This window comes from Eschscholzia californica, unplaced genomic scaffold (assembly GCF_041429995.1).
Source record: "Eschscholzia californica isolate CP2 unplaced genomic scaffold, dmEscCali1.0.p SCAF_5, whole genome shotgun sequence".
NCBI lineage: Eukaryota > Viridiplantae > Streptophyta > Magnoliopsida > Ranunculales > Papaveraceae > Eschscholzia > Eschscholzia californica.
In genome coordinates, this window is record NW_028238472.1 from 35,795,402 (window position 1) to 35,856,349 (window position 60,948).

At 36.3% G+C, this 60,948-nt stretch overlaps 4 protein-coding genes across 5 annotated transcripts in view; all 4 read left to right on the forward strand.

Annotated features, from left to right (window-relative positions):
- Positions 1 to 6,138, forward strand: part of LYK3 (protein kinase family protein / peptidoglycan-binding LysM domain-containing protein) — a 7,541-nt gene extending 1,403 nt beyond the window's left edge. The window contains exons 2-11 of the mRNA XM_086644805.1: positions 1 to 11; positions 1,583 to 1,858; positions 2,443 to 2,588; positions 2,689 to 2,778; positions 2,885 to 2,990; positions 3,457 to 3,608; positions 3,686 to 3,783; positions 3,903 to 4,050; positions 4,389 to 4,496; positions 5,693 to 6,138. The exon at positions 1 to 11 is cut by the window's left edge and continues 76 nt beyond it. Of these exons, the coding sequence (XP_086500931.1) occupies positions 1 to 11; positions 1,583 to 1,858; positions 2,443 to 2,588; positions 2,689 to 2,778; positions 2,885 to 2,990; positions 3,457 to 3,608; positions 3,686 to 3,783; positions 3,903 to 4,050; positions 4,389 to 4,496; positions 5,693 to 5,857 (1,300 nt within the window). The 3' untranslated portion in view covers positions 5,858 to 6,138. The remainder of the gene's footprint in view (positions 12 to 1,582; positions 1,859 to 2,442; positions 2,589 to 2,688; positions 2,779 to 2,884; positions 2,991 to 3,456; positions 3,609 to 3,685; positions 3,784 to 3,902; positions 4,051 to 4,388; positions 4,497 to 5,692) is intronic.
- A 773-nt stretch (positions 6,139 to 6,911) lies between these two features.
- Positions 6,912 to 9,314, forward strand: LOC147538881 (senescence/dehydration-associated protein At4g35985, chloroplastic-like). Of its 2 annotated transcripts, XM_086643789.1 has the most exons (6): positions 6,912 to 7,165; positions 7,363 to 8,011; positions 8,159 to 8,289; positions 8,432 to 8,598; positions 8,810 to 8,894; positions 9,000 to 9,314. In XM_086643789.1, the coding sequence occupies exons 2-6, from the start codon at positions 7,415 to 7,417 to the stop codon at positions 9,154 to 9,156; spliced, it is 1,137 nt and encodes a 378-aa protein (XP_086499915.1). In that variant the 5' UTR covers positions 6,912 to 7,165; positions 7,363 to 7,414; the 3' UTR covers positions 9,157 to 9,314. The 2 variants fall into 2 exon arrangements, with proteins under 2 accessions (XP_086499915.1, XP_086499914.1); XM_086643788.1 differs by lacking the exon at positions 6,912 to 7,165 and having other exon boundaries at positions 7,217 to 8,011.
- Positions 9,315 to 40,707: 31,393 nt separating this feature from the next.
- LOC147538882 (uncharacterized) lies at positions 40,708 to 41,724 on the forward strand. The gene is given in 3 exon segments (XM_086643033.1): positions 40,708 to 41,448; positions 41,450 to 41,582; positions 41,669 to 41,724. Coding segments are annotated over 3 exon segments (930 nt in total).
- Positions 41,725 to 50,215: 8,491 nt separating this feature from the next.
- LOC147538883 (putative ABC transporter B family member 8) lies at positions 50,216 to 60,074 on the forward strand. Its single transcript, XM_086640287.1, has 8 exons — positions 50,216 to 51,353; positions 51,456 to 51,510; positions 51,620 to 51,798; positions 56,162 to 56,619; positions 56,705 to 57,425; positions 57,674 to 58,966; positions 59,061 to 59,476; positions 59,597 to 60,074. The coding sequence occupies exons 1-8, from the start codon at positions 51,111 to 51,113 to the stop codon at positions 59,946 to 59,948; spliced, it is 3,717 nt and encodes a 1,238-aa protein (XP_086496413.1). The 5' UTR covers positions 50,216 to 51,110; the 3' UTR covers positions 59,949 to 60,074.
- Positions 60,075 to 60,948: the final 874 nt, after the last annotated feature.

The following is a 60,948-nucleotide window of genomic DNA, read 5'->3' on the forward strand; positions in this document are numbered from 1 at the left end:
TGTTTCAATAGGTATTAATACTTTTAGAAGTCATGTTTTGATATGTTTTTTTACCGGTTGGAGTAAGATACTAGTATGTATTAAGGTGGGGAACAATGAAGAAAGGGAAGGGAAAAAAGATCCAATTGATCAGGTACAATGGTTTTAAAATAATATTAGTCCATATAACGACCGGGTCATCACACCTATAATCATAAAAGTAAAGCTAATTAAGGAGTAGACCAGCAAAAAAGAGATTAGCTTTTAATCCATAACAAGGTGTCCCACCATGTTTTCTTTTCTTCGGAAGTCTTGTTATTCCTTTACAAAGACAAAAAGGAAGATTGCTCGAAAGGATGTTCCCAGCTTGAGTTAACAACCTTTAAAGTTTCTCTATCAAAGCAATTAGAAGTCACTCTTTGAGAACGCCCACCCAAGTATAGAAAGAACTCCAAATTATCCGGGCAAACAAGCAATGTAGCAGGAGATGGTCGATGTTCCTGGCCCCCTCCATACACTGATCAACCCAATTACGTCCCCGCCCCGCGAGTTTTTTCTTTCAAATCATGATCCACCTATGATTGACTAACAAAAAGGGTATTACTTCATTTCTATGTTCCCAATCTTCCCCTTATTGATATTTCTCTCCAGGATTTTCGCTAACTGAGCATCTCCTCCCAATTCTACATCAGTTAATCTCCTTTGGAGATCTAGGTTCCACCCCAAGAGTATTTTCTCAACCTCTGCACAAGTCCTGTACAAAGCCCTCTGGATTGGGTTTTTGTAACAATTAAAGATAAGGAAAAGTCAAGGCGATGGGGACTCCAACTCCGCCTGTCAAGCTAAACTTTTTTTTTTTTTACCCATCGCTGGTACTGTGGTTTAAACATATGAGGCATGCAGTGTCTATAGTTGTTTCATGATTTTACCATAACGCCATCACAATCATGATCAAAAGAGAAAGAGATGTTTTAGTATGTTGAAGCTTTCCTCAAGCAAATCCATGTGAATATCAGGATCATCATATTGGGTTGAAAGTCTCATGGCGGCAAAGACTGAATCATGGCAGTCGAAACTAATAGTTCTTGACAAAGATTAACGTCTCATGCTGTTGAGATGCAAAACTTCTAATTGGTCCATACTTCAGAAGAATATGGTTTTTTATTAGTTTGATTAAATTAAAGACAAAAGAACTGTATTACAAGAGAAAAAGGACTTCCAATTGACGTACTGAATCTTTTATATCTGCATGTATTACAAGAGAACACCATAATTTATAGGTTATCTGAAAACACCGTAATTCATAGAACTAGTACAATCTCAAGAGGCAGACTAAGATAAAAATTTTACTCTGATCAAGAAGAATTGAAGTGAGGATGGGTCAATATGAAATTGATAGTGGAGAATATAAAAATAATTCTTTAACTGCAACAGGTTCTGATGACCTATATGTATCAAGTGTAGATAAGGACTGGTGGGATGATGCGGAGTTCTAATTTTAATATCAAATTGGATGACATATTGATACCAAAATTACAGTGTTACTATTTTTTATCTCGTTATCCTCATTACAATTAGGTCTCACTTGATAATTGTTTTGCAGCAAGAGAAGTGAATCACAAAGCTCAGTTTCCTTATGGATGGGTTATAGGGGGGTCATTGGCTGTTCTGCTTCTAATTTTCATCACCATCTGTATTTGTGTCTCCCGAGTCCATGGAAGGCATGCAAAAGATTCTGAAGGAAAGGTTCCTCACAAGTTTCACATTCTTGGCAGGACAAGTTTTTGTTGTGCGTCAGGGAGGTCTTTACGCTTTACTTCTCGGGATTGGAAACAATCTAATGAGGATTCCAGCGACCGACAAACAAGTATTCCCAAAGGTATCAAATTTTGCTTATAATCTTTCAAGTATAGCATATGTTCTGTTATCATCTGGTTGGTCATGCAAAAGAACTGAGTGATCGTTTGGCACTGGTTTTGGATCCTAACTTCTTGTCTTTACTGCTAATATGTATGAAAACTTGAAAAAGATGTTAGCTTGGTATCTGAGAAATAAAAAGAAGAAAAAAGCAACGACCTGAAAACTGTTTCGTTTTGTTGTTCTTGTCATCTTATCATTTACGGATTTATCTGGAAATTATGGTAAAGCTATCAGAAGATATCATGAGTTGGCCAGGTTTTAGTTTGGAGTCTGATTTATCTACTACTTTCATCCTATAATATATTAGCAAGCATGCTAAGCTATATAATGATATATTAGAACACTTCTTTCGGCATTGGTGGTAATCTTTTGTATCGGAATTAGGTTCATCTTGCCCTTTTCTTTTTGGGGTCTGTGGTGGTTTTTCCCACTACTGCGTTATTTTGGAATATCATCAATATTCACACTTGGCTTTGCACTTCTAGTTTTATATATATTTTTTATACAATCCAGTGAGCTAGATTTCTTGTCAATATCTCGCAGCTGTTGGAGCTGATGTATTTGATATGGAGAAGCCTGTAGTTTTCAGTTATGACGAAATTCTTTCCTCAACTGATAGTTTCTCTGATTCTTATCTGCTTGGGAATGGGACGTATGGCTCTGTATATTATGCTGTTCTTCGTGACCAGGTCTGCTACTTTAATGTACTCTTGTCACTAGTTAAATGTAGAAAATATATGAATGATCTTCATGTTTTAGTACAAGTAACAAATTTTTGTATGCTTTTAGGAGGTTGCAATCAAAAGGATGACTGCTTTGAAAACTAAGGAATTCATTTCGGAGATGAAAGTTTTATGCAAAGTTCATCATGCAAATCTGGTAGTGCTTCTTGTAATTTACAGCAGGCACTGGTCCTAATTTTTGAGATTCTAAGTTATTCATCTGATTTGGCATTTTAAAGTTTGATTGTTTTAATTATGTCAAGGTAGAACTAATTGGCTATGCGGCTAGCGGTGATGAACTTTTCCTTGTTTACGAGCATGCACAAAAGGGGTCACTTAGAAGTCATCTGCATGATCCTCACAATAAAGGTAAGGTTGTGTTTGCTTTTCTAAAAATCTGAATCTGATTTTTATTTATGTGTAATTACTTGTATAAATTGAGTGCTTTTATGCATTTACCTATCTGACAAAATCAAATCTTAACCCAAGTCTTCTTCTCATATTTCGACTTATTTTATAGCTAAAAGCACAAGCCTCGGATATAAAGACTATATTGTACATATACTCATATACTATACTCAGATTGTTAAAAATACATAACCTAAGCAAGAGATCCATTTCTTCTTTTGAGTTGGGAACCCTGTACATCCGACTCCTATTATACTGTTAATGTCTGAACGTAATCTTCTGTTATGCAATCTTCTGGTACAATTTTATCTATAGTTAGTAACTACACATATGAAAATTGCTTAGGCATTGATCAAAAACCACCTAGAATGATTTTGTTTATTTAATTCTAAGTTTCTAACATATTCAATAACCCTACCTCATTCAGGTAATACACCCCTTTCTTGGATTATGAGGGTTCAGATTGCACTTGATGCTGCACGGGGTCTTGAATACATCCATGAGCACACCAAAACTCATTATGTACACCGAGACATCAAAACAAGCAACATCTTACTTGACAATGCATTCAGAGCAAAGGTTCGAATCAATTTGGATCATCTAACATCGGAACCTAAATTATTATTTCATTGAATTAATCCACTAGTTGAATGTAGATTTCAGATTTTGGACTGGCGAAGCTTGTCGGAAAAACTGGTGAAGGAGAAGCTTCCGTAACAAAAGTTGTAGGAACATTTGGGTATTTGGCTCCAGAGTAAGTGGATGTACATCATTGCTTACTAAATGTTTATCTTTTATTACTCCCCTAACTATTTTTATTATGCAAATATATTTTTGTTTTATTACTTCCATAACTGTCTTTGTCATGCACAGATATTTAAGTGATGGCCTGGCTACAACAAAAAGTGATGTTTACGCTTTCGGTATCGTACTATTTGAGTTAATATCAGCAAAAGACGCAATTACACGAACGGAAGGCCCGAGTTCGAAAAAATCTGAAAGACGTTCATTGGTATCTATTGTAAGTCTTATTTTTCACATTCTAAGAAGCCAGTATGTCGTATATCAGGCATACATGTATACACTTTGATACTAGCAACATATACGAATAAACCATATATATATATATATATATATATATATATCTTTTGATTTGTAAAAGAAATACGATGCTCGGTGAAAATTTTACAACACCTCGTCCTAATATTACATTGATTTGTACCCTAATTATTTTACGAGTAAAAGCAGAAAAAAAACCTAGAAGAAGCTTTTATTTCCTCCTCCATTGAAAAATTTAATACCAAATTTAATGGATTTATATCCTCCATTAGCAAAACTTACATTGATTATGGTTTCCAGATGTCAGCAGCACTGAAGAATTCCTCCAGTTCAATGAGTATGTCAAGCTTGAGGGAATGTGTTGATTCAAATTTAATGGATTTATATCCTCATGATTGTGTTTACAAGGTAATCATCATTCTTTTCTCATTTTCTGATTGCTTTCATATTATTTTCAACTATAATGTTGACTGTGTACCGAGTACCTCCTAGTTCAACTATAAAGTTTGTGCTTATTCAAATACGGGTCACTTTCTATTTCTAAGTATTGGCAAATTTACTCCATTGAGGAAAGAATACGACATGGAATTATTTCTCTTAAATCGAGAAATTAGGTTTAGGTGTCTCAATATGACCTGTTTACGCACAGTATAGCGGCTAACAAGAGGCAATTAGATTGCACTTTTGTCTCTAATGAACCCTATAATAAAATATTGCAACTATAGAAAAATTTGAGCATGTAGTTGCTGTAAACAAAGCTTGGCTAGGCATGACCAACCTGAATGTGTGCAGCAAAGCCGCAATAGTTTGGTGAGAATTTGAGCCATGAATCCCATTGCCTATGAAAAAGAAAAGAAAATGGCGGGAAAAGCAACTACACCTACTAATATTATTAATTTCTTTTATCACATAACTTTTTTTTTTATATTCACATAACTTTCTTAAAAAATGTAACCCAGAACCAGAACCAGAACCAGAACCAGAACCAGAACCAGTACCAGTACCAGTACCTAAAAATCTAATGGAACTGAAACCAGTTATGGTTATTCTAGTTTCCCCTATTTGAGTACCTGAACCGTTTTATTAGTATTTTCCTTCTCCTAGGTAGTTTAAGAATCAAAATCGAAACTGACCTGTTGACAACCCTATCTGCATCCTGTATAACTCTTCAAAGTATTTTCCTTTAGTATATCTAATTGTATTTTCACTACCTTCATGAGAACTGATTGCGTACCGGTTTACGGCACGGAGGTAACATGAATAGAAGGAAATATATGATTTATGAGCAACTATGGGATCAATGATTTAGATGCATACTGTCATAGTTTATCATGAACTCTATACAACCTCATCATATTCTCACTCTCTCTCCTATTGCAAAGAAATGAATACTAGCTAGCCAAAGCTTGAATTCTACCAACCACCAAAGCCACAAAAATTGCAGTCTAATAGCCACAAAAGTAATTTCAATGTCAAACAAGTAAACACTCATTTTCACGTACCGAAAGGAAAAAACTGAAACAAAGTGTTTCAGAGTACTACGAAATTTGCTTTCTCTTGCCTCTCTGGTACTCACCTGTTTGTTGTTAAACTTGTTCTTGTAGGTTGCTATGCTGGCAAAGCAGTGCGTGGACGAAGATCCAATTTTACGACCAGACATGAAACAAGTGGTAATATCATTATCACAAATCCTCTTGTCATCTGTAGAATGGGAAGCAACCCTTGCTGGGAATAGCCAAGTATTCAGTGGCCTTGTGCAGGGAAGATAGATGAATAAAGGGACAGTTTCTTCTTCTTCTTTCATACCACCTCCCCTCCTTTTTATTAGCTTTGTCAATGTCTGTTTATACGGTAGCGACCCAAGTGCTACGATGATAGCATTACTATTTATCCATGACTATTTATCTTCTTTTATTATCTTTTATAGTGTAGTTTCTTTCTGTCAACTTATTCAATTTTTCTATGTTGCATTTTTTGTGTGAATTTTTTCTTGTAATATAATATACAGAGAATAATTCTACTTAGAGTAGTTTACATATCCTTTCTTCCATCTTATTTTCTACCAAGGTTGAACTTGTTATTTTGTTACTGTGAAGATTATGAACATTTATTATCCAACTGTTCTAAAAGCTCCAACTTGTAAGGTAAACTAAAGATGGTCATAATTGGATTAATCTTGTAATGAAAGAGTACAAGTTTTGCCTGAGATATGATGGGAAACAATTGTTAATTTGTTGTCGTTCAACTTGAAAGCAATTGACAATGAGTCGAGAAGATCCGGACATTATATGTTTGGTTGTTAAATAATCCTCCCATGTGAGACTATTCTCACAACAATTATTTGGTAGGGTCATTAATTATATCATTACAGTAGTAGTAAATCATAACAAAAGATTTATCGTTCTTTTTATGGAATTGATTCTTTTGTTGTCAAATTCATGTAATTAGCTTTTGCTTTTTTGAAGAGTGGATGACAACCTTTTCTTTTAGGTGTGGAACCGGCCGGGTGCATACGGAGAAACTCTATTCATCCCTCCATTTGGTCCTTTCCTCAGTCCTCCGCCTGATGTGGCCACATATCACTTGGTCTGATGTGGCCACATATCACTTGAACGTGAAACGAATCGAAAGAGAATATGCTCAACTGAGACGCCACCACATCATGCGAAGGGTTGGGGGAGGGGTCAAATGGAGGGATGAATAGAATTACTTGTGCATAAAATCTGCACCTCTCTTGCTACAAAGTTGGTACTACATAGTAATATCGTCTTTTCAAAAAAAAAAACAGTAATATAGTCTTTCTTTTATCTCCTCTCTAGGATTGTGTGTACCAGGTCCAAGTAAAGCCCCAACTGCCATCAATCATGGTCTAATTGGACAAATAACATGATGAATGTGCACCTTTACTTGAAAGAGTTTCTTCTTTAATTTTTCTTTTTCTCCTTATTTTTCTGAATTCAACTGCAGTTCTAAAGAACAACTTAATTGCTGTTGAACTCCTATACTTAAAGGATCTTCGCTACCACCGAAGTCGAAATCGACTTTTTGAAATTGGTGACAGCTGATATATTCCATAGGTAAAAAAAATATTAACAATAAATCAACCGAAAGTATGATTTCCTTAACTTGAATTAGTTCCATTGGAATGGAATCAAACTGCATGACATTTTTTCTTCAAACATCTTTCTCCTTTATTCTTTTCTCCACCTTTTCTATCTCCTCTTTTCTATCTCTTGATTTCCATTTGACATCTTCCTTTGTATTCTTCATACAGAGATAACAGAGACATTAAGAGATAGACTTCAGATAGAGAAATAGAGAAAGAGATGAATTGCTTCAGAAGTCATCGACGTAATAAGAATCACTCTATAAACAAAAACATCCATGAAACTTCAATTTCAGAGATGAGAAAACCCAAGGAAGAGTTGTTATTACAAGTTCCAGGATGTACAGTGAATTTGGTTCAAGGAGGAGAAACTGCTGAACTAGCAAAAGGAAACTTCAACGTCGTTAAGCTTCTGTCGGACGATAACGTTCCCCTTGCTATATTAGTTAAAGTTGGTGATGAACTTCAATGGCCTTTAACAAAAGATGAACCAGTTGTTAAATTAGATGAGCTTCATTACCTATTTTCTTTACCCATGAAAGATGGTGATCTTTTGAGTTATGGTGTTTCTTTTTATCAACAATTCAGTACTAGTTTGGGACCTCTTGATTCATTCCTAAATGAACATTCATGCTTCTCTAGTGTTTCTTCTCCTTCTACTGCTAAACCCAATACTACCCGTGCTTCGGATCTTAACTGGGAGCATTTTGCTCCTAGAATCGAAGATTATAATGGAGTTTTAGCAAAGGCGATTGCTGGCGGAACTGGTGAAATTATTAAGGGGATTTTCAAGTTGAGCAATGCCTATAACAAGCAGGTTGGACAACTAAAAGAAACTAAGGGGGCAAAAAGAACAAAATAAACAGTTTTTGTTTTCTTTCCTATTTTCGACTTTCTACATCTTAAGAGCTCTAAAAAGTGATTAACTTGGATAAATTTTTACATGTTTGATCCAAAAATGCAGGTTCAAAAAGGAGGAGAGATGATTATAATCCGTGCAGCCGAGGAGAAGGAGAACGTTCGTGGTACTGAAAGTAAGACCAACAACAACACCAATGTTACTAAAAAGAGTGGGATCAACAAGGGTCTAAAGAGGTATTTAAGAACCGAATAAAACTGCACTAGTTGTGATTCCAACAATCTTAACATTTTTCATAAAACATCGATAATTGCAGATAATTTTCATATGAAAACACTGAATCTTATAATTTACATTATGAAAACTTGTTTTCGCTAGGGTGAGGAAGGTATCAAAGATGACGGAGAAAATGAGCAAGACGGTTCTTAATGGTCTTGGGCTTGCCACTGGATCTGTAGTAGGACCAATTGTTAGATCACAAGCTGGGAAACAATTCTTTGCCATGGTTCCTGGAGAGGTTTTATTAGCCTCTCTCGATGCTGTCAGTAAGTAAAACGACCAATTACAAGCGTTTCTCTTTATGATTTACTACACAGACATATTCGTATGGTTATTTGTGAATGAGACGTAAAAATATCAGAATGAGATAGGGTCATAATTGGTGTTATATATATGTGTGTCTGTCTGTACGCTCGAGCACTACAAACATAAAAATAGAAGCATGATAAATATCGAGTTTTGTTTATGAAAATGCAGACAGGGTTTTAGATGCAGCTGAAGCTGCCGAAAGACAAGCTCTAACTGCTACATCCAAAGCTACAGCAAGAATGGTCAGCAATAAGTAAGAAAAGAAAAACAGAAATATGGTTGGCGTATCGAAACAGTTGTCTATTATTTTGAAAATGACTAATTTTTTGCTTGATATTTCTTGTTTGATTGAAAACAGATTTGGAGAAAGTGCAGGGGAAGCAACAGAAGATGTATTTGCAACGGCAGGTCATGCTGCAGGAACTGCTTGGAATATCTTTAAAATCCGGAAAGCAATCAATCCAGCATCCTCTGTTCCCTCTTCAATAGCGAAGAATGCACTAAAGAAGAAATAAACATCATAAACCATTGAACAATATTATCCATTTCTCCCCATGTTTCAAACAAATTGAATGAGAAAATTTCAGATGATTAAGTTATTTGTATCAGTGAAATTTTAAAGTATGAAAATCGTATTGGCAAATGAATAAGATGCTACTAGAATGTTGAGTTATACGTTGACTTAGCCAAATGAATAGTATGTTGAGTTCGGAGAAGAGAAATCTTCAAAATCTGAATAACTTGGAAAACAAGAGTCCGTCGGAAAGTAACTTTCCATAAAAAATCTATAAGATCAACATAACTAATAAGGGTAAAAGAGGTATTCAAGTCAAATATTCCTACCCAAGAAGTTCAAAGGAAATATTCTCATATGTATCTCCAAGATATGAATATATTAGAATTAGGATTATTTCTATATCTACGTTATTTATTTCCATCCATTGTAATTCTCTTCTAGTATAAATAAATATGGAGGTATATGGTTTTCCTCCCCCAAAACCTAAATCTTTCATGGTATCTGAGCCTAGAAAACTCAAACGAGTATAGTTTCGATCTTATTTTGCTTCCGCTTAACCGGCGGCGGTAGCCGCTTCAATGACTATCATCCGCCGGAATCATTCAATTTTTTTTCTTTACCAGTGTCAATTAAGTTAGGTTTATTTTAGTACTCTCATTATATTTGATTCAACAAATCATAGTTTGGATGATAATTATATGGGAGTAGTTTCTAGTAAATAGATCATAATCAATTTAAAGAAAGATATTCATGATGATCTGCATAGTGTTACTCGGTTCATGTTAATGGTTTATTATTCAAGTTAGTTATGTGCTGGTGGAAAATCGGTATCATAAAAGATTCTAAGAAGGGGCAGTTTTGGCAGGAGCAGTTATTTTGTTTCTTCCCAGTCGGGTAATCTTCTCGGTCGTCGATTATTACCTCAGTTTTGACGCTGATTATTTTTTCCATGAACCTCTGAATCCGTTGTGATTATGTTCACTAAGTGCAATCTTGTTGCCACGGGCATCTGAACCTAGAGTGGTTATGCTCACTAAGTGCAACCTTTTTATTAAATGACCTCTAAATCCATTGTGATTATGTCATGTTTGCTCGTTACCACTGTCCTAAATTACTTGGTTATTTGTGTTATCTACACCAAACAAAAGCTTCTTAACAACCAATCCATTACAATGAAGTATATGTCGAAGAATCGTATCATGAAGTTTCTTCCCATGAAGTTATTTACCAAATTGAACTTTTGGTTTGATCCTTCGTTCAATTTGCGGGAGGGTAATAAGGGTAAAAAAGGTATTCAAGTCAAATATTCCTACCTAAGAAGTTCAAAGGAAATATTCTCATATATGTCTCCAAGATATGAATATATTAGAATTAGGATTATTTCTATATCTACGTTATTTATTTCCATCCATTGTAATTCTCTTCAAGTATAAATAAATATGGAGGTATATGACTTTCCTCACCCAAAACCTAAACCTTTCAATAACATCTATCGAGAACGAGAAATATGCGAACGAGGATACATATTCTTTTTACGACCGCAAAAGCGTGGTCTCATCTAAGCCAGTGATTTCCTGCCGCCTCATCTCAGTCGCTTGTCAGCAATCGGCTAACCAAGCCTACATAAACCAAGCCTATATAAAGCAACAAGTTCGCCCTAATAAAGGTATCGAAGGTTCACTTTCTAAACTCGAACTTTCAATTCAATTTTTACTGCAAAAATACCTTACTGACTTGAGCGTCACAAAGATTTTCGAGTTTTTTGCAAGTTCTGTCCAGAATCACGAAGAGGAATTGATCATTTAGTTCATCGAATCTTCATATCCTGCATCATAACTTAGTCATTTTTAGAAGTCATCATTTATGACAAAAGCTTATTTTGTTCTTCAATACTACGAATACAAAATCGTTGTAGTTCCTAAACCAATTTGATCATCATGTAATTTGACTTCTTTAAGATTTTGATCATTTATGGATATTGCTTGTTGAATTCTTGAATAATTTTGAGTTTTATCATTATATGTTTAGTATTTTTGATTGTTTGTTTGTCAATCTTTTGATGATGATAGAAATTCATGGTAGAAGACACCATAAAAATATCTTTTGGAAATGCTCCATCCGTTAATTCACCTTTAAATACTAAAGTTTGTCACCCGGTTGCTAAATGATCAAAACATTTTTTGGTAGTAATTTCAATGCAGGAGCAATTGGTGAATTTGATTGGAACAAGTTTGAAGTTTTGGGATCTTCAAGGGAAGTTTTTTGAATTTGACCATGGATTTTCTAAATTCGATGAAATTGCTCAATTCCCTTATGTTCTTCACCACTCAAGAAGGTTGCATTTACTTGCACAGAACCAGTGAATTTCTTTATGAATTTCACTATTCGTTATAACCCTATCATCCACCATTTTTATTGTTGTATTACGTTTCAACTGTTGGGATTTACACCCTTCTACTAGTGTTTACAGCGGAAATAAGACATCTAATGTCTACACTAGTATTCCCAGGATCACATGCATAAGCCCATAATAATACTAAGTAAAACTAGAAAGATAAATACCTTATTCGCTAGTTTTCCCTCGAACCTTTCCAATTGCTTATGAGAAGACCAAGAGCTTCAAGCGTAGCTCCCCCTACTTGGGACACGAGCAATAAACTTGATCTCCCACCTTGTTGTTTAGCTAGCACACCAATGGTGGTTGGAAGAAGAAATCCTTTCTTTTTGACTAGATAGATAGTTAATTTGAATTAGCTCACTTTCTCCTCTCTACTTGATATGGTAGAGTAAGAAAGCTTAGAGAGAAATTCCACACCTCATTCTCTTCCCTAAAAGTGTTTATATAGAACCTTAATGAGAATACACCTCCTCAAAGGTTTCCTAAAACACCCTTTAGAATAAGATTTAGGGAAATAGTCGAAAATAGCAACTATTGATATTTTCTCAATTCCCTAAGGAGGAGGTGTCCAAAAACCACTAAATTTTTCATTGATACTACTAGATATGTCAGAAATCTTCCCTAAAAATTTCAGCCCAATCCGAGTCCTAGAAGTGCCCGAATCGGCTAAGGCCCAAAGACCCTGTTTTTGGCCTTTTTGTACTATCTTTGCCTAATTCCTTTTTAGGCCTATGAGATATGTTTATGGGACATTCCCATTGTTATATCTCACTCCCAATAGTCATATCCTAGATCAATTTGACACTCTTATGTGTAACCCGTTGTAGGATCCGATCGAAGTTAGCCGCAAATTACTTTGTAATTCGACGATCGTAGTTGGTCTCTAGCTACAACTCTACGATCCTTAAATCAATCGGACTTGATGATCTTCCACATCAATCGTCCCATCCGAAAAATTGTTCGCATTGTCACCTTGGTCGAAGGACATCTCCTTCAACTCCTTGAGACTCCCACTTGGACTTAGAACAAGTACAATGCTCGATTCCCATGTCACTTAGTATCTCATCTGATACGTCACGTCTTCCAGACTTTCTTGATCTCGAGTACAACTGTCAAAACAAATGATTAACTTTTAATCCATTTGAGCACGACCATGCATTTTCAGTTTTTGCTCGTCAAGTGGCCCTATGACACTGTATCCTAACATGGTTAGGAGGACATAATCCATTCTTGCGCTCCCACTCAACTTCATGTCTATCTTGTCCTTCCCATTATCCGTTTTTATAACCTCCCTTTACGGCGCGGCGTTTAACGGAACCAAAGTCAAACATTCCTTACATAAGATGAGCTGAGCACTCATGTTTTGAGGAATCTCTTCAATCTTGTCTTTATGAGAAGTTTGACGATTCATCATTCTTTGGATGAACTTCTCATGCTGAGGGTTATTCCTGTGTATAATCCTTATTATGCACTCACGTAGTCGAATCGAATACACTATTCCTATAGCCCATGAAACTGCTTTATCCCATAGACTCCCGTACTAGTCTTCGTGAGTCATTGTTGTCCATGCAATGACCTGGACTAGGGAATTGATAATGAATCACTCCAAGTTCACTTAGTAGGGTTTCATTCATCAGATCACGCATCTGACAAGCCTACTCGGAGTGCTTTCTTTATCTACGGACTGTCTCTTAAATACCAAACCAAATTTTAAGGACAAAAATAAAATTCCTTTTATTTTATTTATCGAATGAAAGTAATTCGGTACATAAACTCTTTTATGAATCCAAATTACATTTGTTGCCATTCCCCAATGCGCTTTATACCGATGCCCCTCATGTGTGAATCATGTTTGGGCTGAGGTAACGATTTAGTCAACGAATCTGCAACATTGTCATCCGTGTGAACCTTGCAAATGACCACATCTTTTCTCTCTATGATTTCTCTAATCAAGTGGTACTTCCATTGGATATGCTTGGATTTTTAGTGTGCTCTTGGTTCCTTGGCCTGGGCTATCGCTCCATTGTTGTCACAATAGAGTGTCACTCCCTCTTCTATGCCAGGTAAGACACCAAGTTCTATTATGAACTTCTTTATCCAAATTCCTTCCTTTGCAGCTTCCGAGACCGCTAGGTATTCTGCTTCAGTGGTAGAGTCTGCAATTGTGCTTTCCTTGGAACTTTTCCAACTCACTGCTCCTCCATTTAGACAGTAGACGTAACCAGACTGCGATTTGAAGTCGTCTCTATCCGTCTGAAAGCTTGCATCCACATGGCCTAGAACCTTTAGAGTGTCTTCCCCGCCATATGCCAGGAAGTGATCCTTAGTCCTTCTCAGGTACTTTAGAATATTTCTGGCGGCGTTCCAGTGCGTTTTGCCTAGATTTAATTGAAACAGCTGCACATGCTCAAGGCATATGAGACATCTGGGCGAGTGCAGATCATGACGTACATGATAGATCCTATTGCCGAAGCATATGGTACTTTCATCATGTGTGCTAGCTCATCAGGACTCTTAGGACACTGATCTTTGCTAAGCACTATGCCATGTGTCATGGGAAGGAATCCTCTTTTGGAGTTTGTCATCTCGAACCGTTGAAGAACCTTATGTACATAAGTTTCTTGACTAAGTCCGATCATCCTCCTTGATCTATCTCTATAGATCTTGATCCCTAATATATATTCTGCCTCCCCTAGGTCCTTCATAGAGAAGCATTTCTGAAGCCAGTCTTTAACTGATTCCAACATCGGAATATTATTTCCTATGATTAATATGTCATCGACATAAAGGACTAAGAAAACTAGGTTGTTCCCACTAACCTTCTTGTAAACACAAGACTCTTCTGCATTCTTGAGAAATCCAAATTCCTTGATTTTCTCGTTGAATCGGAGATTCCAACTCCGGCTTGCTTGTTTGAGTCCATAAATGATTTTCTTAAGCTTGCAAACTTTTCCAGCATTTTTGGGATCTACAAAACCTTTGGGTTGTGTCATGTACACATCCTCTTCCAAGTGTCCATTCAGGAAGGCGGTTTTGACATCCATCTGCCAAATCTCACAATCATAATGAGCTGCAATTGCTAGAATGATCCGAATGGATTTAAGCATTGCGACAGGTGAAAAGGTTTCATCATAGTCTATACCATGAATCTGTTTGTATCCTTTTGCCACGAGTCTAGCTTTGAAAACGCTAACGTTTCCATCCTTGTCAGTTTTTACTTTGAAAACCCATTTGCATCCGATTGGTGTTGCTCCATCGTGTAAATCGATCAAGTCCCATACTTGATTTTCTGACATGGAATCCATTTCCGATCTCATGGCCTTTAGCCATTTTTCAGAGTCGTGGCTCGTCATAGCTTGGTTGTAGGAACTCGGCTCATTATCTTCTGACAGTAGGCCATCTATTTTCTGAGATAATTCCTGAAGCCTTTGAGATCTACGAGGGGCCTAAGCAACTTTTGGAGTGTTCTCAACGATTTGAGATGTCTCTTGCGAATTTAATTCGACTTGTGCGGGAGGTTCCACGAGTTTCTCTATCTCGACCTCATTTCCTCTTCCATGCTTTATGGATAGATAGGAGCCGCTAAACCTCTTGATATCTCTATATCTGTGTTTATTTGTTGCTCATATCGAATTCCATCGATATCTACATTTCTCCCACTTGTCTGTTTGGAAAGGAATTTCTTTTCAAGAAAGACACCATATCGAGCAACAAACACTTTGTTCTCAGATTCGTGGTAGAAGTAGTAACCCCTTGTCTATTTTGGATAGCCCACAAAGAGACATTTGTCTGATTTGGGTGCGAGTTTATCTCCTTGTAAACGTTTCACATAAACTTCGCATCCCCAGACTTTGAGAAAAGACAACTTTGGAACCTTTCCAAACCATAACTCATATGGCGTCTTTTCTACAGCTTTTGACGGAGCTCGGTTAAGTGTGAAAGCAACCGTTTCTAGAGCATACCGCCAGAACGTGTTTGGAAGATTTGCTAAACTCATCATAGATCGAACCATGTCTAACAAGGTGCGATTTCTCCTTTCGGAAACACCATTCATCTGGGGTTGGCAGAGTGAGTTGAGATACTATACCACAACTCCTAAGATGATCGTCAAATTCTTGACTCAAATATTCACCACCTCGATCGGATCGAATGGCTTTTATTTTCTTGGCAAGTTGATTCTCTACTTCGTTCTGAAATTGTTTGAACATGTCAAACGATTCGGACTTATGCCTCATCAAGTATATGTAACCATAACGAGTGAAGTCATCCGTGAACATGCTGAAGTAGCCATAGTTACCTCTCGCCGGAGTACTCATTGGTCCGCATACATCCGTATGTATGAGTTCCAAAGGTTCTTTGGCACGGTCTCCTTTTCCTTTAAAAGAAGACCTCGTCATTTTACCCATTAAACATGATTCACATGTGTCATATGATTCTAAATTACACGATCCTAGAAGTCTATGCTTATGGAGCTTCTTCATGCGTGTCATGTTAATGTGACCCAAACGACAATGCAAACGGTAACCTGAATTCGAATCATCTGACCGTAGCTTTTTGGTTTCTATGTGAAAGACTTCGTTCTCGATATTCGTAATATAGAGACCGTTGTATAACTTAGCACTGGTATAAAACATTTCACCTTTATATAAAGAACAACGCTGGTTTTTTATTAATAGGTGATATCCCTCTTTATCTAATTCTGAGACAGAGATAATGTTTCAAGAAATAGAGGGTACATAATAGCAATTATGAAGTTCTAAAACTAGACCAGTTTCTAAAGGTAGACTGAATGTTCCTACAGCTTTCGCAGCAACCGTTGTTCTATTTGCTACTCGTAGGACAAGCTCCCTTGTAGATAAATACTTGATTCCCTTAAGGTCCTGCACATCAGAAATGATATGAGCACCACATCCGGTATCGAATACCCAGGATTGAGAATCAAATGTATTTGCTAAGTTAACTTCGATAACATAGATACCTTGGTCGGAACCGTGAGTTCCTTCCTTCTTCCCTTTGTTCTTCTGAATCAGTTGAAGTTCTTTCTTTGATTCAGACATTCCAATGCCACTCCGGATTGCCTTGGAAGTCCCGTACTTCCTCAACCGTGATTTGTTTCGGGACATGTCCCTTAATCGACAGATGATTGTGTGCGCATCCATTTTCCTGAATCTCTTTTGAAGATTAGGCTCCATGGTGGCCAACATAAGGCAAGTTACTGAAATTGATTTCATCCGGATACTTTTGGCCTGCTTTTGTTCCTCAACCTTTGAGTTCGCAGTTATCCTTGGAATAGGGGTATCCAGTTTGCTTTCTTTGTTTGTGGACTTGGGAACACTTCTCAATCTCATTACCCAATCAAGGAAGTTATCCATGTTCAATTTGTCCTCATCGAGGATTGAACATAGGTTGAAAAGATTGATTTTCGCCATAGTAAAACTTCATGAAACAGAAAAAGGATTTTGCTAAGTATTACATTCGATAATTTTTGCAAAAAGTCATAAGTTTTTGCCACATTATTCAAGATAAAACGTGCCCCTAGATGAATAATGCGATTCCGAGATCCTATCTCTCAAGGATTAAGCGGACTAGGGCCCTGCCCTTAATTCCCATTGATTTAGGTGAGTGAACACTTTCACTGATCATACCATATGATTCTCGGTTGATGGATTACATGTTTAGTGTAAAATCCATCCTTTTGCCTCGAGTATCCAAGACTCTCTTGCTGATCTCGTTGAGTAGAACCATTTAGATGAAGGAGTTGAAGGAGATGTCCTTCGACCAAGATGGCAATGCGAGAAATATGTCGGCTAGGAAAATTAATGAAGAAGATCATCAAGTCCGATTGATTTAGGGGTCGTAGCGTTTAGCTAGAAACCAACTACGATCGTCGAATTACGAAGTAATTCGCGGCTAACTTCGATCGGATCCTACATCGGGTTACACATAAGAATGGGTATTTAATCGGATGATATGACTAGTGGGAGTGTGATATAACATTGGGAATGTCCCATAAACATATCTCACAGGCCTAAATAGAAGTTGGGCAAAAGATAGCAAAAAGGCCCGAAATAAGGGTTTTGGGCCTAGGCCGATTCGGGCACTTTTAGGGCTCGGATTGGGCTGATTTTTGGAGGGACGTTTCCTTATGTTATGAAAATTAAATATGAAAATTTTGGCTGGGTTTGGACGTCATCTCCTTAGGGAATTGAGAAAATATCAACTAGTTGCTATTTTCGACTATTTCCCTAAATCTTATTCTAAAGGGTGTTTTAGGAAACCTAAAAGGAGGTGGATTCTTATTAGGGTTCTATATAAACACTCTTAGGGCAGAGAATAAGGTGTGGAATTTCTCTCTAAGCTTTCTTACTCTACCACATCAAGTAGAGAGGAGAAAGTGAGCTAATTCCCAAGCTATCTTCTAGTCAAGCAAGAAGAAGGTCTTTTTAATATCAAACCACCATTGGAGTGCTAGCGAGCTTTCAAGGAGGGAGATTAAATACACTATTCGGTGTCCCAAGTAGAGGAGCTACGTTTGAAGCTCTTGGTCTTCTTTATTCAATTCAACTAGTTCGAGGGAAAAACGATTAAGGTAATCTATTATCTCCATTAGTCTAATTACTAGTTTTGCATGATGATCTTGGGGATACTAGTGTTAGACATTAAATGTCGTTATCCGCTATAAACACTAGTATAAGGGTATAAATCCCTACAGTGGCGTCAGAGCCTCTTGCAATTAACTAGTTTTTGCTAAGAATCGAACTAGTTCATATTGGATATGATTGATAGTTTGATAAATTAATTTATAAAAGTATTTTAAAAGTGTTTTAAAATTATTTAAACTCACAATTTGATATTATTGAATGGGATTCAATGAATTTCAAATTGAGAATCAAATTGATGATTAAAAGTGTTTTAAAAGACTCAATTTGATTGAATTTCAAACTAATCCATGCTTGATTAAGTTGATAGTTATGTTTAAAAAAGTTTTAAGCATAAAATTTGATTAATTTTAATTGGATTCAAAGATTTTTCAAATTGATTTCAAAATTGTTCTTTGAAAAAGTTTCAAAAACCTAGATTTTGATCCAAAATTGGTTTGATTAAGAGTTGTTTTTAAGTTTTGGAAACTTTTGAAAAACAAAAATTTGGAATTTTAGAAGTGTTCTAAAAGGAGTTGTTTTGAGTTTAGGAAACTCCCAAAACAAATTTGGAAAAATTTAAAAGTTTCTAAAAAGTTTTGAAAAATTTTAGAAGTGTTCTAAAAGGAATTTCAAAATTTTAGAAAAGTTTTAAAATTGGAAAATAGCAACTTAGAGTTGCATAAAAGAAAAAAAAATTTGGAAACTAGGGTTTTTTGGAAAAACCCTAGTGTCCGGCCAGGAAGCTCCTGGATGCGTGCTCTGGACGCGTCCAGAGCAGCTGCTGAGAAGCGTCTAGGACGCGACCAGCAGCTGCGACAGAAGCTTCTGGACGCGTCTTGAAGACGCGTCCAGAGCAGCTGTTGGGACGCGTCTTGGAGACGCGTCCAGGTCGCGTCTAGGACGCGACCAGCAGCTGCGGAGGGAGCTTCCTGGACGCGTCTAGGACGCGTCCAGAGCACTCGACCAGACGCGTCTGGGAGGTTCTAGGGGTCTCGGACTAGTCCGAGACACCTAATGCTGGTCCGGTCCAGCACCAGACACGTCTAGGACGCGTCCGGTGCATGGACTAGCGTCCTGGCTCCGGGCCAGAACGAGACCAGGCCTTGATAGACCTTGGCCAGGACATGCCGGCTCTATGGGCCGTGCTATGTCCGGACCTTGTCCGAGCCCTTTTGTGGGCTTGGGTCGGGACTTGTCTAGGACTTGTCCCGGGCTTTTTCGAGGCTTTTCGGACCACTAAAAGGGACCATCATTCGAGTGAGAGTTTTTTGCCAAAATTTCTTCCGATTCCAACCAAGTAATTCCAAAATCAATCCGGGCCATCCAGAAGGCCAAAACGGATTTCTCTTTAAATTGATTTATGAAATCATTAAGAATCGAACCAATATTTTTCCCGAAATTGACCCGGGCTTTCTCGAGCCCAAAACGGAGTTTTTCTTAAAGTTGATTTTAGAAATCATAAGAGATAAAACGAGAACGCACCATTAGTCGAATTCTTCGAATTTAGACTTAAGGTCCGTAATGTGACATGTGATGTCAACAAAAGTATCTCCCAAGATAATCATGCATATATAATTCTTAGCCTTGATATATTATATGATTACATGTGATGTGAATGCGGGAAACTAGTATGGTCATAGATTTATTTCTTTATTCTTGTTTTAAGCACGGATGGGTGCATGCTTTGTAATTAATTTTAATTTCAAGTTTATACGATCTGCGAATCGTTAGAGTCTTGTAATTAGAGTTTAGGGTCTATGAGTCCATTGAAGAAACTCGAGGATGAAATCCAAAGGCGAGTGGGAGAAATCAATGGAGGTTCAAAGATGGCGATCTAAGACGAACCAAAAGGCGAAACAAGAAGAAAACCAAAGGAGATTAGATCTTCTAGGTTAGGGGCCATACTAGGAACCATGTCTGCTTGATTTACATTCTCGCGCGCATTTACTTACTTATTTACGCTTTATGTCGTGGATGTTAGTTAGGCTAAATAGTTCACTATAACAAACGGCAGACTAGCGTAAAAGTCCCCAAAAGTAATCTTGAGTAATCGCCTATCCAGATTAAGACACTCGTTGCGCCCTTGTTCGAGGAAGGTGGGTCGGCCAAAGCAGAGTACCTCCTCTACCTTGGGACAATGCGGGTAGGTCTATAGAAGAGGCCTACACGTCTAAATGGTTCTACTCAACGAGATCAGCAAGAGAGTCTTGGATACTCGAGGCAAAATGATAGATTAGTCATTCATCAATGACTATCTATCAACCAAGAGTGATAAGGGTATGATCAGTGAAGTAGTTCACTCACCTAGGACGACGGAAGTGGAGGGCAGGGCCATAGTCCGCTTCACTCCGAAGAAGTGGGATCTTGGAATCACTTATTCAATCGGGGACGATTTTTATTGAATAATGTGGGAAAACTAAGTTTTTCAAAATGATAACGAGTTTAAAACTTTGCCATTTCTTTATGTAGTTTTAAAGATGACACAAGGAAACGTGTTCGACCTTGAAACGTACCTAAGGAAGGTGTTAAACGAAAACATCCATGAAGGAAGGAATCGGGAGATACTTCAAATATTGGATGAAGAGTTTAAAAACAAGCTAGATGTCTCAGACTCCATTTTCAAAATTGGATTTTTTGACTGCTAAAGAAATAGAGCATCAAAGGATGATCAAAAGAGGGCAGAACCAGAATCAATGACTTCTCGGTTGTTATCAGCCATGGAGGCTACTCTTAACAAGAAACCTCTGAACATGGAAGTCCCCTCCATTACTCCGAAAACTGAGAATTCAATCCGAAGAAAAGCGAGAGTGGAGAGGTTTGGTACAACCAGTAAATTATTGCGTCTGCGCCTCGAGAAAGGAAAACCAGTAGGTTCTCATGTTCGGCAAATGATAGAACTCTCTGCTAAACTAGAAGAGCTGGGTTCTCCTGTTAGCCAATCGGCGGCTAATGATATGATCCTCTATTCACTTCATGAATGGTTCAATCTATTTAAGATGAAATATGCGATGAATGGATGGAACAAGCCTTTAGAGGAACTTGATGCAATGCTTCAGGCAGCAGAACGACTAACAATGGACTTGGAGCCAAAGAATGAGAGTCTTGTGGCTCAAGAGAACAAAAGGCAGAAGAAGACACCCGCGTTAAAAGGAAAAGGCATAAGGATTGCTAAACCTCAATACAAAGGTATTCATTCTACGTCAAGATGTTTCTACTGCAGTGGCATAGGCCACTGGAAAAGAAACTGCCCTAAGTTCTTGGAGGACAAGAAGAATGGAACAGTGGCTTCCAATTCAGGTATAAACAGTTAACTTATAAAATGCTGTAAAATTCCCAAACCTTGGTATATGATACCTAAAATTGCCCTATCATTGTGAATGTACAGGCGCAGCTGGGAACTGAGTATTTGGCTAAGGAAGACAAGATCCAAGAGGGAGCAGAAGCCTCGACTGCTAAGGATGCTGAAAGGGATCGAAGTCTACTTTAGGCACTAATCTAGATTAAGCATTTTTCTAGTTTTTAACATCATCTCTGTACTAAGTATTATGGAGAATCAATAAAGAACTTTATTTCTAAATTGAGATGTTATTAAAAGTGCTAAATTTAACAAACTATACCTAAGAATTCTAAACTTGGTTAAACACCTACAAGATAGGTTCGAATAACCAAAACATGAATCAACTGACAAGAAAGAAAGTCTTGAGTCAGAAACAGAGATTGATCTTCAAACGTACTTCTAACATATCCATATTTGGAGTGTCCAAAAGGATTAAGATGAAGAACACGAATCAAACTCTATCCTCCAAAATCCATTAGTCTAGACATAGCTTCTCACAAAACTACCAAAATTCCGTCTAAAGCTAAATTTGTAAAAGCATTACAAAACTAGCTAATATCTGACGCAATTTCTTTTTGAAAGAAATTTGGGCTTCTTCCATAACCAATCAAGAGAACAAAGTGTTTGTTGCTCATGATAGTATTCTTCTAATAATTAGCACACCTAGTAATCTGGGAGAAAAGCACTAATTATTACAAGAATAAGTGGGAGAAAAGTACAAGTCGATTTAATTCGATCATGAGAAAAATCATGAAGAGTCATGAAGAACAATCATGAAAACTTGTACAAGACGATTAAATTCGACCAAGAGCAACAAACTGCGGCTCCTCGGAAAAGGAAAGGTTAAAGATATGATCTTGTAAACCCACCGCACAAAAGCGAATGTCATTCGCAGGAGAACTCTTAAAGCGAGTGAAAGTGTCTCTAAAGGAATATCTCAAAGTAGTTGAGAAAATTCCAAATTGTTGTTCAAAAGCTCTGAAAGGTCAAAATAAAATCTTAAAGACTCAGAAAATAAAGGTTATTTCTGAAGAGATAAAAGACCTGCGCAGAAACGGAAACTGACTCTAGATTTTGGCTAGAAGCCAAAATCATCGTGGAATCCATATCTCTTCAAGACATGAAGCTAGATAATTTAAGTCAACAGAAGACCTAAATTGGTTTTCCAAAATAGAAAACTGAGAAGGATGAAAACATTCATGTTTCCCGAAACTAGACAAGAAGAATAAGATTCTTCCAATCAAGTTATGTCCATAGGCATGCTTCAAAAATCTATCGACGGATTAAAAGCACGCAAGAGTTAGAATCTTCGATTCAAAAGGCAATCAAAGAAGTTTGATTCCTGAAGAATGAAGATAATCTTGAATCACGAGTTTCAAGAAGGTAAGTGGGAGAAACAAACCTTCCGGGTCCGTATGCTGAGTACATACAAAAGATTGAGTACGACATAAGATGTTGTGTAACAGTGAACACACTGACTCAATAAAAGGACCACACACAAGGATGAAATGCCATTTTGGGCATCTGAAGATCTATAAGCATAGATCAAAAGGATGATAGGATTGGAGAGACTCAGTACGCTGAGATGCTTGAGATCCGAAACAGAAAATCTAAGACTCGGAAAGTCTAAAAGAATTTCGACCCAAAAAACTCATGACAGAGGGCGTTGCAAAACTCGGAGTCTGAAAAGACACCGATGTAGCAAACAAGCATGAGAGAGATTTATGTTCGAATACATAAAGTCAATCATATTGGATATGATTAGCATTTAAATATCCAAATTCGGATTTGAAAACCGAAAAACTACTTAGAAACATCCTAGAAGGCTAAAGGATGAAGTAGTACAAAAGTTGAACATGTCATCGTAGCAAACTTCCAGACATGGAAGGAAAGTAGGCTAAAAGTGTTTTAAGCCGGGAACTGTTGCAAATACTACATAAAGAATTAAAAGCCTTAACTCTAGTAAAAGTTACTAGAAATTATCAAGGTTGAAGATAACGGTCTTCAAATTAATTGATAATTAGCAAAGTATAAACGGATTACATCCGTAGTCAAACTAAACTGTCACCTGAGACAAAGTGTGAGAGTCATACACGAGTCTAAGGCATGAGGTATAATTTTAAACCTCGACAAGTAAAACTGAGTGGGTAAAAAGAGTTTTACGGAAGAGGCTCAGATTTACAACTCTCGTTATCAGAAATAATAGAGTTATTTCACAAGTCGTCTAAATTTGGTTTAATGTTTAAACGACAGTCCATTGATGATAAAACATTCCGAATAGGTTTGTCAGATACGTGATCTGATGAATGAAACCCTATTAAGTGAACTTGAAATATTTATTATCGAATCCCTGGTCCAGGTCATTGCATGGACAACAATGACTCACGAAGACTAGCACGGGAGTCGATGGGATAACGCAGTTTCATGGGCTATAGGAATAGTATATTCTATTCGACTACGTGGGTGTGTAAAAGGTTTATACACTGGATAACCCTCAAATGAGAAGTACATCACTCGTGATGAACGTCAATACTTCTCATAAAGACAATTGGAGAGATTCCTCAAAACATGAGTGCTCCACTCATCTTATGAAAGGAATGTCCGACTTTGGTTCCGTCAAACGCCGCGCCGTAAAAGGAGGTCATAAAGACGGATACTGGGAAGGACAGGATAAACATAAAGTTAAGTGGGAGCGCAAGAATGGATTGTGTCATCCTAAATCACATTAGGTACAAAGTGTCTCAAGGCCACTTGATGAGTAGCAACTGAAAATGCGTGGCCACGCTCAAACGGATTAAGAGTTAATCATTTGAATTTTACAGTTGTACTCGGATATCAAGAAAGTCTGAATGACGTGACGTATCAGATGGGATACTAAATTGACACGGGAATCGAGGCATTGCACTTGTTCTAAGTCCAAGTGGGAGTCTGAAGGAGTTGAAGGAGATGTCCTTCGACCAAGATGGCAATGTGAGCAATATGTCGGCTAGGACAATTGATGAAGAAGATCATCAAGTCCGATTGATTTAGGGGTCGTAGCGTTTAGCTAGAAACCAACTACGATCGTCGAATTACGAAGTAATTCGCGGCTAACTTCGATCGGATCCTACATCGGGTTACACATAAGAATGGGTATTTAATCGGATGATATGACTAGTGGGAGTGTGATATAACATTGGGAATGTCCCATAAACATATCTCACATGCCTAAATAGAAGTTGGGCAAAAGATAGCAAAAAGGCCCGAAATAAGGGTTTTGGGCCTAGGCCGATTCGGGCACTTTTAGGGCTCGGATTGGATTGATTTTTGGAGGGAAGTTTCCTTATGTTATGAACATTAAATCTGCCAATTTTGGCTGGGTTTGGACGTCATATCCTTAGGGAATTGAGAAAATATCAACTAGTTGCTATTTTCGACTATTTCCCTAAATCTTATTCTAAAGGGTGTTTTAGGAAACCTAAAAGGTGGTGGATTCTTATTAGGGTTCTATATAAACACTCTTAGGGCAGAGAATAAGGTGTGGAATTTCTCTCTAAGCTTTCTTACTCTACCACATCAAGTAGAGAGGAGAAAGTGAGCTAATTCCCAAGCTATCTTCTAGTCAAGCAAGAAGAAGGTCTTCTTAATATCAAACCACCATTGGAGTGCTAGCGAGCTTTCAAGGAGGGAGATTAAATACACTATTCGGTATCCCAAGTAGAGGAGCTACGTTTGAAGCTCTTGGTCTTCTTTATTCAATTCAACTAGTTCGAGGGAAAAGCGATTAAGGTAATCTATTATCTCCATTAGTCTAATTACTAGTTTTGCATGATGATCTTGGGGATACTAGTGTTAGACATTAGATGTCGTTATCCGCTATAAACACTAGTATAAGGGTATAAATCCCTACATTAGACATGTAGGCCTCTTATATAGGCCTACCCGCAATGTCCCAAGGTAGAGGAGGTACTCTGCGAAGGCCGATCAACCTTCCTCGAACAAGGGCGCAAGGAGTGTCTTAATTTGGATAGGAACTATACTCAAAATTACTTTTAGGGACTTTTACGCTAGTCTGGCGCTTGTTTTAGTGAACTAATTAGCCTAACTAACATCCACGACATAAAGCGTAAAAAGTAAGTAAATGCGCGCGAGAAAGTAAATCAAGCACATATGGATCCTAGTATGGCCCCTAACCAAGAAGATCTAATATCCTTTGGTTTGTTTCTCGTTTCGCCTACTAGTTCGTCTAGATCTCCATCTTTGAACCTCCATTGATTTCTCCCACTCGCCTTTGGATTTCCTCCTTGAGTTTCATCAATGGACTCATAAACCCTAAACTCTAATTACAAGACTCAAACGATTCGCAGATCGTGTAAACTTGAAATTAAAATTATTACAAATTTATCACCCATCTGTGCTTAAAACAAGAATAAGAAATAAATTCTATGGTCATACTAGTCTTCGCATTCACATCACATGCAATCATATAATATATTTCAAGGCTAACAATTATATATGCATGTATATCCGGGAGATACTTTTGTCGACATCCATATGTATGTACGGACCTTAAGTCTACATCAAAGGATTAGACTAATGGTGTGTCTTGGTTTGATTTTAAAATCTAATTTTAAAGAGAAATTCCGTTTGGACCTTGAATGGCTCGGGTTAATTTCAGAAATATTTAGATTAGAATTGGGAGAAAATTTGGATAAAACTCCCACTCGAAAAATGGTCCCTTTTCGTGGTCCGAAAAGCCTTGAAAAACCTCGGGACAAGTCCCGGCCCAAGCCCACAAAAGGGCTCGGACAAGGTCCGGACATGGCACGGCCCATAGGGCCGGCATGTCCGGGCCGAGGTCAATAGGCCTGATCTCGTCCTGGCCGGAGCCAGGACGCTAGTCCATGCACCAGACGCGTCCTAGACGCATCTAGTGTTGGACCGGACCAGCATTAGGTGTCTCGGACGTAGTCCGAGACACCTAGGACCCCAGACGCGTCTCCAAGATGCGTCTGGTGGTAGCTACTAGACGCGTCTGGTCACGTCTCATGGACGCGTCCACCAGTAGTCTTCCAGACGCGTCTTCGAGGCTACTGGTCTAGCCAGGAAGCTTCCTGGCCGTACCTATTGAGTTTCTAAAACTCAATAATTTCCTTTTTTTTTTTTTTGTTGCAATTCTAAATTGCTATTTCCAAAATTTGAACTAAATATCTCAAATTCTTTTAGAACAATTCTAAAATTTCCAAATTTTGTTTTTCACAAGTTTCCAAAAACTTAAAACAACTCTTTTAATCAAACCAATTTGGATCAAAATTTTAGGTTTTGAAATCTTTTCAAGAACTAATTTTGAAATCTTTTGACAAATACTTGAATTTTATTCAAAATTAATCAAAATTTTGTGTTCAAAACACTTTTAAACACAATAATCTATCTAGAAAAGCATGGAATTGGTCCAAAACTTACATAAGATAGGCTAATTGCAAGAGGCTCTGATACCACTGTTGGGATTTACACCCTTCTACTAGTGTTTATAGCGGAAATAAGACATCTAATGTCTACACTAGTATTCCCAAGATCACATGCATAAGCCCATAATAATACCAAGTAAAACTAGAAAGATAAATACCTTATTCGCTAGTTTTCCCTCGAACCTTTCCAATTGCTTATGAGAAGACCAAGAGCTTCAAGCGTAGCTCCCCTACTTGGGACACGAGCAATAAACTTGATCTCCCACCTTGTTGTTTAGCTAGCACACAAATGGTGGTTGGAAGAAGAACTCCTTTCTTCTTGACTAGATAGATAGTTAATGGGAATTAACTCACTTTCTCCTCTCTACTTGATATGGTAGAGTAAGAAAGCTTAGAAAGAAATTCCACACCTCATTCTCTTCCCTAAAAGTGTTTATATAGAACCCTAATGAGAATACACCTCCTCAAAGGTTTCCTAAAACACCCTTTAGAATAAGATGTAGGGAAATAGTCGAAAATAGCAACTATTGATATTTTCTCAATTCCCTAATTAGGAGGTGTCCAAACACCACTAAATTTTGCATGCATACTATTGGATATGTCAGAAATCTCCCCTGAAAATTTCAGCTCAATCCGAGCCCTAGAAGTACCCGAGTCGGCTAAGGTCCAAAAATCCTATTTTTGGCCTTTTTACACTATCTTTGCCTAATTCCTTTTTAGGCCTATGAGATATGTTTATGGGACATTCCCATTGTTATATCTCACTCCCACTATTCATATCCTAGATCAATTTGACACTCTTATGTGTAACCCGTTGTAGGATCCGATCGAAGTTAGCCGCGAATTACTTCGTAATTCGACGATCGTAGTTGGTCTCTAGCTACAACTCTACGATCCCTGAATCAATCGGACTTGATGATCTTCCACATCAATTGTCCTATCCGACAAATTGTTCGCATTGTCACCTTGGTCGAAGGACATCTCCTTCAACTCCTTCATCAACTTCATCGCTGGAATATAATTTTGTTTAAGAAGTCAAATATTGGATTAGTGGGCAAAGATTTTTATACTTTGATAAGTTCACCATTCCCGTCTTATCCTGTTTTGTTTGTTAGTTTCTTCCAAACTTACAACATAAAAGAAATGTTCGAAATGAATACCTTAGACGGACTACATATTCTGATGCATATTCGAATGTTTCTCATCAATCTATTTTCTTCACCTTTCAAGTTTTGTGTTATTTACTTGGTGTTTTATGCAGATCTTGGAATTTTCTCTGGGGGGCTTTGTCATTGGTTGTTGTTATTTATCCCATAACATGTTTATTTTTTGGGTTCTCATCTCTTTAGATTCAAGGCTCTGAATTTTGTTTGTTTCAACATCAAATCAAGGTTAATTCTGTTTAATATGTTTCTATAACAATAAGTTTTTTTCGATCGAAACAAACCTTATTTGTCTGTTTCTAACTATGTTCTTGTTCAATCTTTGGTAGAGTTCAACATTTGACAATAAGTATTAGAACATTTTCATGTTGACATTTTCCTCTATGTAGATTCAATCATAGATTTTGACTCCTCTTTAAAAACTTTCTTATATTTTTTAGGTCGTGGCCTTGGGGAATAAAAGACAATCTCGGGGGAACAAAATTTTAGTCGATTAATACCTGACTTGGGCACATATTTTGTTTTTAGTCCAAAAATTGATTTAGTCAGTCATTGATCCCGGATCTTCATCTTCTTTCTCCTATCTCTTAGTTTTTTTTCTCTCTCTAGTTCTCTTACTTTACTATCTCTTTCACTATCTCTCTCGCGCTCTCTCAAGACTAAAATATGTTTCCTTATAAAGTTAAAATCACTCTACTATCTCTCTTACCTGTGTATGAGTTTTCGATTCATAGTTTGGAACCAAATGCCTGAAGAAACAGAGATATGTATTGGAAAAGAGAATTGAAAGGATTACATACATTTTACCAGAGTCACTGGAAACTGAGAATTGGAAGGATTACCAACATTTGGGATGGGATATGGGCATTTGGAAGGACTAAGAAGAAGAGAATTGGAAGGATTAGAATTATGGTGGCAGAGATATGTATTGGATTCCCATATCCCATCCCAAATGCCTGCAGAAAAAGAGAATCCCTCTTTTATTTTCATTAAATGATCAATAGGGGTGTTATACCAAGATCAATTAGGGTTACCTACATTTCAACAAAAAAAATTAGGGTTACCTACTGTTAGGGTTACTTACTGTTACTATCTCTAAACCATGATCATATCTTTGATGTCGGATTTCTTCGGCTAACTTAGATGTGAAGTTTTGATTAAAATAGATTTAGGGATTTTTTTCTCTCTCTAGAAAGCTTAACCAAGTTATGAAGAAGAAAGCTAGGGATAAGGATGATGGGATTTATAATGAAGTATAATTGTAAAACAGAGAAGGTAACATTTAGTGAAAGAAGAGAAGAGATGAGAGAAAAGAGGTGGCAATGGTGGTGGTGGGAAGTTGCGGTGGTGAAGGTGATAGAGAAGATGAAGATTAGGAAGTAATATTTGATCAAGTAAATTTTTGGACTAAAATAAAATATTCCTCCGAGAATGAACAAAAAAACATGAATTCCCTAGAGAATTTATTCCCCGGAGATTATTCTTTAGGGTCCGTGGGTATATAGACCAAAATAATGTTCAAAAAAAGTTTATGATCCAATCTTCCCAGAATATATAAATATTTAGTCCTTTTACATTATGGACATAGTAACCCATTCTTTATGAAATAACTACCGTCCATGTCCCTCCTAAAAAAATCGCGGGATTTTTAATTTTCCAGGGTGAATTCGGAAACTACATCTAATGTGGGCGTGATTTGGGAGATTTAAAGCAGCTAACGTATAAATCCAAAATTGATTTTTCCCTCTCTTCTAACCATTTTGTAAAGCAAATCTATTTCCTAATCCATTCAAAACAAAAATCTTAACCAAATCAGTTTTCTCTCTCTTTACAGATTTGGAAACCAAATCAATTTTCTCTCTCTTACTATGTAATTTTTTTTCGATTCAAATCAATTTTCTCTCACTTAACTTTCAGATTTGGAAATAAAATATTTTCTTGAATCAATTAAGCGTGATTTGGGGATTAATATACATAACATATATATCACTTTCTCTCACTTAACTTTCAGATTTAGAATTAGTAAAAATTTTTGTGAACATTACAACAACATTTGTTTTAGTTTTTACTCATACATAAATACACATCGAATACAAATTATGAAACAAATACGTAAATTATGTGTTCTTTATGACGAGGAAACCATCATTTGTCATGTATACAACGTAATTTATCAAACGTATGTGGGTCATGTTCAATAAATTACATATAATTTCTTTTACATTATACATCGTTTACATTTTGTTACAAAAAAAAATACAAAATCTTCTCTGGTTCAAAAATGGTGCCCATCCATGTACTCTCCATTTGTAATCTTGAGCAGGACACACAACAGTTACACTATATGTCGAAGAGCTAATCCAAATGCTTTTGCACCACCAGGAAACAACTGACCAATTTCAGGAAATATTTTATCCCAGCCATCCGATTTTATTTTCGTTGACTTACTTTGATGTGATGATTCTGTTTGAAATTCCATCTGTTATATCAAATCTACACACATATTTACACATACGTTAAACAAAAAATTATATATTGTATTATAAATTACATGTACAGTTCCGTAAATTATGTATAATGTTTGTCAAATTTTAACAATATTTGAAGGGTTTGAGTGGTTTGGTAAGCTTAACAAGGCTACTGTTTTGGGTGAAAAGTACGCGTAATGGTAAATAAATAATACATAATTTATGTGCACTTATACGATGTTTTACAATTTTCATAAATTATATATAATGTATAACAAATTACGCGTATTTTACACTCTCTTATAAAAACATTGTACGGAAGATGTTTGCGTAATGTACTAGAGAGTATGCAAATTTACTATAAATTACCTACAATTTATTTCAAAGTACATGAGATTTGGTAGTGAAGCGAAGTTGTTCTACTAATGAAATGAGTACTGTTTTAGGTTTAAAGCACACGTAATTTTCAATAAATTACCCATAATTTATGAACATTAATATAATGTTTTTGATATTGTTGATAAAGTATGGATAATTTGTTACAAAATACATATATTATGTTTTTTGTTATAAAAACATCGTACGGAAGATGTTTGAGTAATTTACTATATATTATGAGAATTTATCAGAAACTACATGTAATGTAGATTCTGTTATGAGGAACCGTACGGAAAAACGCCGGTTTCATAAATCAGTACGGATTGAAAATGAAATCTGAAGAACAATGTGAATATCATTAAGCTTAAACAACAATCTAAAGATATATGATATGATGATCGATTGCAATAATAACATACTCGATTTGAAGGATTCAGAAAAGAAAATAAACATCAAACATTCGAAAAATAATGAATTAGTACACAAATCTTTGAAACTTTTACTCAAAATCATATATGATAAACTTTAGAGAGAGAGAATCTGTTATAATAAACTAAAACAGAATATAAAAACTTATAATGAAGAAGATGATTTCAGCAGCTCTAATGAATATGAAAAAATGTTTCTGATTTAATGGAAGATTTCCAGAAGATTAAGATGTAGAGAGAGAAAGAAACCACCATTATTTTGGTTTCGATTACAAATTTATAATGAAGATCACGGTTTCTTTGTTTAGAAACGTGATTGAGAGAGAAATTGGGAGATAAAAATGGAAAAGATATTTGGTGAATAAGAAGATAAATGTGTTTTTATATTTAAGGAAGGTTAGTTTAGGTATTAAAATTTATTATATATTCTAGGGATTTGTGTTTTCTCTCTAGATGTATACAAATGGACTAGATATCTATTTGTATTAATATTTTGGTTTTTAAACCCTTTATGGGATTAGAGAGGATTAAAAGTGTTATTAGGGGCCGTGTTTTTGCCGTACACTCAAAAATTCTATTCTTTATTCCCCAAGCCGCGTCCATTTTTTAATGTTGTCCATAATACTCAAATCTTCTTTCTTTCTTTAACAATATTTTTGGTTTTGCAGATAGAAGTTACAATTCATTCATTTGTGTTGGTCCATTCCTCCCAAATTTTAAAACGGAATAGCTTGTTGATTTCAAGATTTACAAGTTTTTTTTAATCAAGTGATGGCGATGAGAGTTCACGCTCCTCCAAACCTTTGCAGTTTTTATGATTAGAGTATTTATTCTACCGTTTTATTTTTTATTATAATTTTTGGCAAAATTTTTCTTTTGAGATTTTTATTCTTAAAAAAAATGATAAAGAACAAGAAAATCCAGACATACTCTAGAAATACATCCTATGTGGCTTGCTGTCATTCGTGTTTTGGATGATTCTAATTCACAGGACAAGGATCACAACAAGCCACACAGGATGTATGTCTAGAGATGTCTGGATTTTCTTGTTCTCTGTCATTTCTCTATTCTTAAATGGCTCCACAACTTTTTTCTTACTTTCGGCAAGATTCTATTAACAGTTGTTCAATTATTTATCTCATCATGTATCGACCTATTAAGATGGGTACATTTATGATATTATTTGGTAATTTATCGCAACCCAAATGTCCGCGCCTAATGGGTACAGGTTATACCTAGTTTATTAATTCTAACAAAATACTTAAACATAATGAAAACCGATATTTATTTTTCTAAAATTTTATTGATTCTATTAACATAATATGCGTAGTGATGGGCCTAAAAGGTTACCCTAAATAGGTCTACACCCGCAAGTGCACGGGTGTCAAGTTGTAATAATTTCCGGTAAAACCGGTTCGTTCCTCAGAGACTAAGTGAAATCTATTCTAAGACTTGGAAGTAAGACGGTTTTGAAAATGATTTGGTTTGGTTTTTAAAATAAAATATTAAAATAAAATTACGGAAAGAAAATAATTACAAATGATACAAGGAACTCAAATGGGGGAGAGCCTAGGGTTTTCTGAATCCGTTCTCCTAACAATTCTAACGACAATTTGTTTGGATCTAATTAGGGAGTTCTTTGTATAACTCAGGTTTTCAGTCCATGGATGGTCTAAAAACCCGGAAGATATTATCGTTAAAATAAAATAAAAAACTGTAATAAATTAATCATTAGAATAATTATTGAAACTTCATCTAAAACCCTAGATAGAAAAATTAGTTACTCATGGACATTATATAAAAGAAATTGGAAAATAAAGTAAAGAATCGGAGAAGAAAACGTAACTTTTTCGCTATTTCAGAACCAAACAGGGCTTTAGGGAAAGATTTTCCTTCTGTTTTCCCAAAATTCTGCCAAACACACCCTCAGGGAAAATTATTTTCTCGTCTTCCCGGAAACGATTTCCAGGTGAGAAAATAATTTTCCTTCCCTGGTTTTTCTCTGTCCTTCTCTGTTTTCTCTTATTTCTCTTTCCAAACTTCTCTTTATCTCTCTAAACAAACTATTCTAAACTCCCTTTATGTTTATAGCCGAGATAGATGAAGAAAGAACAAGAAAAAGATGAAGTTTTAATGGAGTTTAATATTCAATCTTTCTGTCTACAGTATCTCTCTCTCTCTCAACTCTTTCTATCTAACTTTCTCTTTCTCACTAAAAGAAGAATTAGAAGAAGAAGAAGAAGAAGCAAAGAAACAGAAACAAAAACTCAAATTTCTCTCTCTCTCTCTCTAGCTCTCGGTCTCTCTTCAATGATTCCTTTCTCTCTGTTTCTTTCTCTCACTAAAAGAAAATACAGAAAAAAGAAGAAGAAGATGACAATAGATGATGAAGAATTAATGGTCTCTAACTTCTCTCTCTCTCTCTCTCTCTCTCTCTCTTGTATTTCTCTGGTTTGGTGAGCTCGAGAGAGGATGATTCGACCCCCAATCCGAGATAATCCATCAGTTGTTCTTCTCTGTTTTTTTATATTCCATGGCCGACTCCCTCTCTCTCAAATCTTTGAACATGGTAAGAAATAATAAACCCAACTATCTCCTTGTCGGTTTTCATTCTCTCTTTCTAAACATTTAAAAACTTTCCTTCATTGATCTCCTCGGTTAGGAAAGTCTTCATCAACACAGCTCTCTCTTTCTACTGTTAAGAGAAAGATTTCATCTTCTCTCTCTCTGAATATCTTCTATCCATTTCGGTTTAGCCGAGAGATTATCTCTCTAAATCTCGGTTTGTGAAACGTTCCTTTCTCTTCTCATTATTTCCTTTTTCTTCTTTTGAATTGTTGAAGTCGGTTTTTGATGGAGTCGGCTAAGAAAAAAAATGGAAACTCCCAAAAAATGGGAAGTCTCGGTTTTAAGCTGAATAATTGGTGATGAAGGTGATGATGCTGACGTCATGATGACGTCAGCAGAGGCTTTGACTCATGGTCCACCTATTTTGACCCGAACTTTGACTTGCTCTAATTTGCTCATCCGGACTCCGATTTGACTTTCGTTTTCGCCTACGGGTTCGTCTTGATCTCTACTTTCCATCCGAGCACTAATCTCGATATCAGAATCAACAAATGACCAAAATACCTCTCGTTTGCGTTTTTCCGACTTTTATCCGTTTTGCACATATAACTCTGAAAAAGGTACCTGAGTAGAAAAAGAGATAATTCATGAGAGTAGCTTGCCCTAGATAGACTAACTTGTCCAAATTAAGAGACTCAGATGGGACATTTTCATGCCTCATCACGTAGCATATGTTCTGAATTAGTTAGAGTAGGTGAATAAAAGTTTGATTATTTATCTAGCATCTTATTGATTCTAACAACATTCTTAGATATAACAGAATCTTAAAAAAAATATTCTGGCATTTTATTGATTTTAAAAACACAATTATGGAGTTACACTAAAAAATACTTCTGAGTTTTTAAAACAACTTATATAGGTGATGAATCGATGTAACAACAAAATAATAACGTATGATATGTTTTCTTACTTACTTACATTATGTTAACCAAAATTTTAACATTTCTCTAGCATTTCCTTGATTCTCCTGTATTACTTAAACTAGGAGAACAACATTTTTAACATTTTTCTAGGATTTTCTTTATTCTTATTACACGTAATGTTTTACATTTTTTTTGAACACCTACTCAATCATTGAATGAATTTTAGTGGTGCAAATTTTCACCCACATCGGTCAAGAATTTGAGGGTTGGGTTCAAGCCTTACGAGATGCTCTCGGTTATTAATTTATTGTACCATTTTATTGATTCTAACAACATAATATGCATTGTTAAAATTTCGCATAAATTTTCTTGTAGCATTTCTTTGATTTCTGCAGAAATTTTGGTAACTCTACCAACATCTTCTAAACTCAAAAAAATCCATCATATTTTTACGAACATAAATAAGTTAGATTTAACAACATTAGAAGTATAAAGATTTCCCGCAAAATTTTACATTTATATTCTTTTAAATCGGTGTTTTTGTATCATTCAATGTTTATTTATTATGTAAATGCATATGTTACGCGACCATGAGATAGATGTTAGCGAACAAAATACTACGGTCTCTTATATGAAATGGGGAATAACTAAGAAACAGTAATGTGATCTTATCTTTACCCATGTAGGCCAAACATTATAGGGATATACTCAAAGATAATAAAAAAAAATTGTCAACATCGTTGTGGTAATTCTAGTATTTCTGTGATATCTTCTAGCATTTTCCATCAACTCTCAACATTTTTATAGTATTTCACGATATTTGTACTAAAACTTATAAGAATTAAAATTAAGAGAAATCCATTACAACATAATCCATTACAAGAACTAATGACTTAAAGTTTTTTTTTTCCATTTACCCTTCAATTCATCCAGTAACAACCAAGTTAATTCAACCCTCTTTCTTTGCGCTTGTACTGTTAAATCTATGGCTAACATCCCGTGTGAAAAATGCTTATAGTTATACTCGACCGCAAGTTCATCCACATGCAAAATCACATACAACCACAATCTCGTCTGTAAATTTGTAAAATATATTAGAGTTCAAACAAATATTCGTAATTCATGGAATGATAAAATAAAAAAAGGTAAAAGAATCGAAATGTAAAATTTTACGGAAACTCTGTACAGTTTTACTACCGATAAAGTCATTTTGAGAGTAACGTGGTTATGTTTGTAAAATATGTTATGTTTTGTCAGAGTTTAAAAAATATTGGTAAAATTTTCACATTTTATGCAAAATCAAAGAAGTGCTACAAGAAACTTGAGGGCATTGTTGATTAAAAAACAAACTCACTCATTCTAAATTACAAAACGTAAATGATTTTCCAGGTAAGTCAGAAAATTACAAAACGTAAATATGCTGTTAGAATCAAGTAAATGCTATGAGAATATACTAAAGTTTGCAAGATACATAATTACCTTTCATGCAATTTTATGGGAAAAACGGAATTATAGAGAGGGGAACAGTGAGACAAGATCTGAAAGGTTTTTTTTTAAAGAAAAACATTGATATCCTAGCTTTAGGAATAAGAACAACAAAACCATGCACGGCGCAACTATGCATCGTTGAAAAAAAAACGAGAATATGGTAAAAGAAGAAATTTAATCCATTGGGCATCATATTCTTGTAGGTTTTCTCCAGGTGAAGACTAAAAAGCTTAGATGGGTTTATTCGGTGACTTCTCTTGGTTTTTTCTTGGTGAACTAAAGAAGAGAAAGTTCGATCTGGTCGATATTCTTTGGGTCAAAAGATTAGGGAAACATTCCTTTAAGCTGAAAAGATAACTTTTTGTAGGCATATAAACTTGTTATTGAAGAATTATTTTCTTGAAATTGAAAAGATTATTTGTGTCTTCTAATATGGGTAATTTTATTTAACCAGAGATAGGTCAGGTAGTAGTAGAGAAAAGAGAGGTTAGACACGTACATTACTCCTAATGAATTTATTTTCTAGTTAATATTATCTTCGGGCTCTAAACCCATTGACCCTGTAATTTTGGACCTAAAACCCATCTCCCCTATAGTTGTTCATGTATGCATATATTTATGTGTTGATTTACTTCTTAGTTATTTTGTTGCAATATTTTTCCACTTGCAGATTCTATATCTATGGAAAAGGACAGAATAATTGATGGTTCTCATAACAAGAATAAAAAACTTGTGTTGAAGCTTGGAGCGAGGTATTTACAAACATTGGTCAAATGTTTCCCGGTGGTGGGAAAACTTTTCGGGAAGCTCTTGGACGATATACCATCTTCACGAAGAACAATTTCAAAAATATTAAGAATGAATCATGCAGTGTAATTGTTCAATGCAATTGGAAAGTCCATGCAGGTGGGCATTGGGATGTAAATCGGTCTTTTTATTGAAAGAGTTTGAACCGAAACATGATCGTTCTGGTGTTGTTCTGAAACCTAGTGATCCAAAACCGAGTCCTTTGCCAAATCAACAGGCAATCTCAATGTACACTTGAACTGGACATAACTCTTCTCTTTGTCTCCCTCAGTAGCCACTATCCCCCTCTCATCAACATTTTTCTCCATTTGCTTGTAGCAGTAGGAGCCTTCATTCAGACATAAATAGTTATGTTAATACATTGCAAATGTGGTCCAAACATTATCATGTACTTCGTAAACATTTTTTGTAAAATACTTAGTTAACTATTTAAAAGTGTCATGAATTTTTTTTTAGAACTAAAGTTATTTACTAAATCAAGACACATAACTGTTACACTAAAACATTTGGGAAGTTTTATAGGGCCTCCCATTCTTGTTAAAAGGGCCCCTCCTTGTGAATTCGGTGGGAGCGCACCGAATTTACAAGAGACCATTCGGTGCGAACCCACTGAAATTCATCCCAGTAGGCTATTTTTATGAATTCGGTGGACTCGTACCCAATTGTGAATTCGGTGGACTCACACCGAATTCACAAGAGGGGCCCTTTTAACAAGAATGGGGGGCCACAATAAAATTTCCTAAAACATTTTACAAAGTGCTTATCTAACTACTAACTTTGCCACCAACAGAGGTATAAGTGCAGACATAAAATTATTTAAACTCTATTCGGATCTAAATATATTGAGAAAAAATAAAAATTTTGTAATTTATTTCCGACAAATAACTTTATGTCTAAAGATACTGAGAACAAATGAATATTTCATAATCTTTTTCCAACAATTAGGTTTATGTTTAAAAGTGTTATAAATTTTTTCTTATAACTAAAGTTATTTACGAAATCAAGACACATAACTTCTATACTAAAACATTTTACAAAGTGCATGTATAATTACTACTTTTACCACCAACAGAGGTATAAGTGCTTTGAAACTCTATTCAGATCTAAAAATATTGAGAATCAACATTTTGTATTCCCAACAAATAACTTTATGTTTGAAGGTCGCCGGCCAAATTTTTTTTTAATGTTTGAAGGTCGCCGGCCAGAAAATTTACCGGCCGACGACTTTCGCCAGTGAAGACGATGAGATGACAAGAAGATGAGGTGGCAGAGAGAGGTGATGAGATGGAGGAGAGAAGGTGGTGATTAGTTAACGGTGCTATAACGGTAATTGAAAAAGGGGGGTCATCTGGGTATTTTTGAAAAGTAAGGGGCTAGGCAGGAACCCGATCATAAAGTTGGGGGCTATTTGGGAAATAACCCTTAAAAATACTGAAAACAAATGAACATTTTAGGGTTATTTCCCTAATGGCCCCCAACTTTGTGACCAGCTTCCCGCCTGGCCCCCTACTTTACGAGAAATACCCATATGGCCCCCTTTTTCCGTTATCTTTAACGGTCCGTTACTCTCTCTCCTCCATCTCATTTTCTCTCTCTGCCAAGTCACCTATCACGCCACATCATCATCTTCTCCGACCTAAGTCGCCGGCCGGCGACATTCAAATTTTTTTTTTATTCTCTCTCTCTCTAAAAAAAAAATATATATTTTTTAATTTCCTCTCACATTTCTCTCTCTAAACTCCGGCGAAGGGGATTTCCCTTCGCCGGAGGTCTGTTCGTGATGAATTTATTTTATGTACGTAAGATATCATTTTTCTTTTTAATTCATTGTGAACAGAAAAATGATTGTTATCACTTTTTGTGGCTTCCTCGTGAATTTATTTTATGTACGTAAGATATCATTTTTGTTTTTAATTCATTGTGAACATAAAATTATATCTTATGCACATAAAATAAATTTTACGTATGTATCAAAACAAAAACTTACCACGAGGAAGCCACAAAAAGCAGAAGGACAAACACATTATGAAAACGAGACAACATAAAGCGAAAAGGCGACCATTGTGATAGTGAGAGGACTCTTGCCTATCTTATGATACTCAGAAAGGTAGGAGCGTGCGTCATTTCACGGTGTTGAACCTCAACACCTAACTAAAATCTCGTACGCACTAAAGAGTAAAGATCCATTATTTATTGAAGTCGAAATGGATTTTAGCCCAACAAGAAAAGAAGTTAAGTATTAATGACTTCACGCATGACAAAACCTTTTCATTTGTGTTTTATTTTCTTGTTTACTAAGTAAACGAGTTGTTTATGAATTCGTTCACGAAGACACAAATAAGTGTTTCTAGCTTTTAGTTGCCACCCACTAAACCACTCTAATGAATCAAAAAAAGAGGGAATTGATTAGGAGCACTAATTTACTTTTGAGTTACATCATTTTTCCATGAAATGGATTATGAAGAGATATAATTGTATATTTATAGAGCTCATATGTCTACTTCAGTGCGTTTGTGACAACCTAAATGGATGCCACTGTCTACCTCTGTCTTATGTTGTGCTTTTATATATATCAAACTTTGAATGAAGTACTACTATAATTTTGAATACAAATTTGACTTGCATGCAAGTGCTCTATCACTAATTTAATAACAAAGGTGCTATTCTCATCTCTTATATAAAGTTTAATAAAATAAAGGTATTATGTCATAATAAGTTTTTATTACTTTCTCCCAACTTAAAGGCCATCCAGTTCAACAAAAAGAAAATAAAAAAACTTAAAAGCCACCCATTATAATATTTGTACTATGTATTACCCGAACCAAAGTACTTTGGTGATGAAATTGATATTTAATCTCAAGCCATATTATTCGTCTAACTACACACGGAGGTTAAAGTTGTTAGAATAATATATATATAATAGTTAGGGCTTGTTTAGTAATTTGCCCTTTGAGAGCCTTTTAGTCTTTTATCTTTACTATATATTGTTATCTTGTAAACTTAATTTATCACTAATGAAATCCCTAGCTTCCTTTAGAGTGTTTCTCTTCTTCTTCTCTTCTCTTTGAATATTGATTTCTACATGGTATCAAGAGCATTAGAGTTTGATTTTTCTTTTTTGATTTAGAGAATTTGGGAGTAGCTTTTCTTTTGGAATTAAAGTTGGTTTTGTGGGATTTGATCCCATTAATACGCAGGCAGCAAAGAAGAAACTATTGGACGGTTTCGGTCAAGGGATTTGCTTGGTTTTGGTGGGAAAGGATTTATAGGTAGTTTTTTTTTTTTGAGAAGTGGTTTTGGTTTTGAGTGGGAATTAAAGGATAGGTTGAAAAGTGGGTACTGGTGCTTGCTGGATTTGGTTTTGAGTGGGAAGGCATTAAAAGTGTATTTTTTTTTGGAGAAACAGCACCTACGTTTTGGGGGAGCTGGTCATTAAGGTACGTTTGGTTCTTTCGCTAGCCTATTTGGTGTTGCTTGGTTATATTTTGTTTTGAATTGAGAAAATGGATAGTGGAAAAGATGATTCATTGCAAGCTATTAGTGTAAGATTGAATGGTAAAAATTATTCTTATTGGAGTTTCTTGATGAGAAATTTTTTGAAAGGAAAATATTTGTGGGATTACATTGATGGTACTGTTGTTAAACCAGTTGATAGATCGAAAGAAAACTTTGTTGAGTTATCTAGGGTTTGGGAAGCAAACAATTCGAAAATTATTACTTGGATTAATAACTCTGTGGATAACACTATTGGATATCAGTTGGCGAAATTTCAAACTTGTCGTGAGATGTGGTTTTACTTAGCAGATATGTTCCAACAGTCGAACTTTGCAACACAATATAAGTTAGAAGCCGATATTAGAAATATGGAACAGAGAAATATGAATATTCAAGAATTTCATGCTGCAATGACTGATCTTTGGGATCAGTTAGCTCTTACAGAATCCGAAGAGTTGCAGGCTTGTCCTCCTTATATTGCTCGTAGGGAGGAAGGTCGTTTAGTTCAGTTTTTGATGGCTTTGCGTAGTGATTTTGAATCAATTCGTAGTACAATTTTGCACAGTAAGCCACTTCCGTCTATTACTAAAGTTGTAAATGAGCTTATGGCTGAAGAGACACGTCTCAAGTACCAAGCAAGAAAAGGCATTCTGCAAACACCTACTGAAACAGTGTTAGCTGTACATTCGAAGTCAAATCAGAATCATCAGAACAAATCCTATACAAAAGTTGCTATGGATGAATGCAGCTTAATTTTGTAAGCAAAAGGGTCATTGGAAGGCTCAATGTCCCAAGTTAAAGAACAAGTCACAACAGAATCAGAGACCTCAGAAGCCTTATCAGCATAACACAACAGCCGTTATACCGCCATCTGACTCGTCTGGTTCTAGTGGCTCGTCTTCTTATATGCCCAAAAGTGATAATGTGGTTGATCAATTTCAAATGTATCAAAAATTTCTTGCTATGCAGCCACATGCTATGTCCACCTCTGCTCCGCAAGGCTCTTTAGCTCCAAAGTCTTCTAGTACTACATTAGACTCACTATCAGATCAGTTTCAGAGATTCTTAGCTATGCAGGCCCATGCCTTGTCCTCTTCTGAAGGTTTGTTTTCTCTTATTTCTTCTTCAGGTATGCCTTCTTCAGTTTGGATTTTAGATTCTGGAGCCTCTCGCCATATGTCCCCTGACTTATCATCTTTTGTTTCATTAAAGCATATATCTGATCTTCCAGTCCGAACGGCTGATGGTACACCAATGTCATTAGGTGGTATTGGTTCTGTTGTCACACCTAATCTATCTCTTCAGAATGTTCTTCATGTTCCCGAACTTACTTTAAATCTTGCTTCTATTGGTCAGTTGTGTGATTCTGGATGTTTGGTTTTATTTTCTTCCACTGGTTGTTATGTGCAGGATGTACAATCTCAGAAGCTGATTGGGACAGGCCGTAGGCATGGGGCATTATATTTTGTAGAGGAGCTGAAAGTACCTGATGTTGCAGCTGCCACTCTTGACTTGTCATCTTTCCGTTTGAGTCCTTCATCTTCTAGTTTTTACTTATGGCATTCTCGTCTTGGTCATGTTTCAGCATCTAGGTTGAAATATTTAGTGTCAACTGGTGCATTAGGAGATTTGCAGGTTAAGAACATTTCTGATTGTAGTGGTTGCAAACTTGCAAAATTTTCAGCTTTACCTTTTACTCAGAGTCTGACTGTTTCAGTTAAACCTTTTGATTTAGTACATTCTGATGTATGGGGTCCTTCTTCTGTTCCCACAAAAGGAGGTTCTCAATACTATGTTTCCTTTATTGATGATTGCACTCGTTTTTGTTGGATTTATCTTATGAAACATCGCTCTGAATTTTATGATATTTATCAACAATTTCAAGCCTTAGTTAAAACACAATATTCCTCTGTCATTAAGTGTTTTAGATGTGATTTAGGTGGGGAATATACTTCAAATAGGTTTCGTGAATTGCTTGCTATGGATGGAACTGTCCATCAATCTTCGTGTACAGATACTCCTGAGCAAAATGGTGTTGCTGAAAGAAAGCATCGGCACATCGTTGAAACTGCTCGTTCTTTGTTATTGTCTGCCTTTGTTCCTAGTGAGTATTGGGGCGAAGCTGCTCTCACTGCGGTAAATTTAATTAACAGAATTCCAACTTCCCACTGTTTAGGTTTGTCTCAATTTCAAAAATTGACAGGGCATGCCCCTGACTACTCGTCCTTAAGAGTCTTTGGGTGTACTTGTTTTGTTCTTCGTCCTCGTGTTGAGCGTAGCAAGTTATCTTCTCGTTCTGCCATGTGTGTGTTTCTTGGTTATGGTGAAGGTCAGAAGGGTTATCGATGTTATGATCCAGTTACTCATAAATTTTATGTCTCTCGTCATGTTGTATTTTTAGAGCATATACCTTATTTTTCTATTCCTGCCAATGCTCATGATGTGACTCCCTCTAACCTAATCCATATTGATCCTTTTTCTGATGTTTATGATACTCCTACTGCCGATGTTGAGCCTGCTGCACCTGATGTTGTTGATGCTCCTCTCACTTGTGATGTCCCTCCAACCCCTACGGCTGACCAAACTCCTGATGAGATTGCACATCCATCTCGTTATCCTCATTATGTTCGTAAGTCCACTCAGTTACCTGACTATGTTTATTCTACTTTTTCTCCTTCTTTTACTTCTTTCTTGGCATCTATTCATTGTCATTCTGAGCCTTCTTCCTATAAGGAGGCAGTTGTTGATCCTCTTTGGCAAAAGGCAATGGCTGAAGAACTCTCTGCTTTGCATAAGACTGACACATGGGATTTAGTACCTTTGCCATCTGGTAAACGTACTAGTGGTTCTCGTTGGATATACAAAATTAAAACAAAGTCTGATGGGTCTATTGAGCGGTACAAAGCAAGACTAGTTGCTAAGGGGTTTTCGCAGGAGTATGGGACGGACTATGAGGAGACTTTTGCTCCGGTTGCAAAAATGACTATTGTTCGTTTGCTTATTGCAGTTTCCTCGGTTCGTCAATGGCATATATCTCAAATGGATGTTAAAAATGCTTTCTTAAATGGAGATCTTCAGGAAGAAGTTTATATGACTCCTCCTCCTGGTGTTTCACATAAACCTGGAGAAGTTTGTAAGCTTAAGAAAGCATTATATGGTCTCAAACAGGCACCACGAGCTTGGTTTGAGAAGTTCTCGACTGTGGTTACATCTCTTGGCTTCGCTTCTAGCAATCATGATTCGGCTCTTTTTGTCAAATGTAGTGTTGCAGGTCGCATTCTTTTGTCATTGTATGTTGATGACATGATTATTACTGGTGATGATGTTGATGGTATTCGATCTTTGAAGTTGCAGTTAGCTAGCCAATTTGAAATGAAGGATCTAGGCACTCTCCGTTATTTTTTGGGGATTGAAGTAGCCTCTACCCCACAAGGCTATCTCCTCTCTCAGTCCAAATACACTGCAGATATTCTTAAACGTGCACGTATCAGTGATACTTGGACGGCCGAATCTCCTATCGAGTCTAATGCTCGTTATTCTTCTACGGATGGTACTCCTTTGGCAGATCCTACACTATATCGCACTATCGTTGGCAGTTTGGTTTATCTCACTATTACTCGTCCAGATATCGCATATGCTGTGCATGTTGTTAGCCAGTTTGTGGGTTCACCTACTACAGTTCATTGGGCAGCTGTTCTCCGTATTCTGAGATATCTTCGAGGTACTTGTTTTCAAAGTCTCCTTCTTTCATCGACTTCTTCTTTGACTTTGCGAGCATATTCAGATGCAGACTGGGCGACCAATTGCACAGATCGCAAGTCTATTACAGGTTATTGTGTATGCTTGGGAGATTCTCTTATTTCTTAAAGGAGCAAGAAACAGACTGTTGTATCTAGATCATCTACTGAAGCTGAGTATCGTGCTATGGCATCTACCACAGCTGAGATAGTCTGGTTACGTGAGTTACTTGCAGACATGGGTTTTTTGATTTTAGAGCCTACTCCTATGTATTGTGACAATCAAAGTGCTATCCATATTGCGCATAATTCGGTCTTTCACGAACGCACCAAACACATTGAGATTGATTGTCACTTTACCCGACATCATTTTGCTCAAGGCACCATCAGTTTGCCGTTTGTCTCATCAACTATGCAGATTGCTGACTTGTTCACCAAGTCACACTCGGTTCCACGCTTTCGTTTCTTAGTTAGCAAACTCTCGATGCTTTTCAACAACGCACCGTGAGTTTGAGGGAGGGTGTTAGAATAATATATATATAATAGTTAGGGGTTGTTTAGTAATTTGCCCTTTGAGGGCCTTTTAGTCTTTTATCTTTACTATATATTGTTATCTTGTAAACTTAATTTATCACTAATGAAATCCCTAGCTTCTTTTAGAGTGTTTCTCTTCTTCTTCTCTTCTCTTTGAATATTGATTTCTACAAAAGTCTAATAAGTTTCTCTGCATAACTCAAGTTGTGCATGGGTTGCGTACGCTTTTAAATATTTTAGGATATTAGAGTTTGAATTTGGCCACCTGAAAATATTTAAGTCCTAATTTAACGTAACTTTCAATCAAATAAGTGTGTCGCTAACATACCACGAAATGAATATGATATAAAAATAGGGCATACATGTGTTGGTACCACATCCACAAACTTCGCACACTCGAGATAACATGATCCACATACTGTAGAATGTAGATGGGAAAAGAAACACCTACATTCATTAATATTTAAATTTATTTTATGTTTTGAATTAAATAATTCTATATATATATATATATATATATATATATATCATGCAATGGAAAGTTAGGTAATGACTATTGAGCACTAGTATATCATAATATAAAAATTTCGAATATATAATTAGAGGACTTGCATGCACTAGGTTTATAATCATTGATTTAGCACTGTCTAGCAATATCAATATATTGGTTTGCTGATTAGATATAATTTTTATTTTTTTATTTTGGTATAAGAAGGTGCTATCCTCCTTGTTGTGATCGAATTGTACTTCTATTATGCTTGGAACTTAATGGCCTTCCACCAAAAAATGAAGCTTGATTTGCCCCTGTTAAATCCTAATTGGATTTCAACCATCAAATTGTGCCGCATGTATTTTACACCAAAACAATTGAATTGTGGTTTGACTTCAACTCCCTAATTAATTCATCACCCAACTAAGTAATGGGTCTATTTCCTTCATAAAAAAAAAAAAAAGGGTTAATTCCGTTTTGGCCCCCATATTGTGACCAACTCACCGTTTTGGCCCCCAATTGTGTCCGGCAGTTCGTTTTGGCCCCAATTTCCTATTTGGCCCCACCATATTTTTGTAAGCTTCTCCATTATACCCTTATGGCAAATTCGTAATTTAAATGTGTTTTCTTTCTCTTTGTCCACCTCACCAAGCAATTTCCACGTCACATTTGTCCACATAAGGTCGCCGGAAAATGTCGCCGGCGACATCATTTCCGGCGACCACCATTTTTTTTTTTTTTAACTTCTTCTTCTCCAACCATCTCCTTCTTCTTCTCCAACCATCTCCTTCCTTCTTCTTCTCTCTCTTTCTCCTTCTTCTTCTCTCTCTCTTCCCCTCTTCTCTCTCTCTCCCCCTCTTCTCTCTCTGTTAGGTTTCCGGCGAAGGGAAACCCTTCGCCGGAAACCGTCTGGATCTGGGGAAAACCCCAGATCCAGACCCCTCTTCGTCTGGAAATTTCCAGACGAAGAGGAACCCCTCTTCGTCTGGAAAATCCAGACGAAGAGGTGTCTGGATCTGGGGTTTTCCCCAGATCCAGACGGTTTCCGGCGAAGGGTTTCCCTTCGCCGGAAACCTAACAGAGAGAGAAGAGGGAGAGAGAGAGAAGAGGGGAAGAGAGAGAGAAGAAGAAGGAGAGAGAGAAGAAGAAGGAGAGAGAGAGAGAAGAAGAAGGAAGGAGATGGTTGGAGAAGAAGAAGGAGATGGTTGGAGAAGAAGAAGGAGATGGTTGGAGAAGAAGAAGTTAAAAAAAAAAAAAAAAAAAAAAATGGTGGTCGCCGGAAATGATGTCGCCGGCGACATTTTCCGGCGACATTTTCCGGCGACATTTTCCGGCGACATTTTCCGGCGACCTTATGTGGACAAATGTGACGTGGAAATTGCTTGGTGAGGTGGACAAAGAGAAAGAAAACACATTTAAATTACGAATTTGCCATAAGGGTATAATGGAGAAGCTTACAAAAATATGGTGGGGCCAAATAGGAAATTGGGGCCAAAACGAACTGCCGGACACAATTGGGGGCCAAAACGGTGAGTTGGTCACAATATGGGGGCCAAAACGGAATTAACCCAAAAAAAAAAGTAATGGGTTTATTTATTTTTTTGTTATTTTGTATTTTAAATTCTTTTGCTATTTGGCTATAGAAACTAATATATATAAGTAAACATTCTTCACCTTATTCATGAATATATTATTTAATGTTAGAAGCATTATAATTGATGGTGTCGATATTCAAAAAGAAAATTGATGATGTCGAAAAGTGATTTTTTTAGTTATGTTCTTGATGACCGAGATCTTCAGTTAGATGATGAAATTCTCTCAAGTAATTGATGAAACAGAGTTATTCTGATACTCAAGTCATTGAGGTGGTTTTGTAGTTTAAAGAAACAATTCAAAGTCTGAGTTAGGAAGATGAGCTTTCACCCCTTTTAGGGCAAACTTAATATGCTTATATAGGTTCAGGTAAGCTGTAATAGTGTACCGGTCTTGATGTTAGCCACGTGTTGAGGGACATTACTCTGACTAGTGCGTATCTTCTGACACTGGAAGATCTTCTGACACATAATGGTTCGTTTATGAAAAGTGGGTTGTTGGCTCTATCTTATAGTCTTCCACGTCATTGGTGTTATTTTCAGGTAGATCTCAGTTCGGGTAGACCGAGCCCTCTTCAGATGATCTCTCTGCTCTAGACCTCTGGTCAGAGCTTACATTAGGTATATCTTGGCTCGTGTTCACCTCCCAGGGTCGTGTCTGACATTTTAAGGGTCTTGTGCCAAACTTCAATTAAGACAGTTTCAGAATACGAGAAGTAAAAAAGAAAAAATTGTCGCAGGCGAAGTAAAAAATCTATCTATAGATAATTTAACTACAATAAAGTATTAAATTATTAATGAATTCAAACTCAATGTATGACGTTGCTGTATGATTTGTTGATTTCAAAATTGTCCTTCTTGGTATCAGTCAGAATAATGAGACGGTGATGTTGATTCCCGCTTTTGTTGGTGAGACTACTACGTTGAATCCCGCTTTGCTCCTCTCGATCTGGAGAAAAGACCTGCAAGGGGCTCGGAAACCTATCTAACGCTCAAGAAAGTCAGGTTGTCCTTACAGTTTAAATATTAATACTGAGTGAACCGTAGAGTTTCATATTTGTTTGTATAAACGTGAGATCGTATGAGTATACCTTCTTTTAGGTGAGTCAATTACCTTTTGCAGGGTGTTTTAACTGACTGTAGAAAGACAGTGATGATGAGGGCTTGAGATCTCTTATATTTGATATTTAGAAGTTCCCTCGTTCAAGGATTCTCGATACATCATGTTTCCGAGTTGATAGATTCTTAAGGAGATGTTTCCTCTTTGAAAGACTGTTGAAGCCCAAGTTAATTAAATTCTTAAGATACTCACCGTCTGGGATCTTTGATAGGATTCGAGTTAAGTCGGTAAGCATTAGGCACAATTCTACTCCCCCCTCCCCATGTTTCGGGATTAAGGTATCGACTCCGGTTTACGTGGACCCCCTAGCCTTTCTCGTGAATCCTAGGGCAGACCTGATTGAATTTGAGTTACGGCAGGGGTGAGGCGCCTAAGATGATCGTACCAACCCCCCAGTTCCGGACTTCAGTGGCAGAACTCTTTCGGGCTTAGCTGGCATGTTGACTTGATACGGGTTGACCCTTTGGACTTTTGGTTATTTCTTGATTATTGATCTTAGTCAACTAATGTCCAATATTTGGATCATCACGAGTCCCGATACTCTTTTTGAAAGTAGAGAAACTAAGGAGTAGAAGAACTTATAAGTCTTTTTTCAGAAGGGCTATTTTTTAAATGGCCCCCTACTTTATGACCAGCTTCCCGCGTAACCCCCTACTTTATCGAAAATACCCAGATGACCTCCTTTTCTGTTACCGTCACATGTCCGTTAAATTCTTTTTCCCTAGCGCAAAATTACCCTTCCGCGTTGTCAACCTCTCTCTCTTCCATCTCATCACCTCTCTCTGCCACATCATGGCTCCCGCCGCCTCATTATCTTCTCCGATAAGGTCGTCGACCGATCAAAATTTCCGACGACCTTCATACTTCAAAAAGATAATTCTTCTTTCTCTTTCTCTCTCTCCACTGGGGTTTGGGTTTTTCCAAACCATTTTATCTCTTATCTTTTTTGATAGGTCACCCTAGGGCCATGTTTGGCGCGCGGGGATGGCGTGGGAATGGAATGTGATTCCCGGGAATCACATGCCAGATCATTGTTTGGCTTGTGGGAATGGCGTGGGCCCGGGAATGTGATTCCCTCAAAAAGGGGTAATAGCAAACCCAGGGGGGAGGTGGGTTTGTGATTCCCATTTCTCCGAAATCATATATATATTAATATTTATTCACAAATATATCCTTAACAAAATATTGAATTACCAACTTAATTTTTTTGTGGGATTTGGTATTAATGAGTACTATTTAGGTTTATGAATAAAATTAAATTTTAGATAAATTTCTATTTAGGTTTACGAACAAAATATAATTTTAGATAATTTTTTATAAAGACATTTATTTATTATCTTTAAATTCTAACCCTTTGGTGTATCATGTTATTATTTCATATCTAAGAATTCGAATAAATAATACTGATTTTAATATATAACAACGTTGATGTGTATTTTATGTAGTTTAAGTCAGGGTAAAAGTGAACTTTTACAAATATTTACCTTCCTAATCCTATTTGAACCAAACACCTAATTAGGAATATGTCAGGAATCAGATTCTCATTCCTGGTCGAACCAAACATCAAATTACAGTAATCTGATTCTCAAAAATCACGTTACGGGAATGTGATCCCCAGGAATCACATTTCATTCCCGCGCGCCAAACATGATCTAGGAGTATTTTTCTCATTTTCCTTCAAATAACTAAATTCTGACCTAAAAATCTACTTAGTAGTAAGTGGATCTCGCACTGAAATATATGATGCAATACTACCAATATAATATAATATAGTATATGTATATATATTGGTTTCATTACCCAACGTTTTAAAGTTAAATAATTAAGAAAGAAAAGATACTCCTATATTATTCCACATGAGAATTTTCATGGCCTCAAATTTCACTTTACTTTTATTAATTCCAAGCCCAAACACGACAAACTTAATGAAGAGCACCATTAACTAAAAACAGGAAAAGAGGAACAATAAAGAATACATATTTGTCCATGATTTGGTCAAGGGACGTGCACTTATAACAAAAAATTGTTAGTGTACATTAATATAAACCTAACAGTTTCAAATGATCAAGTAACATATGCTGGAAAATAACATGGTTGGGTTTTAGTATCATGTTAAGTGTTTTTATCATAAGAACCAATTTCTACAATGTTTATATTAATATTGAAATTTTTTTTATGAAATTTGACATTATGATTAGGTATTTGCGTATCAGTTATTTTCCAAAGTTACGTTCACTAACTACAATAAACAGGTCACACGATAGTACTCAAACACGTCATTGCAAAATTGTGAAAGAAATATATATTTGCTAAAAAAAAAACTATCAAATACTACTATTTTTATCGTGGAAACTCTGTCAAGACATTTGCGTACATTTGTAGGCTTGAAGTATGTGTCAATCTTTGTTGTAACTAAAAAACATTGAAAGGTCTACCTAAATCTACCCAAATCCGAGATTTCTTTTCTATTCCTCTTTCGTTCCCCTTGTTTATTTATATATACTAGCTAAACCTAAATGTCCACATACGTCTATAGTTTATGGAACACATTTCTCTCCAGTATAATATGAATGACCAGTTAACCACATCTCTAGAAATGTCTTTAAATGTCTATCGATTATGGTGTACATCTAAATGTCCACAAACAATACCTTAGACAGTCATAGCTTTCAAATTTACATTTGCATGTATTGTCCACAGTGTGACATTACATCTTGTTGAAATCAATTCTTCAATCATTTCTACAAATATATTACATATTAAAGTGTCAACTTATACACTTTTTTTGCAACAGTAGGATTCGAACTTTAACCTCTCAGTCGAGAATATGCATGTTACCACTCAACTCACATACTTATATTACACATTCTTCTTCTCTATATATAGGTGTGATATTGGCTAATATATTTCATTGAATCATTACAAACATCACACCAAAATGAGTTCATTTAAGGGAAAGAATAAAGAAGAGAGTAGAGAAAAGAAAACATCATCAATAATAGTAATATTCAGATATGGGGATTGGATTGATCTTGTTCTAGTTGTGTTGGGTACAATTGGTGCAATAGGAGATGGTATGTCTACAAGCTGGTACTTGCTAATTTACAGTCGTTACGCAAACAAATTAGGGTTTGGTAAGACACATCAAAACCAAGATACTTTCATGGCTGATATTGTTAGGGTACGTAGAATCCTAAGTACCTACAATCTTTTCCTCTTTCTATTCCATTTTTGTTCAAATTTTCTTTTTCTTCTTCTTACTTAATTTCTTGTTCTTTTGTAGACAATTATGCCATTTCTTTACTTGGGGTTAGCACTCATGGTAGCTGGTATTATGGGTAAGTTCATTATTGATTTGAAGTAAAAGCTATATACATAAACAATCTTACTTATCAAAAGTCATAAATGATCGATCGATACCATTAATATTATCGTTATTATTTGCAGAAGGGTATTGTTGGAGTTGGACGAGCCAACGACAAGTGATGAGGATTCGACTTAAGTATCTAGAGTCTATTCTTAGACAAGAAGTTGGATTCTTTGATTCACAACAAGCAACTACTTCTGAAATTATCGAAAGTATATCACGAGACACGGCACTTATACAAGAAGTTCTAAGTGAAAAGGTAAAAACAAAAATAAGCTCGCTAATATTCACCGAAAAAAACCAATATATATATATAAGTTTGAAGTATAAATAAACTAAGATTAGAACCATGAAGATAACGAGCATAGACAAAATTACTTTTTTTATTTAATTAATTCTTTTATTTTATATACCAACTTTAAATATATCTAACGTGTCCGACGTAAATAAAATTATGGACTAAGAAATGAAATTCATGATTTTCAAATAAGATTCACTTTAAATTACTTTTCTTATTCTTTTTGTCATTTATAATTTTGAAAATAGTTGTTTGCAAATACAGATATTGTACAGATATATGTTTCAAAAATAGTATTTTTTTCAACATATCCATTGGCAAATGACATGAATTCTACGACATTCGTTGTTGAAAAAGAAGTTCAAATAGGTGTTTACAAAACTATAATTTTTGCAATTGGAAAAATAGAACTTCTGCAAGTAAGTCATTTGAAGAAGCAAAAAACAGTAAAAAAGAAATGAAAATTAATCTTGTTCGAAAGATACAATATTGTAACATTGATCACATTACAATGATATAATATTGTAAATACAATATGAAGATTGAATAAACACTAGTGGCGTGGGTGAGAAAAACGGGGCCCGGTGCGAAGTTCTATTCGGGGACCTTCAATAATATAAGACGAAAATAATTTCTTGTACGTATCATAGTTAACAAAAAAAAATTAACTTTAGTTACTAAATCTATTTTTGATATATTTTAGATGAATGTGAATGAATATAACAATTCACTATCTTTGATGCTTCAAAGTATTTAGGACAATTTAAAAAAATATTTAGGACAAAATAATAACTTGGCAACCGATTATTTTTTTTCAAGAGAAAAAACATTAATTTTAATTCTATACAAATTTTCAAGAATCATTTTTGAAAAAAGATGACGAAAACAATACTTATTAAACTTCCTTTGAATCATTAGCCTAGAAGCATATATTTGTCATTAATACTTAGAAAAGAAAAAAAATGAAAGTAGTGAGATATGAACTCTTGACCTCTTGTTTGTAAACCAAGGAGGTTATCAAATGAGCTACAACTAAGTTATGGTAATGGTTAAGTCCTTCAAATATTTATACCAAAATAAGTTATTCGAGGGGCCCCAATTTCTTCGGTTTTTCTTGTCGTTTAAGGGGGGCCCGGTGCCGTCGCACCTAGCACCCCCTCTTCCACGCCTCTGATAAACACATAAATGTCATAAACATGACATATGGACTCATGAAGGCTCTTATAGGCCACCGTGGGATGCCACCCATCTAAATTGTCTTTACTTTATTGAAATTTTTTTGTTGAAGTATTTTATTGACACCTTATTAACAAAAGTCAATAATTTTTTTTTTTTTTTATTAAACCATAATTCCATTCATAAGTGATAACAATCACAAGATTACACGATAGATTATTCTTATTCTTCTGAGAACTACATGATAGTTATATAAGTAAATGTAAAGTACCTCATGAAGGAAAATAAACTGACAAGAAAAGTCAATATATTTTAGAAGTTTTACCGTGAATCGAATATGTGACTTTTGAATTTTAAAAGTAGATACACAATTACTTGTTTCTAAACCAATTAAGTATAACAAAATGACATTAAAAAGAAAAACCAGAAACAACACTTTATTTCTATCACAAGTAGGTAGCTTTTCCTTGCATATTATACCAACCTTTTTCACCTATCTCACTAATCCATTTCATCACTTGGATGGAAATAATAATTATATAACTTTCAGATTCACATATTCATCATTTTAATTGTTTTTAGATTCTTATTTTATGAGACACTAAACTACCTAAGCAAGGAGTTTGGTGCATGCCAACCTCACTACTTCATTCAAACAGTTAGCCACGTGTAATAATTTTCTTGAGAGAGTCCAACCGAATAATTAAAGTTGCCATCAACATCTAGATTTTAGGACTTCCAAATATGTTTGATGCTTTCATGCTATCTCCTCAATCTTTATCAGTATGACCCATTCCAAACTGCCTACCCTAACACTCATTAAAAGAAAAGAAATGCCTACCGTGACTAAAGTGGTACTGTACTTTATTTTCTTATTATTTAGGACTATTTTTGTTTTCTTTTTTGGTGTCTTAAGTTTAGTTCAATTTCTTTTTGGAAGAAGCAAAATAGTTCATTAAAAAATAAAGAAATGGTAGCCGAGAATGCTACCAAAACTCCCTACAAAGAAACACGCCAATACCATGAAAGGCTTAAATCCTAGATAAAGCATCCCAATTACAAATAAAATCACTAAAGTTTGTGTTCTTGATCCATGATTGTTTGATTGCCCAATGGAATACCAACCCCTTGATCTTAATAACTATGTTTTCTATCGGTTCTTCTTTTTCATTTTTCGCTTCAAGCAGTCTAGTATTTCTTTCACTCCAAATGGTCCAAATTGTAGCCGAAAGGGTGCATAGGTTGATGAAACTCTTCCTATCTTTGTTTTTCTTGTGGTTCCATTTTCTAACAACTTGAGCAATGAATTGTGTAGAGTTAAGATGGATAGAATGTGTTAAAGAATTCCACACCTGCTTAGTAAAGGGGCAAAGGAAAAATATATGATCTTGTGTTTCTCCATCTATTTTACATAAAGAGCATCTATTTGGAGTAATCAGCCCTTTCTTGATCATACTATCAATTGTCGGAATTGAAGAATGTTCCAAAGGCCAAAGAAAGAAAGAGACTTTTGAAGGAATAACCTTATTCCAATAGAATGTAAAAGTGATGGCCATAGGGTAGCTTTCCATTTGTTCCAATGCTTGGTAGAGGGACCTAATCGTGAAGCCATCTAGGCGAGGGGTCCAAGTTCTTTCATCTCTGGAATATAGTGAACTAGAAGCCTCTATGGTAGCTTCAAGCATGGTCGATAAGTCAAGAATCTCAGATTCTTTTATAAGCCTGGTGAAGTGTAAATCCCATGAATCATCGGAAAAATTACCTCCCATATTATCTGAGACAGAAGCATGCTTCTTTTTGGAAGCTCTCCAAAGAGATGCGTATTTCGTTCTAAAGACCCCTTTCTTCGTCCAATCGTCAAGCCAGAAATTAATCTTGTCTCCTCGATTAATATGAAGCTTTGTTAGCTTTTGAATCTCATGAGTCATAGTAGAGATGTATTTCTAAGGACCACATCCTTTGAAGTTTTTCTCCATCTTATGAAGTTTTTCTCCATCTTATGGAACCATCAGCCCGGTTGACCTTTATACTTTTCATCTATTATTTTCTTCTATAGACTGTCTGGTTCTTGACCATAGCGCCAAATCCATTTACCAAGCAAGGCTCTGTTCATCAATTCCAAGTTCAATCTAAATATACCGGATCTAAATTGATTGAATTACTTTACAAGTGAGTTTAATCTCTACATCTAGATCACTAGGGGAGATTTAATATTTTGACACTTATATATCCATTGATTGATCTTATTAACAAAATATTGAAAATCTATTTTTTTTTTATTCCTTCTCCTATATACTCTCTCCTGGTCTATTTGGTAGAGCCTCCTCTTTCTCTCTTTCTCCTTTAATCTCTCTCTAGAACCTAAGATGAGCCATAACTAACCCTCGCAAAACCCAGTGATGGTTTTGAACAAAATGACCTTTGCTAGATCCGGCACAGGTTCAAACAAGATTACCCTTGGCAGATCTGGTGAGGATTCGCAAAGAACAGTGGTGGTAGTGTGTGTTGTGGTGGTGGTGGTGGTGTTTGTGGTGATGTTGTTGTGATGGTGGTGTGGTTTGTGGTGGTCGTGGTGTGGTCTATGGTGATGGTGGTATTGCTGGTGGTGGTCAAATATTTGAATATAAGACAAAGAAGATTTTCCTATTTACGAGGGCATAAGCGTCCTTTGATGCATTTCAGGAGTTGGACCTTTGTTTCAGATTTGTATTTGAAGTCTAAAATAAGTAGGTTCTTTTTCAGCCCACTAAGACAAGGATCCAATAAGTGGATTTTTTTTTTCTTAAATTGAAAAATAACAATTGAAATTTAAAAAACAAAGAAAACTAAGTTCAAACCATTTTACTCTTGTCTGTATTTTAATCATCCTAGTCAAATGGACCTAAAATCAATCCTGATCAGTAACATAGATGCGTGAGTCAGTAACGATAAGCTAGACAAAACCACATTTCGGAATCCGATCTGAGTCAATTGAAACTTCGTATTAGAGTTTAGATCTGACTTAGAAAAAAACAATCACTACCTAATACTTGCATCCAATCATATGCAAATTTTACTTTTAATGTAACACTTACACCAACAGAGTACTTCTCTAAGAATCAATGATAAATGGCTAAGTCAAATCTGTTCTTTTTTTTTTCTATAACAGGTACCCTTATTCTTGATGAACACATCAAAGTTTGTATCAGGACTAGCATTCTTAATGTACTTCTCCTTAAGGCTCTTCTTGGTAGCCTTTCCCCTTGTTACTCTACTTATAGTTCCTGGAATTATCTATGGTAAATACAACCATCACCTATGGAAGAAAGCGTCGACCGAATATAATCAAGCAAACACCATTGTAGAACAAGCTCTAAGCTCTATTAAAACTGTCTACTCGTTCACTGCGGAGAAGACGATTGTCGAGAAATACTCAGTAATCCTCAAGAGGATTTCGAAGATTGGTGTTAAGCAAGGCCTTGCGAAAGGGTTGGCTGTTGGTAGCACTGGGATTATATTTCTTATTTGGGCTTTTCTTGATTGGTACGGTAGTCGCTTGGTAATGTACCATGGAGAGACGGGAGGAAGAGTTTATGCAGCCGCGCTTTCTTTCGTTGTTGGTGGGCGGTAAGTAGCTCTAACATATTTTCCACGTTTATATCGCATGCTTATTAGATATATAGTAGTTATTCATGTATTTTTATGCAAGCAGATCGATCGGAGTGGCACTTCCAGACGTTAACTATTTCACAGAAGCATCCGTCGCAGTGGTAAGGATATTCGAAAGGATAGATCGGGTTCCTATAATTGATGGAGAAGATAAAAGGGGTATCATACTAGATCAAATTCGTGGCGAACTTGATTTCGAACATGTCGAATTCACATACCCTTCTAGACCTGAATCTATTGTTCTTAAGAATTTCAATCTCAAGGTCCCAGCAGGAGAAACTGTTGCACTTGTAGGAGCAAGTGGATGTGGTAAATCTACTGCAATTTCATTGTTACAAAGATTTTATGATTCAGATAATGGAGTAGTAAGAATAGATGGAGTAGACATAAAAACATTACAACTTAAATGGGTAAGAGAGAAAATGGGTCTTGTTAGCCAAGAACATGCACTATTTGGAACATCGATAAAAGAAAACATCTTGTTCGGTAAACCAGATGCAACAATGGAAGAGATAATAAGTGCAACAATGGCAGCTAATGCGCATAACTTCATAACACAATTACCAGAAGGATATGATACTAATGTAGGCGAACGAGGAGCTCTTCTCTCTGGAGGACAAAAACAAAGGATTGCCATTGCTAGAGCCATCATCAAGAACCCTGCAATTCTTCTCCTTGATGAAGCAACAAGTGCTCTCGATTCAGAATCTGAAGTACTTGTTCAAACTGCCCTTGATCAAGTCTCTATGGGAAGAACAACACTGGTATGTATACTCTTACGAATTTCTTCTGCTTACAGTGCTTATGATATTGGTTACTCATTCGATGATAAAATAGCAATCTCAGTTGAGTCGGATATGTATTCCTGAAGTCAGACTTCAAATAAGACTGGAATGGTCCAAAATAGACTAAATAGCTTTTGAGTCGTGTGAGTCGGAAAGTTTGAAATCAGACTCGAGTCGAGTCACCGCTTTTATGAGACTTATATCATATCTTCGTGTTTGGTGAGCAGGTCATTGCACACAAGCTTGCGACAGTAAAAAACGCACATCAAATTGCAGTTGTTAGTGGTGGTTCCATTGTTGAAATTGGCTCTCATAATGATCTCATTACTAGAAGCAATGGGCATTACTCAAAGCTAGCAAACCTTCAGAATCAAACAAGCAACAATGATCAGGAACAAATAACTGAAGTTCGAATATCTTCAATCACAGGAAGCAACTCGAACTATCTAATAAACTCGTCAAAATCAAGCCCCGATACTTCCTTTGCTTTGTCATCGCCGATAGAGAAGGCTGGCATTATCAAATCCACTTCCCCTCCTTCCTTTATCCGGCTACTATCTCTGAGTATTCCTGAGTGGAAACAAGGTCTAGCGGGTGCTTTCTCTGCCATAACCTTTGGAGCTATACAACCCATTGCCGCTATAACAATCGGAGGAATGGTAGCAGGATTCTTCGCCCAAAACCATGACGTGATTAGGGCCAGTATACGAAGCTCCACTCTAATATTTTCCTCTCTCTCGCTGCTTTCTATCTTAGTAAGCCTCAGCCAACACTTGAATTTCGCCTACGTGGGTGAACACTTAACTAGAAGAATTCGTTTGAGAATGCTCGAGAAGATCCTTACATTCGAACTAGCCTGGTTCAATCAAGACCAGAACTCCAGTGCTGCATTGGCTTCTAGACTTAGTAATGAAGCTTCTATAGTTAAGTCATTAGTTGCTGATAGGGTTTCTTTACTACTTTATACTGCTTCGGCTGTGATAGTAGCGACATTGATGAGCCTCATCACAGCATGGAAGCTCGCGTTAGTAGTAATCTTCATTCAACCACTAACAATTCTGTGTATATACACAAGAAAGAAACTACTATCGAGTGTCACATATAACATCCTCAAGGCGCAAAATTCAAGTACTCAAATAGCGGTTGAAGCCGTATATAATCACAGAATTGTAACTTCATTTGGGAGTATGGGTAAGATTCTCCAGCTCTTTCAAGAAGCCCAAGAAGAGCCAAGGAAGGAGGTTATTAAGAACTCATGGTTTGCAGGATTAGGAATGGGATTTACAGAGTGTTTCTCTTTCATTTCATGTGTTTTACAATTCTGGTATGGAGGGAAACTAGTCGACTTAGGTCAGATATCACCAGGAGATGTCTTTAAGATTTTCATCATGTGGAATAACACAAGCAGGATTATCTCCGACGCAGGAAGCATGACATCAGACCTAGCTAAGGGTACTATTGCTGTTGCATCAGTTTTCGAGGTTCTTAACCGTGAATCCTTGATACCCGTTTCTAATCAGGTAACTCCTAAAAAATGTTTTAGGTAATTTTCTGAATATCAAAACAATTTATATCATCGTGTGACACCAAAAAATTGAAAAACATGTCTAACAGGAAGCTGATGAGAAAAAAGGAAAGAAGTTGACAAGAATAAGTGGTGAAATAGATATGGATAAAGTCGATTTTGCATACCCAAATAGGCTCGAATATCCAGTTCTACGTCAATTCTGCTTGAAGGTGAATGCAGGCACGAGCATTGGTCTTGTTGGAAAAAGTGGTTGCGGCAAATCAACTGTAATTGGATTGATTCTAAGGTTTTATGATATCCAGAGAGGTATAGTTAAAGTGGATGGAGTGGACTTAAGGGAACTTGATTTAGGTTGGTATAGAGGACACACAGCCCTTGTTAGCCAAGAGCCGGTGCTTTATTCAGGCACTATAAGAGACAATATCATCTTTGGAAAGCCTGATGCATCAGAGGCCGAGGTGATAGAAGCTGCAAAAGCTGCTAATGCACATGGCTTCATCTCGTAAGTTTACTTCACCAGAAAATTTGTCAGGAAATTGGGCCGAAGATCCAATTCTAAGTTTTTTTTAAAGTTAAACAGACGTATTATATTTTGTGATTGAAATATCTTTCTATATTGCAGAACATTAAATGAGGGTTACGAGACACAATGTGGTGAAAGAGGAGTTCAATTATCAGGAGGGCAGAAGCAAAGAATCGCGATAGCAAGAGCAATCATTAGGAACCCTACAATTTTGTTACTTGACGAGGCTACTAGTGCCCTTGATGTGCAGTCAGAGAAAGTTGTACAGGAAGCACTTAATCAGATAATGATCGGAAGGACGACAATCGTAGTGGCACATCGGCTTACTACAATCGAGAAACTGGATTCTGTTGCCGTTGTTGCAGATGGAAGGCTAGTTGAGCGTGGAACCTACCAAGAGTTACAAAGTAAGAGGGGGCCTTTCTTTGAACTTGCAAGCATTCACACATGATTGAGTATCTACTTCTTGTGGTGTATATCCAAATAATAAAGGCTACAATACTGTACTCATGATATATTGTACAAGATAAATTTGATATGTTGTTCTAATTTGCTATCCAAAAACGTTCTAAGATAATTGTCATTTTATTATTCAGTCGTTAACTCGTTATATCATGACAAGAAGTCAAGAACAAATAAACAAAACCTTCTCTATCTTTGTGGACATCCAATTCAAAACCAATTGAGGATGAGTATTGACCAGAAGACTTTCTCGTTATATCACGACAAGAAGTCTTTTGCTTACGCGGTGAGAGTTTTTTGAGGAGAGAGAGGCTCCCAGGTGACGTAAGCCCTTCTCTCCTTTCCACTCTCATCGCCGATCGAGTCCGAGCTATAGAAACCCTAATCTCCTCATCTTCGAGCACCCAGCTGCCTTGAGAATCACTCAAAATCCACCTTGAAACTCAACAAAATTAAGTGAGGCAGAGGATAATCACGATCTCAGACCGGGTGATTATCTCTCTACCCAATCGTTGCCGGCGCTACTCCCACCCACCTTATTATTACTTGCATGCAGGCGTGCTGCCCTCAAGAAGGAACCACGCTCGTTGGTGGAGCATCAACTCGAGGTTCATTCAATGCAGGTGAAGTAATTGACTCAAGAAGTAATCACTCACGCCACAGATTGAATTCATAGGTACGTCACTCAAAAACCTCTTCGTCTTCTCGGTCTTAATTGCTCTCTCTCTCTCTTATTCTTCTTTTGTTTGGTTCTTTAATTTGTCGTTTGGGTTTTCGATTGAGTTTTTTGAGTCATCTCTCTCTTCTCTTCTTGTCTGAGTCTTTATGTCTCTCTGGATGTCTCTCGTCTTATCCGACGAGTAGACTAGACGGGTGGTAGGCGTCGGCCAATCCTTGAGCATGCACGGTGATCATTACCTCTTTTGGACTCTCAGCTTCTCGCCCTTTTTAACCCCCCTCCTTAATCTTTTCTCCCCCACAAACATCTT

What these genes read in the sequence shown, in the direction of transcription:
- LOC147538881 (XM_086643789.1), top strand. Translation starts at nt 7,415, where the DNA reads ATGAATTGCTTCAGAAGTCATCGACGTAATAAGAATCACTCTATAAAC. An exon ending in GCAATGCCTATAACAAGCAG is followed by an intron (nt 8,012 to 8,158) that starts GTTGGACAACTA and finishes CCAAAAATGCAG; the next exon opens with GTTCAAAAAGGAGGAGAGAT. An exon ending in ATCAACAAGGGTCTAAAGAG is followed by an intron (nt 8,290 to 8,431) that starts GTATTTAAGAAC and finishes TGTTTTCGCTAG; the next exon opens with GGTGAGGAAGGTATCAAAGA.
- LOC147538883 (XM_086640287.1), top strand. Translation starts at nt 51,111, where the DNA reads ATGAGTTCATTTAAGGGAAAGAATAAAGAAGAGAGTAGAGAAAAGAAA. An exon ending in CATGGTAGCTGGTATTATGG is followed by an intron (nt 51,511 to 51,619) that starts GTAAGTTCATTA and finishes TATTATTTGCAG; the next exon opens with AAGGGTATTGTTGGAGTTGG. An exon ending in CTATGGGAAGAACAACACTG is followed by an intron (nt 57,426 to 57,673) that starts GTATGTATACTC and finishes TTTGGTGAGCAG; the next exon opens with GTCATTGCACACAAGCTTGC.